General features: G+C 34.7%; 8 protein-coding genes and 2 pseudogenes across 8 annotated transcripts; 4 read left to right on the top strand and 6 right to left on the bottom strand.

Annotated features, from left to right (window-relative positions):
• Positions 1 to 3,494: 3,494 nt before the first annotated feature.
• LOC132932797 (uncharacterized protein K02A2.6-like) lies at positions 3,495 to 5,417 on the bottom strand. The gene has a single exon (XM_060999158.1). The coding sequence runs from the start codon at positions 5,415 to 5,417 to the stop codon at positions 3,495 to 3,497; it is 1,923 nt and encodes a 640-aa protein (XP_060855141.1).
• A 242-nt stretch (positions 5,418 to 5,659) lies between these two features.
• On the bottom strand, positions 5,660 to 6,118 carry LOC132932796 (uncharacterized protein K02A2.6-like). Its single transcript, XM_060999157.1, has one exon. It carries the CDS (start codon positions 6,116 to 6,118, stop codon positions 5,660 to 5,662), a length of 459 nt encoding a protein of 152 aa, XP_060855140.1.
• A 5,012-nt stretch (positions 6,119 to 11,130) lies between these two features.
• On the bottom strand, positions 11,131 to 14,069 carry LOC132932795 (uncharacterized; annotated as a pseudogene).
• A 237-nt stretch (positions 14,070 to 14,306) lies between these two features.
• Positions 14,307 to 14,908, bottom strand: LOC132934388 (uncharacterized; annotated as a pseudogene).
• A 17,232-nt stretch (positions 14,909 to 32,140) lies between these two features.
• LOC132932793 (uncharacterized) lies at positions 32,141 to 36,365 on the top strand. The gene is made up of 4 exons (XM_060999155.1): positions 32,141 to 32,415; positions 34,414 to 34,543; positions 35,347 to 35,515; positions 35,855 to 36,365. The coding sequence occupies exons 1-4, from the start codon at positions 32,141 to 32,143 to the stop codon at positions 36,334 to 36,336; spliced, it is 1,056 nt and encodes a 351-aa protein (XP_060855138.1). The 3' UTR covers positions 36,337 to 36,365.
• Positions 36,366 to 36,797: 432 nt separating this feature from the next.
• On the top strand, positions 36,798 to 37,786 carry LOC132932792 (uncharacterized). The gene is made up of 3 exons (XM_060999154.1): positions 36,798 to 36,855; positions 36,902 to 37,722; positions 37,781 to 37,786. The coding sequence occupies exons 1-3, from the start codon at positions 36,798 to 36,800 to the stop codon at positions 37,784 to 37,786; spliced, it is 885 nt and encodes a 294-aa protein (XP_060855137.1).
• A 10,147-nt stretch (positions 37,787 to 47,933) lies between these two features.
• On the bottom strand, positions 47,934 to 48,506 carry LOC132932790 (uncharacterized). The gene has a single exon (XM_060999153.1). It carries the CDS (start codon positions 48,504 to 48,506, stop codon positions 47,934 to 47,936), a length of 573 nt encoding a protein of 190 aa, XP_060855136.1.
• Positions 48,507 to 48,889: 383 nt separating this feature from the next.
• LOC132932789 (uncharacterized) lies at positions 48,890 to 50,650 on the top strand. Its single transcript, XM_060999152.1, has 3 exons — positions 48,890 to 48,991; positions 49,155 to 49,365; positions 49,770 to 50,650. Exons 1-3 carry the CDS (start codon positions 48,890 to 48,892, stop codon positions 50,648 to 50,650), a joined length of 1,194 nt encoding a protein of 397 aa, XP_060855135.1.
• A 1,524-nt stretch (positions 50,651 to 52,174) lies between these two features.
• On the top strand, positions 52,175 to 57,352 carry LOC132932788 (uncharacterized). Its single transcript, XM_060999151.1, has one exon. The coding sequence runs from the start codon at positions 52,175 to 52,177 to the stop codon at positions 57,350 to 57,352; it is 5,178 nt and encodes a 1,725-aa protein (XP_060855134.1).
• Positions 57,353 to 61,050: 3,698 nt separating this feature from the next.
• LOC132932787 (zinc finger MYM-type protein 5-like) lies at positions 61,051 to 61,647 on the bottom strand. Its single transcript, XM_060999150.1, has one exon. It carries the CDS (start codon positions 61,645 to 61,647, stop codon positions 61,051 to 61,053), a length of 597 nt encoding a protein of 198 aa, XP_060855133.1.
• Between the last annotated feature and the right edge of the window lie 10,442 nt (positions 61,648 to 72,089).

The following is a 72,089-nucleotide window of genomic DNA, read 5'->3' as shown; positions in this document are numbered from 1 at the left end:
TCTTCGTAAAAATAACTTTTTTTTTCTGATACATATAATATTACAAATCAGAGAACTGGGGGACCGCCCATAGAATTTTTTCACTGGCCATCTCTTACGCTAGTACAAAAAATCGCCAGAGGAGCGCCACACGGGTCTCTGCTTTATAGTTTTAGACTAGCTCTTCGAGCGTCGCTGAGGGAGACCCCCAAACCACCCGGGGTTAGCGAGGGGTGTGATCGATGTCGGAAACCGCAGTGGTCTTGTGGTCTGGTCGTCAACTCGAGCCGACGCGGTGTATGGGTGATACAGAGGTCTGGTGATAATGATCTGTGATAAAAATTAGTGATAAGGATTTTGGATTGTAGTGTCGGTCGTCGTGAGGTTACCAATGTTGGTAGCTACCTACTAGGTGTTCCGTGGCACGGTGTACCGGCAGGACACTATCTTTTTACCAGATTAGGAGGTTTTAACAATAAAGTCAACGCAAGTTGTTTTGGCGATATGAAATAATTTACTATAACAAACAAACAAAATAATTATTTTGGTATATAAAAATATTTAATTATCGTGGGGATACGCGAAAATGTCGAACGGTCGTCGGAGTGGAGAGCCGTGACGTAGGGCTACTCGCGTCGAGTAGCGTCGAGTCGAGAGCGTGAAAAAAAAAACTAGCGAGGCGAGTGAAAACGAATTCGAGCCCGTAACGGCGAAAAAGTCGGCGTGCGAGGCGGGAGAAAGAGTTGCGGCGGCGCGTCGTAGCGCGGCAAAAGACAATACAAAAAGAGATATATAATTCACGGCTGCGTACATATATGGACAAAAACGTTAACATATTACATATAATTCAAAGTTAGGCACAAAAAGGTAACAATAAGAAAACGGACGCGCTAGCGTAAGTGGTGATAACGCGTCGTAATCACCACATTACTCCCCCTCGTTGGGAAAAAAACAGACGCGTTTTTTTGGGGGGCGTTCGATTGATTGCGCGGCGTACGTATGGTTACGTATGGCGTACGTATGGTCGGCGGTTGGATCTTCACGTGCGATGAATGCTGGCTTGAGTCGGTCGATGGAAATCCACGTCGTTGATCGGTGGCGTTGTCCTTGTATGTTTTTTCACGGCGTTCCAAAACTGCAAACGGGCCCTCGTATCGTGGCTGGAGCGGCGACTGGACGGCGTCGATTCGGAGGAAAACGTGACTGACCTGGCTCAGATCATTCGGTACGAACGTAGCGCGTCGTGTACTGTGGTTGGTACCTGTAATAATTGTATAACAAGTTTTAAATCTTATAACGAACTGATATATTTTTATTATTCAAAAGAGAGAACATAAAACAATATCCTTTTTAGGTTATATTATTATTGTTGTTATCTTATGATAACAATTACAAATCTCATATCATTACATCTCTCCCCTGCTACATGTTTAACAAACATAATATTATAATATTATAAATTATAAAATACAAATTATGATATGTTGGACAAATAGTGAAAATCTTAATAATAATAATAAATTTTAAATAATACATGATTCATAAAATTTTAACAGTAACATTGTGTAGTTGTCAATATACTTTATTTTTTTTTTCTAAACAATGAAGTCTTCAAAATGTTTTGGAGTGCTCTTCATTCTTTCACCTCTCCTCGGTTCTTCTGTAGTGATTCTTTTGAAGTGTGATGCGTTCCTGGTTACTTGTCTTTTGTCAGGTCTTGCGCCAGTGATCATTGTTCCTTTTACTTCCACTATCTTCAGAGGTTCTGGATTGAACGGTGTTGAGTATTTATTTATTGCATTCTGTTTTATTAGTACCGTGTCTCCAACTTCCAGTCCATGTTGTGTTGCTGCACGTCTCACATCACTGTTTGTTGCGCTTATGTTTTTGTTCCTTGCATCATTGTCTCTTATTATTGTATCGGTTTCTTCGTCATCTTCATTTGTGTCAATGTTTTTCATTTCTGGTAACCAAGTCCTAAATTTTCCTCTAAAAATTAGTGATGCTGGTGTTGCCCTTGTGGTAGTGTGTGGTGTTGTTCGATATGACATTAGAAACTCATCAATTGCTTCTTCCCATTTCTTATTAGATATAATTGACGTTTTAATTGCTTTTCCGAGAGTTCTCATGAATCGCTCTACCGTTCCATTTGCTTGTGGCCAACATGGCATTATTTTCCTGTGTTTTATTCCGAATGATTGTAAAAACTGACTGAACTGTGTTCCATTCATTGGTGGTCCGTTATCCGTTTTAATGTACTCAGGTAAACCAAATTCCATGAACATTTTTTCTAATTCATGAGTTACAGTTTCAGTTTTTAGATTGTTTATTACTCTTACTAATGGGTATCTGGAATATTCATCAATAATTACCAATGTATATTTACCATTTGGAAATGGTCCGCCAAAGTCTAAGTCTAACTTTTCCCATGGTCCTAGCGGTAGTTCTGTACTCAATATTGGATCATTATTTGTTTTTGGCATTGCTGCTTGACATGGAATGCATGTACTAGTTTCCTCTGTTGCCATTTTATTCATGTTTGGGAACCATACCTTGCTTCTTAACAATGTTTTAGTCTTCTCTATTCCTTGATGTCCAGTATGTGCCAGCTTGACTACCTTCTTTTGTAGGACCTTTGGTATGACTATCTTATTTTGTTTTAATACAAGTCCATCATTTGTGATTGTCAATTCATCTTTGAATGGCCTATATACTGATTCTAGCATAGTGTTCTCCAATAATGCTACTTTTAATTTTGTTAGTTCTTTCTCACTGTTTGTGTGCTCTGCAACCTCTTTTCTTGTCATTGTTTTTGGTATGCTTAATTCTGCTATAGTATTGACATGTTCTTCTATTCCCATTTCCCAGCCATTTGTTTGCCGTTGGTTTAGAGGATGTCTTGACATAAAGTCTGATGGATTTGTGTTACCTTTTGTATGTATGACTTTATAGTTATATCCTTGAATCTTTAGTCTTAGGCGTTCTAACCTTGCTGATGTCTCCTTTGTTTGACTGCTTAAAATTGAGACTGACGGTTTGTTGTCTGTCTTTAAAATGAATTCTTTTCCAAACAAAAAGAGTTTGAAGTGTTGAATGGCCCACACCACAGCTAACATCTCTTTTTCAATCTGTGAATATCTTTTTTCAACAGAGTTCAAAGTCTTTCTTGCACAAGCAATAATGTTGTGTGGTAATTGTGCTAAAATGGCAGCAACTCCTTCAGGTCCAGCATCAACAATTAGTTCTGTTTCTTTTTGTGTGTCATAATAGGAATTACTTACATTTTTCACAATATTTTCTTATAAGTTATTGAATGCTGTTTTTTCTGTACTGCTCCATGACCATTTTCTATTTGCTATTGTCAGGTCTCTTAACGGTTTTGTTTTATCTGCTAAGTTTGGAATAAATCTGCCACAGTAATTGATCATACCTAGTATACTCCTTACTTCAGATACGTTAGATGGTGGCTTGAGTTGTATGAATGCCTCTATTTTTCTTTCATCTATTTTAACGCCTTATTCGCTGAATTGGTACCCAAAAAATGTGAGCTTTTTGACACTAAAAAGACATTTTTCATAATTTAATGTGAGTCCTTTTTCTTCTAAACGATTTAGTACTTTTTTTAAAGTAATATCATGTTCTTCTTGTGATTTGCCATATATTAGTATGTCATCACTAACGTTCATCACGTTGGGAATGTTTACAAGCACTTGTCTTATTTCATCTTGGAATACTTCTGCCGCAGAATTTATTCCAAAACTCAACCTTTTGTACCGTCTAAGTCCAACGTGAGTGCTAAATGTTGTGATAAATCTTGATGCACAATCCAACTCCAACTGGTGGTAGCCCTCATTAAGATCCAATTTTGAAAATACTTTTGACCCATTTACCGCACTTATTATGTCATCAATGGTTGGAGTCACATGACGCACTCTTTCGATGGCTGCATTTGGTCTTCTCATGTCTACACATAGTCTGACTTCTCCGTTTTTTTTTGGAACTAAAACAATAGGAGAGACCCAAGGTGTTGGTCCATCAACTTTTTCAATTATATCCAATTTTTCAAGTCTTGTAAGTTCATTTTCTAATTGTTTTCTTAAATGTATCGGAATACGTCTATGTTGTTGAGCAACCGGGCTGATATTTTCATTGATGCGAAGTTGTATTTGTTTTTCTTTTAATTTTCCAATCCCATTGAACAGATTTGGATATTCACTTTTGTATGAACTAATTTTTGATGTTATTTCATTTATATTTAAACCAATTTTTAACAGTCCTAACTTCACTGACGTTTCATACCCTAGTAGTGACTGATTATTACCTTTAACTACAAAAATGTCTACTACTTCTTCATGGTCTAATATCTTAATTGTTGTTATAACTTTTTTTATAACTTGAAGTGGTGCTTTACTTGAGTATGCAAATAGCTTTTGAGATACTTCACTTTCCTTTTTAATGTAGTTAATTTTGTTTCTTTTCCAGGTTTGTTCTGAAATAATATTACAACTAGATCCCGAATCAATTAGGAACTTGATATGTGTGCCACCAACTTCACATGTTACCTCATTTGTCACCAAACCTTTCTTCTTTGTTATCTGGAATACTATGGCATCGTCATCACTTCTTGCTTCTTTTACCGCATTTATTTTATTGTTCCGCGATGTTTGTTGTGGATACTTTTTCCATGGTTCTTTTGTATTCGTGGGCAACTTTGTTTTGCAGTACGCTTTAAAATGCCCGATTAAACCACATCGACCACATTTTTTATCTTTTGCCGGGCAACTAGGATCATTTTTAAAATGATTTTCGTTTCCGCATCTATAACATGCCTTGTTTTTGGTTTTAGACTTTTCCATTTTGTGATACTTTTGCTTTTCATACTTTGTGACTTTATTTACCGTTTCTTTTTCATTCTTGCATAATGTATCAGCCTGTTGTGTTACTAACTCGAATCGTTTAGCCTCTTCAATGATTTCTGACAAATTTAAATTGTTTTTTTCAAGTAACTTCCGTCTAAGTTCATCAGATGTACAATGTTCTATAATTTGATCGCACATTTCCGTGTCAGCATCAGCAAAATCACATTTACCTACTTGCTGTCTTAGTTTTGATATGAACTGCCCAACTGACTCATTAACTTCTTGTCTTATTTTTCTGAAAACGTGTCTTTCATACACTGGGTTCACTTTTGGTATGAAATGCTGATCTAACAGATTTATGGTATGTTCGAACACTGTTGTTCCTTGTGGTGGATTACCATGTTCTGGTATTCCAAAGAATACATCTTGTAGTTCTTGTCCACCTTTATGCAGTATTATAGCTTGTTTTTGAGTATCCTTTGTTATGTTTTGCGATAAAATATAGATCATTATAGATCTCTTCCATTTCTCCCAATTGGAGGGTTCAAAACGTAAGATACAATCTTTATCCTGTTCCATCGCGTTTCCCTTTTTTTTCTCGTTGACCGATTTAACACTATACTACCTTTATAACAATCTTATTGAAAAAAAAAAACTAAAATCGCATTTTTACCGACTGCGCCATTGTAATAATTGTATAACACGTTTTAAATCTTATAACGAACTGATATATTTTTATTATTCAAAAGAGAGAACATTAAACAATATCCTTTTTAGGTTATATTATTATTGTTGTTATCTTATAATAACAATTACAAATCTCATATCATTACAGTACCTGGAGTGAAACGTAACTCAGCCATGTAGTTGCGGAGCGTTGCTACCAGTTCGGGCGGTGGAGGTTCCGCGGCCGCAGCGTGAAACATTTCGCCGGGAAGTCGAAGTGTCGCGCCGTAGATCAACTCGGCCGGAGTGTGTTCGAAACCGGCTTTCACTGTGTTGCGTAGTGCAAGGAGGACGATCGGCAACTTCGTTGACCACTGCGTTGATTCGTGTGCAGTGAGCGCGGACTTCAGGGTTCGGTGAAAACGTTCGACCAAGCCATTCGACTGAGGGTGATAAGGTGAAGTTCTCGAGTGTTGAATACCGAATGTTGAAAAAAGAGAGCGGTATAAGTCGGATTCGAACTGTCTTCCCTGGTCGGTGGTGATGTTGTCGGGGACGCCGAATCGTGCGATCCAATTCACGGTAAGCGACTGTGCGACAGCGTGAGCTGACATATTCTCGAGTGGCCAGGCTTCCGGCCAGCGAGTGAATCGATCGATGATGGTGAGCAGGTACTTAAAATTGTTGGACGGCGGCAGAGGTCCGACGAGGTCGACATGAATGTGTCCAAAACGTCGTTCGGGCGGCGCGAAAGGTGGGATCGGAGAAACGGTGTGTTTATGTACCTTAAGGTACGTTTTCCTAGGAGCGCGTTTTTTTCGCCGCAGAAACCGATCACGTCGGCGTGAGCGTAAAACGTATTACGCGGCGTAAAAGTGTTTTCCTATAAAATATAGTGGTGGCGCGTTGAACAATTCAGTTGACTACTGAAAGTGTGATCATTGTGTAGTGTATTTGTAATAATTTATTAAGTAAATACAATATTACTAGTACAGTATTATTATAAATTATTATTATATTATTATAGTTATTAATTAATAATTTTGCAATTGCAATGAATCGTCTTGAAAGAAAGAAAAAACTAATTGCACTGCTTATTCTTCGACATTTAATAATCGATGACGAAGATGAAGAATATATGCTCCATGAACATTGGAATTTAAGAAAGAAAGTCAGTGAGATTTATAATAAACGAGAAAACGAGGGTATTTTCAAAATGTTGATAAATAACCACCTTGTCGATGAAGAGCAACGATTTAAAAGTTAATCGTACATGATTTTAGTAATAATTTCTATTATTTTAGTTATTTCGAGAGTTGTGAAAGGTTCTTCAATGTTATTATTTGCAGTATTGATATGACCTACAAAACACCTCGGTGTGTTTTCCGGCCCTATAGTATATGTTTCATGTAATTCTTGTTGGAGTGCCATTTCAAGTTCCAAAATGAATTTCCTTTGTCTGTCCCTAAAATTAAAATTTATCTATAATTTTTATTATTATTATTTTTTCTGCTTAAAGAATATTTAGAAAAAATGTTTAATTCTACATTGGTTGTATTATGCTTCCTATTTAGTTTTATTCTTAAAATTAAATTAATAATTTACACGTTAATTAAGTATATATTTACTATATATATATATATTTTTTTAATCGGCTTGTGCATTATTATAATATTTTTTTACATTATTTTTATCAACAGTGATGCTTCGCCGCCCACGCTGTATATACTACATTTTCATTTCCCACTATTGCTATGACTTCGTATGGCCCTAATCATAATGGATCGAGTTTTGTTCTATAATTATTATCCTTTAGGAGTACTAAATCCTTAACATGTATTTCTTGTGGGTTTTCGTTTCTATCGTATCTTTCTTTACTTTTTATTTTATTTTTAATTAATTGTTCCCTAGCCATCAAATGTGACACTTGCATGTTTTCCTTTAAATCAAATAAATAATCATCGTAATTGTATCGTGGTTCTGGTTCGGTTTTTAATTTAATCAGTACCTTCAATGCGAGTCCGTAAACTAGTGCGTATGGCTGGAAGTTAGTAGATGAATGTACTGTCGAATTATATACAAAAAATGCAAAGGGTAATAAATTATCCCAATTATTTAAATTCTTGTCTACATAATGTCGTAAGTACTCAGCTAAGGTCCTATGAGCATGTTCAACAGGATTACCCTGTGGCCTAAAAGTACTAGTGTTAACTTTTTCTATCTTTAATAACTTGCAAACTTCAGTAAACGTTTTACTAAGGAAATTGGTGCCCTGATCAGTTAATATCGTTCCCGGTATGCCATGTACACAAACGAAGTGTATAACAAAGGCTTCCGCGACCGTCTTCGCTTTTTGGTCAGGAATTGGAACCCCCAAAGTGTAACGCGTTCGATCATTTTCCATAGTTAAAATATAAATATTATTAGATAAGGTTGTCGGCAAAGTGTAACGAGATAAAACGGAGTGCCCATTTAGGTGGCGCACTCTCGTTACTCGTTACTGCGTTTCTGCCCCGTTGTACCACCGCGCGCTCACGCCACGACCGAAACACCGTCGAACGCGCAACAGCGACTGTTCGCAATAAATATAGATAGCGTACCGCACAGTATACTGTTTCCGAACGGCCGCCGCCCTCCGGGAAATAGTCCACTACAAGAAAACCCCAAGACTTAAAACCAAAGTCTTTCAAGATTCTAAATCAGTAGAAGTGCATCTACCTTCTAGAATTTTGCAAAGGGTTTTAAGTCTAACAGCATGAACAGGATGCACAAATACCGCCACACATGAATTACATACATCACAACGGCCAGGTATACCATAAGTAGAGGCCAGCGGACCCAGTGCAGACCCCCTTGCTCCCTGCTCAGTGCAGTGAATGTTCAAGCCGGACGATACTTTGAGATCGTTAGACACGGATGCAATCACTGTACTTACAACAGCACCACTCTCTGGCCTGCATAAGCCGGACGGTACGCGTGACTGTTAGACACGGATATGCTACAGGCTTTAACCACCAACCTACGACTTCTTTAAGTCTAGTTGGCCCCCCTGTTCCCCTTCTCGTGCCGTGAGAAGTCACAGCGTCCGAGTCCGTAACCGTTCAGTGAATCGAGAACGCCGAGCCATCGCCGCCGCCGTCCGATCGTTATACGCAGTTGAGTGAATCAAGAACGCCGAGCCATCGCCGCCGCCGTCCCATCGTTATACGCAGTTCAGTGAATTGAGAACGCCGAGCCATCGTCGCCGCTGTCCGATCAGAACTGCCTAACCCGTTGAACCAGGGCGTGAGTATTCCTAGCCCAGCTGCCATCATAGGGAGCCTACCCGTCCAGCATACCACGGCACTTATTGAGGAGCATCCGTACTCTACCAGCGAGACGGATATTGCCAAGAAAACAGTCATCCACCAACACACAGGAATAAACCGTGAGTTTCATGTATGTTTCCCACCCTTTTATGTAATCCCTATATAAAATATTTTAACTCTAAACATTTTTGAGTATAAAACATATGATATCGATAAAAGAAAATACTGTAAAATACAACATCAATTATTGTATCATAAAGTTTAATGAAAATAAACGTTGATTGAGTTATAATACAAGTAACAACGAGTCAGTTTTCATTACATTGGCGCCCAACTGCAGTGCTCGATTCAGAAGAAATTCTACTTCGGCCTACGAGATTAAATTAAGAAGAAATACTACATCGTGCTCTTGAGAAGAAATACTACATCTTTAAAATGGCACCCAAGAAAAATGTATCCGAAGAAGCATTTAATGCATTTAAAGCGGAGGTAGAGAGAAATAGCCGATATTTAGTAGAACAATTCTTGCAAAAATCAACAAACTAGAAGAAAAGTGTAGCAATTTGGAAGACGTGAATAATCGGAAAATTGAAGAAATTGAAGGAATATGCACAGAAATCGAAAGTCAACATAAAAGTGAAATCGAAAAATTAAAAGAAAACTATTACAGAGAACTACAGAACTTAGAACAACAAAACAATGACAACATTCAAAATCTAAAAAAAATGTTGGTTGATCAAAAACAAAACACAAATATTATGAACAACGAGCATAAAAGTTCAAATGTTGAAATATCCAAACCACTGTTCTACGCTAACAGCAAAGACCAACATCCTATCTAATTTTTACAGAGCTTAGAAGAATATTTCAAAGTAAAGCAGATGGCTAAAGAAGAAAAACTAATTATTATCAGGGATTGCCTGAAGGGCACCGCCGGTAATTGGTACTCAACGGTGAAATTCCAAATACGTGACTATGCAGATTTTCGAGACGTATTTATTGATGAATTTTGGTCGAGACAACGACAAATACAAACATGGAGCAATTGTCTCAACACCACATAAGTACCGGACAATGTCACATATAGGGAACATTTCTCCCAGTGGGCATCCAAACTACGTCACCTACAAGGTCCTGAACTATCAGATGAAGAAATTGTGAGTAACATAGCAAATCATTACCCGGGTTACTTGCGTGCAATACTAGTATCGTTACCAGACAAATCAGTGATCAATGCAATGAAGGTACTAGGTGCGGAGGAGAGCCGACGAAACAAACCGTCAACCACAGAAAATAGTGCAACAAAAAACAACAACAACAATTGGAACAACCAGCGGTATAATGGTTGGAACAACATGCCACCACGCAACAACCGTTGGAACAACCAACCATACCGCAACAATGACAAACGAGGAGAGACCCAACAGAACAACACACCACAAACTGAAAAAATCCAACAGGTGTCAACGAATAATGAAAAGCAAGCAGGACCTAGTGGTAATGAGCAACACTCAATCAACTCGTTGAATACCACCAATCAATCCGTGAGTCCGTATATTCAATGTACCATAGAAGGGGAGGACGTTACCTTACTCATCGACACCGGAGCAACGATCAGTGTACTTACTAAGGAGGTGGTAGACATTATCACAAACAAAAATCCAAAAACCCCACAGCTTCCAGTGACAGGAATCCAAATAAGTAACGCGGTCGGGAAAAAAATATGCAAAGTATCAAAGCAGATTTTTTGTGAATGCAAAATCGGAACGAGTACATCCAAACCAATTTCATTTAGGTGGAGAATCTAAATGAAAAAGGGATAATTGGGGTTGACATTTAAAAAAAAATATGATTCCCAAATTAAATTCAGAGAACGAATTATTCAATTCAAGATTGACAAAACCATACACACCATACCGTTCGCAAACCAGAAACCAAGGTTGATCAACTTCCAGGAGCACCTACTTAATGTTGAAATAAACGAAAATCCGGAAGAGGACCAAGTATCTCTTACCAGCGACGAGAGACAAAAATGTGTGTCATTACTTGACAAATATGACGAAATCTTTTCAGGCAAACCAGGAAAAATTGAAGCATTCCAATGTCAGACACAAGTGAAGGCAGGGGACCTTATCCATCAAAGACAATATCCCATACCGGTAGCCAGGATACCCAAGGTGGACGCGGAAATACAAAGAATGCTAAAATTAGAAATCATCGAAAAATCTACATCACTTTGGTCATCACCTATTGTCTGCACGAAAAAAAAAATGGCGACATCCGACTATGTTTGGACGCACGAAAAATCAACACCATGATCATACTCGAGTAGCATTTTCAGTGCTGTCAGTGTTTAATATATTAAGATGTGTTGGTGCAGAGTACGGTGTAAATCCTGTTCAGTGAACCGTTTTTTTCTGATTTTGAATACCGAATTTTTATACAGGTTAAACCGTGTATTTGGAGTGCTGATATCGGTGTAATGACCGTGCATCAGTGCTCCTCAATTTGTTTAATACACCGTGTTCCTTTGATTTAATTTCTTGTGTAATAACAGTTCAATTTTCTTTGATTCAACGGGGTTTATACATTGTTTTATCAATTAGTATATAACAGTTCAATGTTAATACAGTAACCGTGCATACTATGTAATCAGCAACGTATTTACGGGGGGGGGGGGAGGATTTTGGGGATAAATCCACCCCTTGGTCTTTTTTTATTATTAAGAATTTACCTATATATACCTGACACTAAATCGTGTTTATAGTATTTTTATGTGTAACATTCAATGGCTCATTCCCTCCCAATAACTATTCCTAAATACGCCGCTGTATATAATATATACATGTATATGTATATATATATTTGTATATATATATATTAGCAATGCAATTTCATATGCTATATTCCCCTCAACTCTATCATGAAGACCTTTATTTAAAAATGTCTATGCTAGATTGACCATTTACTACTCCCCCTCCCCAGACCATAATAAAAAAAATAAATTAAATCCTGACTATGAAATAGGTTGATTAGCTTATAATTTTAACCAGATTGAAAGGGTTCAACAAAAGTTTTTCAGATTCACCAGCTGTATTATATGTTGTTTCAGAATATATATATATATATATATATAATATATATATTGCTTGTCACAAACATAGTTCCATTATTATGATATAATAGGTAAATTATTTAACTATAAAATTAAACTAAAAAACATGAATTAGGAACAAATATTTATTAAATTCATTATAAAATGTGTATAATAATATGTTTAGTAAGATTAATAATATTTTAATTGCTTTTGTCTTTAAAATTATAAATACATAATTATAGTAGGTTCCCCTTAACCTAACTAAAATAACTAAAAGAACAAAATATAAACAGTACATAATTATTTGAAATGTTAAAATATATAGTAGCAAAGGCATATTAGCGATTTATATAACCAATATTATATTTAAATACAATATATGTTTATGGTATAAAATAAGAAAAAATCATAGTTGATATAATAGAATAAAAGTAAAAAACCGTGTTAAGTAAATAATAATAATTAATTAGATATGTAGCTTAATAAATAAAACACTTCATCAAAATTAAAAATGCACATTATTATGAAAAAAAAAAAAATAATAATAATAATGTTTAGATTAGGTACTTCCTAAGCCATTTATAAGTAGGTATATATATAATTACTATAATAATACTTGCACCCAATAGGTACATTTTTTTATATAAGAATACTCACCATAAATGATGGAGAATAATTTTAAATTAACAAAACCTCGTTTTGTTTTCCCTTTATAACTGAAGGCAGATAATATTTTATAAATAAAGCATGTGTCAATTGCTTGTCGTATTGCTGCACTAATGGAATTAATACTTCCAAATTTCATATAAACATAAGTTTTCTGAAATTTCAAAAATTATGACTCATATTTTAAAGTATTTTAAAGAGATATTTAAGCTATAACAATATTGATGCATAATACTTAGTTCAAGTTTTAGACAAAGTTTTAGACATGAAGTAAGTTATTTAAGTAAATATTTAAAATACATAAAAATATGATTCAAAAAGAATATATACTCACTAATTCTTCTTGATTCTTTAACCCATCAGTCTCATCTGATAAAAGAGATTCTAGTAAATCTACTTCTTCAATGGATTTTGCCGGTAGTAAATTAATGAAAGCAGTGGGTAATGTGGGAATAGGTAGAGCTAAAGATTTCATTCTAGAATCCGATTTCATAATAATTTGTACTTTTTGGTCCAAATTTTTTATGGCATTCACTATTTTAGTGTTTGAGGTATTTGTCATGTGTAATTGTATCAAGATCTGTTTTAACATCGATTTTGTTGTCTTTTCATTTTTTTCTATAACAGATTTTTGCAACAATAGTTATCTAGAACAAACATTCTGAATAATATTTTTCCAACAACAATTTACTTAATGGAATACAAACCATTTATGTTTACACTTTCAGTCAAACTACAACTAGTTGAATTTTCAACATTTTTAATTACATCATTGTCAATCATAAAATTGCATTCATCACCAGAGTTGCATATAAATTCAGCTATTTCATTAATGTCACCTAAATGATTGCTTAATATCAGAACAAATTTTAAAATAGGCAATTTATGTTACTTAATAATAACTTAGTGCTTAGATAGTATTTAATTGTACATTCTTTATTAACAGAATTTTCTTGGAATATATTATTTAAAGATGTATACTCAGCTGGCGTCAATAAAATATCATCATATGGTTCACCTTAAAAATAAATTTGATCTTATTATTTATCTATTTGAAACTAATAAAACCTATGATAAATTGTATGCATAACTTATAAGTATTTATAACCTACTTGTAGAATGAGTTTCTTTAGGATAACTCTTTGAATCTGAATTATTTTGTTCATAACTAGAACAGGCTGGACTAGTAAATCTAGTAGTAACTAATAATTTTTAAAATTGATAAGTATAGGTGTTGCATTATGTAACCTAATTAAAAATAAGAATGCATAAATTATAATTTATAAATATATTGGTAGATACATACAGGATTCAATATTTTCTTTAGGAGTACTCTTAAAGCTTGAGCTCAAATTTTGAAATTTATTTGTAATTGTATTGGATACTTGTAATGGACTAACATTAATATCATCTATACTCGAATGTTTATCTATAATATCTTAAGTAATCTATAATTACATTTTTAATTGACAAACTTTTACCAAATTCCAACATATTATATAAGTGTAATTTATATATTTACTTTTTTCCACATTTTCTATATTTTTTGGACTGGTTGCATTATTTGAACTACCCAATATGTTCGAACTAAGGTACAAATGACTGTAGTATCTATATTTATATAATAGGTAACAATAAAAAACTAATTAGTTTAAAATATTTTATAAATTAATAAGTAAAATTGATTTTGTTATTATCAACAAATAACTAAATAGTCATCATAGTACAATACTACATACTATTCATATTATTTTCTTTATATTCATCGATTGAGCTGGTATGCTGGATGCCTTGTAGTACATCATTTGTCTCTGACAAAACAGAACCAAAATGTGTACTAGATCTAGTTGCTATAACATTGAGAAAAGTTACAAATATTTTTAAATACCTATATTTCTAAGTTATACAATTTATTAATATTACATATAGGTGTGGTAGGTGGTTTAGGTGGTTCCAGAAATTCCTTTTCAAGTTGGCGATTACATTTTGGTATTATTTTCCTTTTTTTAGGAGATGATCTTATTTGAGATATATAACTACCATCATCTGACGTATCTGGTTCTGACCAAGCTTTGGATAATTTTTTTGCTTGACTTTATTTTTCTTAAAATTAGCAAGTATTTAAGTACATATATATATATATATATATACACATATAAATTCATCACTAATTTATTCTAATATATTAGTAACATTATTAAGACATATTTATTAGAAAAATATAGTTAATTTTTATTACCAAACGGTCCTGCAACTGATTTCACTTTATAATTTGCACCATCTTTGGAATTGGGGGCCGTATGTTTCGATATCATATTAGCAACTTGTGACATAGAGAAATATACTTCATTTTGCTCTTTTTGGAGGTATGGGAACCAACAAATCGTCTTATTTACTAACCATGTGTTTGGAACATGTTGGACCTAAGAAACCACAATACTTTGATACAAAATATAAACAAATGAAATATATTTATTTTAAATAAGTATCATTTATGAACTGATAATAAATTGATTGTTATTTATTTTACTACAAAGTTCAAAATCTATATACATATTTTAACACTATCTAAAAAATATTTACCCAACTATTATTGTATAGTATCCTTTGCATAGGTATACAACACTGAACAATCTCAACATAAGGATTTTAAGGATAACAAAAACCATTTTCAATATAATACATTATAGAATAAATTAACTATACAAAAATAAATTAGTAACTATATTATTTACAAAATTTCTAATTTTATATATACATAATAATAAATATTTAATTTTTAAATATAAAATATAGGTGTTATTTTATTGTAAATTCAGTAAAGGCAAAATTACAAAAACATTAATATTAGTCAATGAAAGACGCATAATTTTTTCTTTAATATCACTTAACTTCCAAGACTGAAGATGACTAAGATTAGATGCACTTTCTATATCTAATAAACGTGAAGAACAAGGATTATCAAAAAAGTTTGTTAACTTATTAAACTTCCGTCCAATTATTAATATATCATCACTATTCAGTTTGGAGGTAACAATATTTTCTATCAGTACAATATCTCCGTTTTAGTTTTTATACAACTGTCAGCTTTATTTAATTTTAAAACAAAATTTTTCATTTTCCAACCTGTAAATTGGGGTTCACAACTATTATCAGTAAATGGACGATTTTTATTTTTACACTGAAAGTTAAAAGGCACATTATAATTTTCAGTTTTTGATGTTCGACTATCCCAAAGTATTTTTTCTTCAGTATAGCGTCGTACCAGTTGCTGTAACACCAGTTTTACAACACTTTTAATTTTTTTTTTTAATGGTTGCATATAGCTTTCAAAAGGAAATGCCGAAAATTTATTTAAGGACCCAAATTTCTTGACATCATCAGATAAATGATGTAATGTATGAATATTATGGGACATGTAACACTTTCCATAAATATGGGCAAATGAAGCAACAAAGTGATAAATTCATTTTTTGGAAAATTCATTGTACTCATCAGATATATTATCAATAGAAAGAATTCTTATAGCAACACAAAGTTCCAAAAAATTATTATAAACTTCTTTACTAATTACATCATGAAAAATAACCATGCCAGTATAAAGTAAAATTTTCCTCAGTTCTGTGGCCTTAAGACGAGATGCATCATGAATTGGGTGTTTTCTACTATTCTCGTTTGGAGATCTTTGAAATTCATGAGGTAAATACTGTCCTAAACTGTTTAATTTTGTATCTAAAACAAATAACACATTTTTTGGAAGAGCTAAGTAGTGTCGTTTCACACCTCCAGTCCAAAACAGCAAAATTTTTTTCATAACTCCAATGCAAACACTGCATATAATCAAATGGAGTAAGTACTATTTATAATATCAAACTCAGGTATTTTTGAAACAACAGTTTCACCGCAATGAAACTCTGTATTAATACATGCCACAACATCACTACAAGTCCTTAAGTTAGAAATTAAATCTGGAAAATAAACACGGTTGTTTTCATATTGACCAATTGAGGATGGTCATGAAGTTAGCCCCCCTACTTTGTCCGATCCGTTCCAAACCAACGCCAATATTTAGCAAATTAATTGCAAATAATTGCAAATTAGTTTTTAGAATTTGCAAATCAAAATTGGAATTTTGGCGAATTTTTTTGCAAATTTGGTCAGCCCCCCCACTTTGTCCGATCCATTCCAAACCAACACCAATATTTAGCAAATTAATTGCAAATAATTGCAAATTGGTTTTTAGAATTTGCAAATCAAAATTGGAATTTTGGCAAATTTTTTTGCAAATTTTGTCAGCCCCCCCCACTTCGTCCGATCCGTTCCAAACCAACACCAATATTTAGCAAATTAATTGCAAATAATTGCAAATTGGTTTTTAGAATTTGCAAATCAAAATTGGAATTTTGGCGAATTTTTTTTGCAAATTTTGTCAGCCCCCCCACTTCGTCCGATCCGTTCCAAACCAACGCTAATATTTAGCAAATTAATTGCAAATTGGTTTTTAGAATTTGCAAATCAAAATTGGAATTTTGGTGAATTTTTTTAAAAATCGATGATAGTCGCATTTTTTTTATAAAGTACGAATTTTTTTATCAAAAATCGATTTTTTTTTTATTAATTTTCCTTGAAATACAGATTTTTATTGATTTTTATCCAACACAGTGGCGGATTTTCAAAATTTTTCTGGGGGGGGGGTCCTAAAAAATAATATGCATTTCAAATGTGTTATTTTTATTTTTATAAAAACAAATGTGTTATATTATATTGTGCTTATGTATATAATATATATACTATATTGTCTATATTCATAAAATTTACAAAATAAAATCTAATCTTCTTTTGGTTTTGCCTAGTTCTGCCAAGACTGCGTCAACTGTTAAGCATTGCTCATCCCTATGAATCGACATCATTGCCAAGCCGTTTAGTCTAGCCTGAAATCAAAATATTTTTTTGTTGATGTATTTTGCATAATATTTGATTATTTATTCTTACCTCGTTCATAGAATTCCGTAGATATGTTTTGATTCTTTTCAAATTTGAAAAGGAGCGCTCATTTGATGCAGTAGAAACTGGTATAGTAGCAAGGATCTGAAGGAGTTTGAAGACACTTGGGTACATTTCTTTATTGCAAAATGTCATTGCTTGGAGTGCAAAATTTTGTATGATAAAACATTTTTTCGTTTGGGATGTATGAAAAAATCTCGAATTTCGCCAATCAATCTTAAACAATTCATGATTGGTCGCACACCACATGATTTAGAGACAACAAGGTTTAAAATATGTGCAGAGCAATGAACATACATCGCAGAAGGATATATTTGTCTTATGTGAGATTGAACGCCGTTATAGATTCCCGTCATAGAAGCAGCACCGTCATAACCTTGTCCACGAAGAAATTTAAGCTCTACACCGAATTGCTTAAGAGTTTCTAATATTAAATTTGCTAAACCTTTACCTGTTGTATCATGTGCTGGTACAAATTGTAAAAACTCTTCACAAAGCACAAGTTTATTTAAATCAACAAATCTGACACGATCGGACTAGGACCTATTAAAAAATATAATTTCAGTTTTGATAATAAGTAACAAACTGATCTTTTAAATTGTTAATATAAAAATAAATACTAGTATATTAAAAATAAGATGGTACTTATATAAGTTATAATACTATAACCATATTTAAACAATAAAATTAACGGTTCAAAACACACATAAAGATAAATAATACTAAATATTATTACCTATAGGTATAATAATAGTCCAGTGAAATTAAGTTTTCAGCTTGGAAAAATTCCCACCTAGCTGAATTTTGGTACATATCTTTATTACATCGTTGTAAACAATGTCTAAAAAGTCTACCTCGATAATCATGTACGCGTTAAAGGTTATTCGAGGTCAAAGGTCACGAAATTGGCCTTTTTTTAATATCTCGTTTTTTATTGGTCGTACAAAAAAAAGTTTTGGATACAAATTGTAGAGGAGGTAATTATCTACAAAAATGGTCTCTTGACATTTTCACGTCAAGTTGATAGTTTTTCCGTTATAAGGCCAACAATGTGTACACTTTTAATGAAATATGATTTTTTTGCTAAAAACAAGTAGCCTTTGCGTTAATATCTCGCTTTATACTGTTTGTACGATAAAAAATCTCGAACAAAAATTGTAGAGGACAAAATTCTCTACAAAATGGTTGTGTATATATATATATCCAATCGCACTTGCGGTATACAAATTTTAATGTTTACCAGACAAAATTACAATAATATAATATAATATTATATCATATTATAATAACGATAATAAGAATGCATTCGTTTCCACACCACCATTGAGGTAGAAGCATGGTGCGTTTTTTTTTTCATGGTTTCCCTGGTAGGCCTAGTCCATGTAGTCAACAAGAATTGTTAAATAATTATTATAGGTATCATAGTTATCTAATCGTCAAAACAAAGTAATAAATATTACATTCAAATTATTATTAATCATCATCGCTCTCGTCTTCATGAATTTCTTCTTCTTCTTCGTAATTTTGATGTTCTTAATTTTTTTCAAAATTATATGTATTGTCTTCTTCCGTTAAATCCGCTGACAAAACGTCAAGTGTGTCTATATTGCCATCTAAAGCATTGTTGGAACTTGAATTGAAACACGACTGCCCACGACAATGTCCACAAATAACTGGACATTTGATATCAATTTTTTTGCAACTGCAGTTAGTACCACAGTCTTTTTTACAGTAACAAAAAATCATATTCACCAATTCATCGGGTGCGGGTGGTAACAATGTCATTATAGGCTCCAAAACATTGTTATTCATTATCCACCCCCAGTTTTCCGGGTTTAATTTGTTGCCCAACCAAATTTGTACCTGGTAATAAACTCGAAGCAGATGCTGTTGGGTGGCGCTATTTGTTGGTGGTAGAGAGACTAAAAAGTCACAATTTCTCAAAAGTCAAATCTTCTTTTTAGGACATATAATTTCAGAGAAAGGGATTACCATGGACCCAGATAAAATCCAGGTAATAAAAATCTTTCAACCCCCTAAAACAAAGAAGCAGATCCAATCATTCCTAGGGTTCATAAACTTCTACCGTAAATTTATCAGAGATTTATCCCAAGACACGGAACAGTACCTAAACGAAAAAGGGCTTAGAGTGGACGTGGGGAAGTCAACAGCAACAGGCCTTCGAGAGCATTAAGACTAAATTTTTGGAGGACATCATAATTCAATTCCCCGACTTCACGCGGGAGTTTTATGTCAATACCGACGCCTCAACCACCCACGTGGGAGCTGAACTATATCAACTGAATGAAGAAGGACATCACCAATCCCTGGGATTCGCCAGCAGAACACTAAATGCGGCCGAACGGAATTACAACACCACTGAACTCCAGCTGTTAACTATCGTATTCACGTGTAAAAAGTTCCGTCACTATTTATTAGGACACAAGGTCAAAGTGTTAACTGATCATCACGCTTTGACTTTCCTAAACACCTGTCAATTGTTGAATGCAAGACTAGTAAGATGGTCCACGTTCCTACAGAAGTATCAGCTCGAAATAATCCATGTACCAGGCCGAGAGAATATCCGAGCCGACACACTGACACGCTACCCGCAGTCACCCACGGAAGAGACGCCAACCAGTAATAGAACTATCATCATTAACAAGTTAGTCCTGTTAGACTATAGCCCGGAATTAAGGAAAAAAATCAAGGAGCTACACACACTACAACAGCAGATGAACACATTACCAAGTTGAAACAGCGCTTGGATAACCGAGCCGATCACAACTTAATCATACATAATAAATTACTATTTCGAAAATCTCACCAAGGGGAGTACCAGATCATTGTTCCAAAAGAACTAGTACAACCACTTGTAATCGAGACTCACCAGATCTATGGACACTGCGGTACCTATAAAACGTATCAACTGCTGCAACAAAACCACCAGTTCCAGAGTATGTACCACACCGTAAAACGTATTGTCAAAGCGTGTGACTTATGTCAACGGACAAAATTCAGCAATATCACAGCCAGGGGACCAACATTGAACCTACTTCCTGAACAACCACTCGAGATGGTTTCCGCTGATTTCATGGGACCACTGCCCAGGGGACAGAGGGGATGCAAATACATCCTGGCCATCCTTGACATTTTTTCCAAGTACATCTACCCACTGAAGAGAGCCACCACCGATTCAATTATCAAAAGGATAGTAAGTGACTACATCCCAACCATGGCATTATTCAAGAAAATACTCACCGACAATGGCACCCAATTTACCAGTCAAAAATGGACCAGAATAATGGAAGGACTGAAAATAAAAAGTGTGCATACTACCGTTTATCATCCTGAGAGAGTAACCCGGTTGAACGCGCCAACCGTGAAATCGGGAGACTGCTTCGTACCTATTGCCACGAGCAACACATGAATTGGCTCCGCTGGTTGGATAATATTGAATTTTGGATCAACAACACGACACACACGACCATCGGATACACACCCCAGCATATCATATATGGAAAAAAACACTCCGTTATCTATCACAAAACTAGTGAAATTCCCTAAATATGAATCAACAGACCCGGTACTAGACATCATTCAAAATATTATGAAGAAAACCAAGACTAAGGCACAGTTAAGAAGTAACTATAAGGATAAAGACAAGAAATTCCCCACATATGAAACAGGTATGAAGATCTTGGTAAAAGAACACCGGCTATCTTCAGCTGAAGACCATGAGACTCATAAACTATTCCTTCTATACCATGGCCCTTACCAGATTTGTGAGGTACACAATAATAATACTGTTACTGTACGAAATCAATCTGGACATCAGAAAACATATAACTACAAGAATATCAAACCATATCACGAGTATGACCAACCAACTCGGATATCCACCAGTTCAGAACAATAAATGATTTTACAATAATACAAATAAAAAAAAAAACTACATATGTGAAAAGAAATGTAACCAATATATGTGTTCCGCTTGTGAATCTACAAAAAAAAAAAATGTATAAAAAATAACTAACGCACCCCTCCCTAGAAAGAAAAAATGGAAATGACTATCCAGATTCCGTTGGGAAAGTTGAAACGGACTCAACCAATAAATAGATTGGAACTCATCAGTATTGACCAACATTTGAGTACCGAGCAGAAGAAACAAATTGCCAGGTTTTTCAGGGAAGAAGCCGCGAAAAGGACAAAAATACACAATTGAACCCACATGGAACATGCCCGAATCCGTACAGGCAGTATCAGAGACCAAGGAAGAAGTCCAGGAGAGCATAACACAATCATCGCCCAGTACATTTGTTACTGATAGTGAAGACTTAGAAAATAACGAAAAGGAAACATTAGAAATCACCAATAGCAGAGAGCAATAGCGAAACGGAACCTAGCAGTAATGAGGAACATAGCCCAGCAGAGGATCTACTGAAAAGAACCGTTAGAAATCTATGGTCGAAAAACCAAGGCTCATATAGCTCACTGAAGGAAAATCTATTTACAGTCAAAAAATTTGTAAAAGGGTTCGGCGACATGTCAAACACTCAACTTAAAAAACGCATATACAAAGAAAAAATGAAGCATATTAAAGCCCTGAAGAGACAACACCAACCTTAACCACTATCTCAAGTCAGCCACCATCACATACAAAGTTTCCATTCTCTCAAAATATCTCAAGCCTCCATATTTTGTGAAAATGAAAAGAGGACTATGTTACGAGAAAAATGTGCCCATTTAGGTGGCTAAAGTAACTCTCGTTACTCGTTACTGCGTTTCTGCCCCGTTGTACCACCGCGCGCTCACGCCACGACCGAAACACCGTCGAATGCGCAACAGCGACTGTTCGCAATAAATATAGATAGCGTACCGCACAGTATACTGTTCCCGAACGGCCGCCGCCCTCCGGGAAATAGTCCACTACAAGAAAACCCCAAGACTTAAAACCAAAGTCTTTCAAGATTCTAAATCAGTAGAAGTGCATCTACCTTCTAGAATTTTGTAAAGGGTTTTAAGTCTAACAGCATGAACAGGATGCACAAATACCGCCACACATGAATTACATACATCACAACGGCCAGGTATACCATAAGTAGAGGCCAGCGGACCCAGTGCAGACCACCTTGCTCCCTGCTCAGTGCAGTGAATGTTCAAGCCAGACGATACTTTGAGATCGTTAGACACGGATGCAATCACTGTACTTACAACAGCACCACTCTCTGGCCTGCATAAGCCGGACGGTACGCGTGACTGTTAGACACGGATATGCTACAGGCTTTAACCACCAACCTACGACTTCTGTAAGTCTAGTTGGCCCCCCTGTTCCCCTTCTCGTGCCGTGAGAAGTCGCAGCGTCCGAGTCCGTAATCGTTGTAGTAAACCATGTTTACTCGTATTATAGTTTGACGTTTCCTGGTATTAGGTATTTTTACATATTATTTTTTCCTTTGACCTTTTTTGATTAGGAAACGCGTATTCATGGATACTGAGAAAAACGTAATCTGAAATATTACATTAATTATAAATGTTTTTGTAACTATTGCTTATTCATGAATATTCGGGGTAAACAACTCCTATGCATGTATTTTAATGAGCCTATCCGGTGGCTTTGTCGGGGTCACGCCACGGATAAGAGGTCATGTGTATATAAGGGTATTAAATTAGTACATAGATTTAGAATTACTTTTTAATAGCTTACTGCACGTAGTTCTCAGGTACCGAGCGTAAACTCTGCCTACAAATTTTAAGTGCAAATGTATTTTACTTTGTGACTATTTTATTTTACATTATTTTATTAAACTTACTGTTTAATGTATAATACAATCTTGAATTTATTTACTATTTCCAAACATACCTTTGTGACTCTACCAATTTATCAACAACAGGACATCGAAGCACGTCATTAAATAATTAAAGTGTACAAGTGTAGCACGAGAGTACTACATACGTAACTTTTTGGTGTCAGGTGTGGGGTTACACCAAGTGAAAATTTTGATTTATCAAAAAGTAACTTGGGAACTCACTGACGAACTTCGAAAACCACGTTCTTGATATACTACGAACACTACACCAGAAACCCAATTATTTATAATTGGTCTACGCGCCAGCAGTTTCGTAGGTAGATCGTCGAGCCACTTCGAGTATCAATTTTTGCAGTCAGGACCAGACCAGGCAACCAATCCAGAGCTTTTTGATCGACGCATACAGCAACACAGAGGAGGTTTCCAATTAATTTCCTAACCTAACGAGGACCAGACCAATACTCACTTTACTAACATGAACACTGTGTAAGTTATTTTTAAAGTAGTATCTTAATTTTATGTCTGACAGTCCGCGTAATAATTGGCAAATCGTTGCATATAACCCTGTTAATTTACGTATAACTATGGCCGCCACTACTTTAGGTCTTGAAACCGCTAATAGGCAGGCACCTTCTTTCTCAGGGGGCACAGATAGTCAACTTTCCATTTTTATAACGAAATGTGAATTTCTTTTCGGTAACGTAACCGAAACCGTTAAACCACCGTTACTACAGGCAATTTTAGCCAACATTGAGGGGGGTGCGCATGAATACATTAAATATCACGAATTTAATACTTGGGAACAATTAAAAAGTCATTTGAAAACAATATATCAAACTTCGCATTCCATTAATTACTTGCAAAAACAATTGACATCTATGCGACAACGTAATGACGAAAACATACAAACTTTCGCAAATCGCATTCAACAAACTTACCACCAACTCACTAGAGCGCTTACAGTAGGGAAAACAGCACCTGAATCACGAGTAATAGCTTATACCATGCTAACTTCAGCGCTTGTCGTTTTTATGGAAGGCATAAATCCTTCTATTCGTCTTATTCTATAAGCGCGAAATATTACGTCATACGAGGAGGCAGTGAGAATAGCGACGGAGAAGGAAAATGTAGGCGAGAAAAACGATAGCACAAAATTTAACCGACCGTTTTATAAAGGCAATTCTAATAAATCGCATATTAAATGTAATCGATGTAGCAAAATAGGTCACTACGCTAATGAGTGTAGGTCAAGGACGCCGAGCACTTCAAGTTTTAGGAATCCGATAAATAATCGCATAGAGATAAAAACCTAGTTTCATTTTTTATTTCCCGAATCGAATACATTCGCGTAAGTGCGTCTACATTAGAGTTATGTACCCCGGCTTGGTAGCGTATTTCATATTCGTATTCTTCTAACTGTATTCTCCATCGAGCTAGTTTTGATAATGGGTTTTTTAGATTAAAAAGCCATGTTAGTGGACGATGATCACTAAGTATTATTAACTTCCTACCATATAGGTATGGTCTAAATTGCTTAACCCCAAAAATTATTGCTAGACATTCTAATTCAGTTGTTGAGTAATTGCTCTCACTTTTATTTAATGTGCGTGATGCATAACAAATTGGCAAATCTTTACCTATTTCACTAGGTTATCTAATAATATATTAGAGCAACCAGCCTGGGATAGATTCAATTCTAAAGATTTGAGTTTAAAAGAAAAAGCTGTAGCTTGGTGTTGAATATAATTTAATATTGTATAAAAGTAGCATCATATTGTGCAATAACAACAACATAGTTTTTTAGCACAATCAGGTAAATCACACCACATTGTGTAATATAGTTTTTAGCCAATAGACAAGCTAGCAAAGTGGCGTGAGCCATGGGTCAAAGGGGTCATTAGTATATAAGACAGTTAATTGTACGGAACAGGACTGCATTTTAGTATTATCTATGTGTACGTCATGTATGTCTCGTAAGCATAGAACTTACATTGTTAGAAGACAATTTACTTTTCATACTTAGTTATGTGTATTAGTTATAGTGAAATATTACGTATTCTTATTATAACTAATTGTGTTGTATATTTAATCTTTTGTCGATCCATATTATAATCCTCATTCAACACTTGGGGCGTGACTACCGCCATGAAAGTGAAACGTAAAATCGGGGCTGGATGTGGGTTTAAAACAGCCATCAAGGCAGCTAAAAACGTAATAAAGAAAAATATCGGTGAAAAAAACCTGATGAAATTAAGTAAAAAGTGTATAACCGTCGCACGAAAAACATTCAAAAATAAAAAGACTAAAGTTCCAAGGGTTATATCAATACTAAAAAAGGGTGGAGTGTTGCCGTTAATCTAGGAGCACTGAGTGGCAGTGTTGCCAACGTTGTCAAGGTTGCGAATGAATTTAAAAGAAAATGTTTAGTTCTACATTGCTTGTATTACGCTCCCTATTTAGTTTTTTTTTCTTAAAATCAAATTAATAATTTACACGTTAATTAAATATAAATAACTATATATATATATATATATATTTTAATCGGATTGTGCATCATTATAATATTTTTTAACATTGTTTCTATGAACAGTGATGCTACGCCGCCCACGCTGTATAACTACATTTTCATTTCCTACTATTGCTATGACTTCGTATGGCCCTAACCATAATGGATCGAGTTTTGTTCTATGATTATTATCCTTTAAGAGTACTAAATCCTTAACATGTATTTCTTGTGGATTGTCGTTCCTATCGTATCTTTCCTTACTTTTTATTTTGTTTTTAACTAATTGTTCTCTAGCTGTCTTATGTGACACTTGCATGTTTTCTTTTAAATCAAATAAGTAATCGTTGTAATTGTATCGTGGTTCTGGCTCGGTTTTTAATTTAATCGGTACCTCCAATGTGCGTCCATAAACTAGTGCGTATGGCTGGAAGTTAGTAGATGAATGTACTGTCGAATTATATACAAAAAATGCAAAAGGTAATAAATGATCCCAATTATTTAAATTCTTGTCTACATAATGTCGTAAGTACTCAGCTAAGGTCCTATGAGTACGTTCAACAGGATTGCATTGTGGCCTAAAAGGACTAGTGTTAACTTTTTCTATCTTTAATAACTTGCAAACTTCAGTAAACGTTTTACTAAGGAAATTGGTGCCCTGATCAGTTAATATCGTTCCCGGTATACCATGTACACAAACGAAGTGTATAACAAAGGCTTCCGCGACCGTGTTCGCTTTTTGGTCAGGAATTGGAACTCCCAAAGTGTAACGCGTTAGATCATCTTCCATAGTTAAAATATAAATATTATTAGATAATGTTGTCGGCAAAGGCCCTACTATATCCATAAATATCTTTTCAAATGGTTTTGAACTTGTAGACGTAATAGCCATTGGTTGTTTGATATGCCGATTTGATACCTTATTCACCTGACACGATGTACAATTCTTTATATATTTCTTAACGTCCCCCTTCATATTTCTCCATATAAACTGTTTTTGAATACGTTTAATAGTTTTGTTAACGCCTAAATGACCCCCGAGTTTTGAATCATGAAACTGTTTTAAAATAATCGCTTTTTCTTCCTCAGTATATTCTATACCTGCACATATAATGATTTCTATACCTGTTTTACGAAATATGTATCGTATCATTGACCTTATTTTTTTCCATTCTAAATCGTCATGTTCGCCTAATTTATTCATAGCTAGTTTTTTTAATCCGTTTTCTTCGCAAAGTAGTTTCAAATTTACTAATGATATATACATGTTTTCGTAAGTTGTTTTCTGCCGATCTCTATTTTTTGTTACTAGGAATATTATGGATCTATTTTCCTGTTTGTAATAAGGCGTGTCCCCTATTACTTTACTGAGCGGTAACATTGCACCGTTTCCAAATTGTTTTTTTAATTGGTAATTTGTTCCTGTCCTAAAGTTATACTGCTTTGCAATTTCTGACACTATATCATTGTCTTTTGGTGATTCTATTAGTGTACCTATAGTTTCTTTCACGTTATTATTCGTAACAAGTTGTGTTTCTATTTTTTCGAGAAATTGTTCGTATGTTTCATTTTTTATTTCCTGAATTGAATACATTCGCGTAAGCGCGTCTACATTAGAATTAAGTACTCCGGTTTTGTAGCGTATTTCATATTCGTACTCTTCTAACTGTATTATCCATCGAGCTAGTTTTGATAATGGATTTTTTAGATTAAAGAGCCATATTAGTGGACGATGATCACTAAGTATTATAAACTTCCTACCATATAGGTATGGTCTAAATTGCTTAACCCCAAAAATTATTGCAAGACATTCTAATTCTGTTGTTGAATAATTGCTTTCACTTTTATTTAATGTGCGTGATGCATAAACAATTGGCAAATCTTTACCTATTTTACCTTGAGATAATATGGCTCCGAGCGCCTTGTTGCTCGCGTCCGTGGTTAATAAGAAGGTCTTTGTAAAATCAGGATATTTAAGAACTGGTTCGGAGCATAACGCTGTTTTCAAGGTATCGAATGATTTATGACACTCGTTACTCCATACGAATTTAGTGTCCTTTTTTAAAAGATTAGTTAATGGTTTTGCTATTGCGCTATACGAATTTATGAACTTCCTGTAATAACCGCTTAATCCTAAAAACGACTTTATGTTTTTTACTGTTGTTGGTCCTGGGAATTCTACTACTGCTTTTAATTTACGCTCATCTGGTTTTATCCCGTCTTTTGTAATGACATGACCTAAGTATATACATTCTCTTTTTAAGAAATTACACTTGTCTGGTTGTAATTTCAAATTGTTAGTTTTTAATCGCTCGAAAACGTCTATTAGCTTTTCGTTATGATCATACAAATTTTTCCCGTATACGATTATGTCGACTAAATATACTAAGCATTTAATTCCTATTAAACCTGCTAAAGCTGAATTCATAATTCTTTGGAAGGTCCCGGGACTCGTCTTCATTCCCTGAATCATTCGTTTAAAATGCCAGTGACCTTGGTTAGTCGAAAAGGCTGTTAACTCCCGTGAGCCTTTATCCATATTTACTTGATAAAAGCCTGAAGAAAGGTCAAGACTACTGAATAACTGGTCGTTTCCTAGCTGATCTAGTATTTCTGTAATATTTGGCAAAGGGTGAAATTAATTTATGGTACCCTCATTAAGTGCCCTAAAATCTACCACTGCTCTGAATTTTCGTTTGCCTAAATTATTCATTTTCTTTTGTACTAACAGCAAAGGGAAATTCCAGGGACTCCTAGATTTCTCAATAATTCCATTTTCTTCCATTTCTTTAATTTGCGAGTTTATTTCGTCTTGTTGTGCGTGAGGTAATCTATAAGGTCTACGATATATGGGTGGTTGGTCCTGCTTTAATTTAATAGAGTGTGTACCCGCGGTTGTTAAAGTTAAAATATCCCCTTCCATATGAAATATATCATTGTATCGTTCACATATCTCATAAATAGATTGTTTTTCAGTTTCGTCCATGTGTTCAGTTATTATCATTTGTTTTAGTCTTGCCAAACGTTCGTTGTGATTGTTTTTTATTTCAACTGTATATATTTCGTACTCAGTATCGTAAAGTATTTTGTTTAAATCAGTTTTGGTTAGAGTCTTTATTTCTTCTGATATGTTCATCATGCTAACTATTGCCCTACCGTTGTTAACGATGGATACTGTATTACTACAAAACACGTCCTTTACTAATTGTTGTTTGTGTATTAGAATATTCTTGTTTTCAACTAATGGGTCGGCAATCAAAATTCCTATAATAGTTTCGGTTCGTGGTTTTAATTTGATAGAACTGGTTTCCTCTACGATTTCATTAATCATTGTTGGTGAATGGGAGGTCGTTTGGATAATCAACTTGTTTTTCGCTACATCTACTATTACATTATTAGTTGAGAGAAACTCGTTTCCTAGAATACCGTCTTTGGGAATAGGAAATCGTGTTCCTACTATATGAAATTCTGCACTGATATTTTTTCCGTTTAATTCTATCGGTATTATTAATTTCCCTATGGTTTGAATGAGGTTCTCGTTTATCCCACGTAAATTTATTCTTTGAGTTTCGTCTACTTCTAAATCTTCACGCAAGCAATTTATTTTGAGTATGTTCTACCTGTATCTATCATAAAATGTAATTATTTTGTTTAAGCAGCGGACGAGTTAAATGTTATATGGTTATTTTCTATAGTTGCAACGATGTGGTAGCATCGTGCATTGATTGTTCTGCGATAATCTGTTTTATCGAACGAGTACCGCGCCCTTCGTTCGATATGTTGGCGTTTCCCGAGCTATTGTCGTGTCTACTTTCATCGTTTCGTTTTTTGTAACATGCATTAATATTATGCCCGTTTCGATTGCAATATGTACATGTTGCTACTTGTATATTATAGCTTGTTGGTGGATGTGTAAAATTGTTTCTATTAGATGGACGGTTGTTGCTACTGTTATTTGCATAGTTAGTTCTTGGATTGTTTCTACACTGCTATGCATAATGATTTCCATTACAATTATAGCATTTTATACCTGGCCTGTTAGTATTATTTGGTTGTGGAAAATTATCTGTTCGTTGGTTATTATTTGTTCGCGTAAAATTATTCGGTTTCGTAAAGTTATTTGATCGAAAATGTCCGTTGTTTCTGTTATTGTAATTCGTATTATTCGTTCTCTGATAATTATTACTATTGTTACGTGAAAAACTACTTCTGTTGTTTGAATTTTCATTTCTACGCCTATAATTATCCCTCTCCGTATTATGTCCGACCTTTTCAGCTTTTGATAACTGTTTAGCCATTTCAAGGGTTTTCGGATTACGTGATTTTACTATTGTCCTAATCGGTTCTACTAATCGTTTAATAAAGTTTGCTAGCGTTTGTTCCTTAAGTGTTTCATGTATAATTTTTGCTTCTGTATCTATTTTACCTAGTGTACTGGCGGTACATAGTTGGTAATATAATTTTTCTACTCTATGGCAATAATCATCTACGTCTTCGTTATTGTGCATCCTTATAGAATTTAGTTGTATTTGTAAGGTTTGAAGCCGTAGCGGTGACCTCTAATGCGTCTGTTAAATAACTTTTTATATATGTCCACTTCGACACATTTTTATATTTAATCATTTCTTTACCTGTTAACCTTGTAGTAATATATTTGACTAACGTTGGTACATTTGCCTCCTCTACTAAGCTTACTGCCATGTCGCATGCATTTATAAACTGCTAAATATCGTATATTCCTGTACATAGTGGTATTAATTTAAAAACGTCTTCTAATCTTATAACCACCATTTTCTTTGCGCGCTTTTTAGTTGTATAATCTAATGATTGAAATTATAAACTCTCTGTAACTGTACTACGTGTAGTAGGTTTAAGTGCTGGGCTTGGGTTTCTACTTGGGTTATCTTTTAACTGGGCATCTAACTGGGTTTTCAACTGTGCTGGGCTTCTAATCGGGCTTAATAATTCAATTTGTCTATTCGTTTCGTTTAACTCGTCTTCTACACTAGTGTTATACAATGAATTAGCTACGTTCAAGGGAGATGTACCTTCTTTGTTCATAAATCACTTCACCATTTATTTAATACGTTTCTCATAATAGTAATAATTCAATAATGGCCCTTTAATTCAATAATACTTCAATAATAACTCAATAATACCCTTTAATTCAATAAAACTTCAATAATAACTCGGTAATACCCTTAAATTCAATAAAACTTCATTAATAATTCAATAATACCCTTTGATTCAATAAAACTTCAATAATAATTCAATAATACCCTTTAATTCAATAAAACTTCAATAATAATTCAATAATACCCTTTTAATTCAATAAAACTTCAATTATAATTCAATAATACCCTTTAATTCAATATAATTTTACGTTTTACACCAATATACCTATGCTCGACTACTTAACAATACTTTTGTTTTATTATGTTGCATACGTCTATGTAACAAATTTAAAATAGTTATTCACTCACAATAAAGCGGTGTTCCTTGATGCTGATGAATTTGATGGTGCCGCAACGTGACTTATTTGTTTTGTGTGGGTTCTTCTTCAGAGTTGTCGCCTTGGAAGAGTGATCAATTCCTCCTTGTTGACTGTAGCCTTTGATGGTTGCCTCCTTTGAATGAATATCCTACCAACTGCGCCAATGTTACGTGCTGCCCCTTCAGGGATTCACTATGTAGATGATTTGAAAATAATAGTAGTCAAATTAGATTTATAAATGCAGTATTTTATTATAACAGAATGAAATGTATAATATCGTCGTGGTAATAGTAGTAGTAGTCGTAGTCGTCCTGTATATGGCTAGTGGCGTGAAGTCGCTTCTGCGTTGCTGGTCCAGGTACATCTGTCTTTACTGTGTTCCCAGCCCCCTAGATGTCGGTTCCTTTGATGGATCCTGCGCATGGACAGGGCGTCCTTGAGGTGGATGTAGCTGGTTCAATAAGTTGTTATTCTCGCAACCGTCGCCTCGTAATGATAACTTGTTGTTGGCCGCTCCCCTTGATTAGCTTGCCAAAATAGAATGTGGTTTCTAACTATGAGGTTACGCCTAAGAGACCATAACAACTCAAGGAGAATTGCCTCTGTGAGTAGAATAATACTTATACACTAACACGTGAATTTAGTACGTAAAGCTACTCCTTTACAGTACCGACTACTCCACATTGGTGACTTCGATATTCATACACGCTTTTCGCTTACCCCGTTCTTGCGATCAGTCCGTCGCGAGTGAATCATGCAGGACAGATCCGAAAATGTACAAGGCGGAGGCGGCAGCGGTAACGCGAACACCTCCCCGCCCACCGTTAACACGGCACCGCCTGACGTAGCCACCGTCGCCCGCCTTCCAGCCTTTTGGTGGCACGCGCCCGAGCACTGGTTCACCCATGCAGAAGCAACCTTCGCGTTTCAACGCATTTCAGCAAACAACACACGCGTCAACCACGTGTTGACCGTGCTCGATGAAGAGGGCATTCGCACCGTCGCTGACCTGCTCGGGTCCTCAGCCACGTACGAAGGAATCCGCCGCCGCCTCATCGACGTTTTCGGCGTTCCTCGATCCACGCGTTTCCACGGGATTGTCCTCCCCGGAGGCATCGGCGACCGCTGACCCTCTCAGATGCTCAGTGTAGTAAACCCAAAAGCCATTATATTATATTAAATAAAATAAAATAAGTAAAATAATAAATTATACATAGTATAATTTATGAGTAGAAACGTAGGTATTATACTAATTAGGTATTATACTTAATATAATTCTAAATAACAGGAAACATAGAGCAAAGGTGAAAACAACAAGTTGTTTTACCGAGTCACAAAATAATGCAATTCAACAATATTAGGGAAGTATTAATACCCACAGCTATAATACGATATTAAACAATATCACGTAGAATAAATTATACATCTAGTATAATTTATAATGGGTAATGTAGGTAGTAATATGCAATGTAAAATAGGCCTAAATAACAGGAAGCGTGGATCAGAGGTGAAAACAACAAGTTGTTTTACCTAGTCCCATCATAATGCAATTTGACATTACTAGGGAAGTAATATTAGAATATAGATATCACGCCACCAATACGTCATTGTTAGAACCCGCATAAATACGGGTAGAGCACCTACTATTACTTAGAAGATAGTCAGCCCGTAGGTCTATCAAGCTTACGACAGTGCTTATAGTTATTTTGTAATTCAAACTTGTAATAATAAAGTGTTATGTAATTGTCATATTTAAAAAGTCTAACAAGTGTTATTAATTATTTACCTATCTTTCGCAACCACAACTCAATACGACAACGAACGTGCTACGTCGTTTAAATAATTATTGTATTAGTGTTCAACGTGCACTGAAAAAAAAATGATTAAAATAATTAACAGAAGTGTTCAGTTAGACGAGAAATTGTAGACATAACCAGAATATAGCTAAACAGATCAAACTGTATACTTGGTATAACTATGTAATCTGTGATATATTCAAATGTATTTTTGGTAATCGCACTTTAGTTGCAAGTACAAGTTGTTTTGTAATTGTTACAACTTGAATAGTGCATACTGCAATTAAATACTTTTATCAGAATATTTGGTGTCTCTAACAAATCATACTTGTTTGTATAATTAAATACTCCGTCAAAATTACCAATTGGAAATTGGTAATTATAACCAAAGTATACTATGTGATTACAACAAAGCATATGGCTAAGACAACAAAATATAAAGAGAAAACAACTCTATATTTAGTACGCGTCACTGGTATTTTGGTTTACTTTACGATTATAATAAGTGATGATTACAAAAAGTTCTATAAACATAACAGATATTAGAGACTTCAAATACAATTCAATTTCTTCCATGCATGAGGATTTTTTTGATTTCTTTTTAGCAACTGGTAAACAGAAAAAGTCTTCTGAGGCATAGTCACTTTCACTATTCTCTGAATTATTCGATTCATCCACACTTTCAAATAAAGTCTTGAGCCATGCTTCTGCTGTGAAATAATTACAACCAATACAACCCTCAAGCCAAACAAGTTTAAATCGTGGAATTAAACATGACGCTATAATGAACTCTTTTTTATTCCATACTGAGCTAAATCGTTTTTTTTAATGAATTTTTAATTGTCTTGACAAGTGGGCTACAAAATTGCAAGTTTTTTTGTTCTAAAATAGTCATTTTTTTTTCTAAAGCATAAAGAGTTGGTAGCAAATAACCCATTAACATACCATCTTCTATGACGTCGAAGGTTGGCTGTGGTGTTCTTAGCCGTACTAATTATTTTGATCGTAGGAATACACATAACGCACATGGCAAGCACATTATTTCCTTTGTAGCCATTGAACAAAAAAAAACTGTCAATCCCAGACCATGGCAAACATTCTGATAAAATACATTTTTAAATAAATAAAATATTAGTTATGGTTCAAGAACATTTGTTAATAACCATTGTAATCATAAGATTAGTTGTCAAAATATTAACAAATCTTTTGAGATTTAACAAATGTTTCATAGGTTTGTAGTTTTGTACTTACCATTTTGGTTTGAACTATCCGGTAAAATTCCTTCAGTGGGTGTTGTTGGTGTTGAGTTGGACATATTATTTTCGAACTTCAAACAAATAACTGAAATAACAATAACCAATGTAGAAAAGTGAAAACACTGAAAACTAGAAACACACGGTCAGACACTCAGACGTCAGACAATAATTTTATTAATTTTAATATCGTTTAAAATTTAAATTAAAACGACTCACATCAAGACGATAGTCGACAAAACCACGATGGCACGATTTAACATATATCTTTAATCATGGACAAAACGTATGATTAGGATATCAGATATAATATTATATCATATTTGTACTTTGTTATCATTTAAATTGTTTAACTTCAACCATTATGGCATGATTATCACAATAACATCGTTATCTTATCTAAGATCATGAACATATTATATACACAGCACGGACTAAGATATATCTTAGTCCGTGATACACAGTTATATCTTAGTTCGTGCTAACTGTTAAGACAGACGTCTACTTTATCAGAGTGATTCGCTTATTGTCACCATTTCAATAATAATCCGCTAGGTTCGTATTTCGTTTATTGGTCCATGCCTCCATGGCGCGCGGAACCGGAAACGACCCGGAACACGACACGTAGTCGACTGACGGCATCGCGGCTCAGTTTTGGCGCGGAAACACACTATATGCGCTTCATAAAATATACTGTGGCACTCAACGTGTTAAAAATAAATATATTTATATTTTTTTTTTCATTATTTGAGGAACGGAAATTTTTGTTCAAGTTCCTTCAAAATAGGAACTCGTTCCCGTTCCTCGTTCCTATATTTTAAATGGAACGCGTTCCGAGCTTCGTTCCTATAAAAGGAACGCGTTCCTTCCCAACACTGGTCTTTTATCATAAAAATAAAACATTTTTTCAGATTTTGAAGGACTTTGATGTGGCTTATCCTGGATTTAGTGATCGATTGTATCAAACTTTACCTCTGTGCAAAAATAAAATTTTCAAATTGGCAACAGAGAAAATTAATAAATCCAAGGACCTTTCAACCAATCAACTTTTGAAGGAGTATGTGCAGTTGAGCTCTGAAGGTACATTGTAAAAAACAAATTGTCTTTAATGTTAATCGTTAAAAATCATTTTTGTTTTAATCTGATTTTTGAAAAAATTATAAATGATCAAATTATAGGTAGGTATTCAAAAAAATGGTTTTTATATTTTCTCAGTAGGTAGTTTGTTTAAAAGGTTAAAAATATAATAGTATAAAAAATAGTTAATGTTTCTTGGTTTTTGTTTGACAATTTCTGTTTTAAAATAATAATAATACTTTAAAAAGTAAAATTTAAAGAATCCATAAATGATTAATAGGCATTTTTTTTAAAAAATATTACTTTAAAGTAACTATTAAAACTTGTATTTATTTTTTTTAGATAACGAAGAAATTTCAAATCTTGCTGTGTTACTGTGTCTACCATTTCTGATTGGCATATCCATTTCTAAAGGGAAAAAAGCAAAACTGCAATGGAGACCATCAAAAGTAGAGATGAGGGATGGTTTCATAACACACGTGTTGAATAGTGCCGAAGTAAAAGAAACAATATCAAGAAGAAGAGATAAATTGGTAAGATTAGGCCAAACTTTACAGCCATTTGTATTAATAGTGGGTTCTTCTTTAAAAGAGATTTCTAATTACTTTGTGATAGTTGATAATACATTTTATCGTTTAAGTTCAATACTTTCAGCAGTCGATTGCTGTTTCAAAATTATAATCACACTTAACGCTAAATATCCATCAGAGAGTGAAGCTATTTGGTATTTTATTCAAAAAGGGTTATACAAATTAAATACACCGTTAGATAAAAACTTTACGGCAGTCAATGCTTTTTTATCAGACGTTGAAATAACTATTTAAAACTGTATATTTTTATTTTTTAAATTTAAAGAATTCTCTGCTTCAAATTACATAGTTATTATTTATAATTTTTATATTTAAAGTTTTGTAAAACAATATGTTTACGTGTTTTTTATGTAAAAAAACTTTTATTAATACTAATATACTCTTAAGACATTTTGATTTTCAACATTCTGATCATACATTTGATGTGTATAATTGTGCTGAAGGAGAATGTAGTAGGTCATTTTACTTAAAAAATTCATATACCAAACATTTAATAAGACATTGAAAAGATTTAGTACAGATTTCATTACATTCACAAGTATTACTCAAAGACAATACTCTCTTAAAGTCCACAGCAACTACTAACGCTAATTCTGATTTTTTGCCTCCATCTAACGTGAGTAGTAATAGCAAATTTACCATAGAACCAGTCGAAATGTTGAACATTTCTAGCATGTTTGTATGCAAATCCTATAATGCCCAGAAATGCTGTTCAAATTGTTGTCGATGGTATGGAAACAGTATTTTCAGAAGGTAATGTCAAAAGAATGTTTTGGTTCTTTTTTTAATGTTGTAAAAGATATTGAAAGTCCATTAATCAATTTTAAAACTGAACATAAAAGGTTTTCGTATTTTAATAAGCAAGGTTCTTTTATAGAACCAAAAGAAATGGTTATAGGTCAAAGACTCAATAAAGTTGTTAAAAGTGGTATATCCATTCTAGAACCTTCTACCTGTACACAACAATTTATACCTCTACGAAATGTTCTTAAAAATTTTGTTTCATTACAAAATGTGCTTTCTGAAACATTAGACCATATGAAAACTTTAAAATCAGATAATAAAATTATTCAAAACTTTATTCAAGGCACATATTGGCAAAGTAGAGCTGTTAGTCATGGGGAAAGTGTTGTCTTTCCACTTTTTATTTTTTTTGACGATTTTGAGAGTGGCAATGCCCTTGGCAGTCATTCTGGAATACATAAATTAGGAGGAGTTTACGTTTCAGTACCATGTCTCCCTTCTTATCGTTCTACAGTATTATCTAATATTTTTCTGGCCTTAATTTTTCATTCTTCCGACAGAGTTGAATTTGGAAATAGGATTATTTTTCAGCCACTAATCGATGAATTAAATTTTTTACAAGAAACTGGTATTGAAATAAGTACACCTGATTATGAAGGTAAATTGTATTTTGAGTTGGGCCTTATTTTAGGTGACAACCTAGGACTGCATTCCATCACAGGTTTTACTGAGAGTTTCTCCTCCAACTTTCCCTGTAGAATTTGTACTGTCAGAAAAGAACATATGTGGGTTCAATGCTATGAAGATAAAAGTTTATTGAGACATACTGAGCAGTATTATGCTCAATTATCACATAATGATGTGTCTGCTACTGGTGTAAGAGAAAAGTGTATTTGGTTTTGTGTGAATAATTTTAGTTTATTTGATCAACTAGGAGTAGACGTTATGCACGATATGTTGGAAGGGTGCTCTATATATATTATGAGTTTTATTTTAGAATACTATATTTATCAATTAAAGCTTTTTACGCTACAAGTATTGAATGACAGGCTATTTTGCTTTGACTATGGACCTGAAAACAATAAACCGTGTGCACTTACAGAAGATTATATTAAACAAGGAAATATTAGACAATCTGCTTCCGAAATGTTGACGTTAATTATGTACTTTGGTCTACTAGTTGGTGATTTTGTACCCTCAGAAGAACCAGTTTGGGGTCTATATATTGCTATGCGGAGAGTTATAGATGTTGTTATATTATTATTATGCGTTTTTTAAATGTTTGTCTAAAATAGGATCAGTCAATGATTTAAATCTTAATAAAGATCTAAAATTCCCGTCATTTGTTTCTATACTTTCATCATATATTTTTCCACTGTCATTATTACCTCTTAAAGCAATATTTTGTTTTCCACATAAAATTAAGGTTTCAATTATTGGACGAAGAATAGATCGATTTTCAATGACTTGTTTTTTTCGTGAAATATCTATCTCATTTGCAATATTATTTTTTTTGTTTTCCATTACTTTAATAAATTCTTCAGAGCGAATGATTGAAAGCTTATGATACTCAGAGTTTGAATGACGATTAAAACGTTCAATGGCATCCTTCCATTTTGTAAAAGGTTTTATAATCAAAGCACCTAATTTTTGATGGATCCCTTTACCAACACTGTTATTGGCAAATAGTACACAGCATTTACACAGGGCACCTTGCACTTTTTCGGAGTAAACAAGCCAAGGAAAACGGATTAACCAATCGAATTGAAATTTCAGCCGCCTTTGTTGTTCGATGGGAAATTGGTAATTTTTGGGCGGTGTCCATGGATTTTTTAATAACTCGTATTTTTTTGCATCATTTATATTATTAGAAGCTGATAAAAATAATCCAATATCCAGAGAATAATTTTTCAACGATTCATTGTCTATATTTGTATCAAGTTGGGTCTGCAAAGCGTACATCAACTTCGGTTGCAATATTTTCAATACTACTCGATTCACTTTCAGTTTCTTCATTATTTTTAATTTTTTTTACACCAAAATCGAATAAAGATGGTTGATCACTATTTCTTTTCATTGTAAAAAAATAATAATAAAATATATGATATTTAATAAATTTGGTTAATCAGTTTTCATAAGTTAGAACTCGCAAAAATAACCAAAACATTATCGCACTCGTTACCGTTCTAATACCGAACACAGACTAAAACTAAACGATCGTCATCGTTTAATGATTTTATTATTGTAGTTTAGCAATTCAATAGAAATTTTTGGTTCGATCGAGTAGGTACGGAAATAAGATAAGATAAGATTATCCTAAAAGAGTTTTCTAGGTATATCGCAAATCGCAACTATACTGTTCTGTGTTCGAGCGTAGTTCTCAGTAATCACCTCGATCATTCAACTATAATACTATAATATAGGTATAAACGTGTATTTCATATCCGACTAATAAACAGAGAAAACCAGTCACAAACAGCTAATTATAAAAATATTTTATAATAATAGGAATATAATAAATTTGACTTAATTTTTAAAGAAATTATTTCGGGGGGGTTTGAACCCCAAACCCCCCCCCCTGTATACGTGCCTGCGCTTGCTAACACAACAAATGCAAACAGTCGTCGCTCGCACGCAGCACCTCCCGAGCGGAAGCAACACTCGCGCGGACAGCAACACGCAGCGTCAATACGCGTTCTCGCGTCACGGCTCGTCCCAAAGCACGGATATGTGCTTCTACCATTCTAAAGTTCGGAAAAAAGGCAAAAAACTGTCAGTCACCCTGCAGTTTTGAGGCTGCAGACGACAAACCGCGCAGCTCAGGGTCGCAAGCGGAAAACTAACTGCCGCAGCCAAGGCACCCGCCCTTCGTGCTGTGGTCTCCTCAATGCGGGCCCACATCAACGACCAGCGCTCAGGCAGGTTGTTTCTCGTCGACACCGGTGCCGAGATTTCGGTCATACCTTACGACCACAGCCGCCGACAACAATCCAACATCGCACTCACCGCCGCCAACGGATACAAACATACGGACCGAAAACCCTCGTCCTCGATTTTGGTCTCGCTCGGCCATTCACTTGGACTTTCAAGATGGCCGAAGTCACTAGCGCCATAATCGGAGAAGATTTCCTCCATTACTTCGGTCTCCTCGTCGACATCAGGCGCAATCGCCTGGTCAATCCGATTAACCAGCAATCTACAAAAACTACGCGCACTTCCAACGCGAACGCCCTGTTTCTCGCTGCTGCACGCGCACCTTACTGGGCTGACATACTACAAGACTTCCCGAACGTCACCCGCGAGTCTCCGGTCCCCACGAAATTTCTCGACGACGTGGAACACGTGCTACCGACCACAGGCCCACCGTTATTCGCCCGCCCGCGAAGACTACCGCCAGACAGACTCGCCGCCGCCCACCGCGAGTTTGATCACATGCAAGAGCAGGGCATTTGTCGCCCGTCGTCAAGCTCCTGGGCAAGCTTACTGCTACTGGTATCAAAAAAGGACGGTACATTTCGACCTTGCGGAGATTACCGTCGCCTCAATAACGTCACCACTCCGGATTGCTACCCGCTGCCGTATTTGCAAGACTTCACGGCCAACCTCGCGGGGCGAACCGTTTTCACCAAGCTTGACCTCATCCGCGGTTATCATCAAGTGCCGATCGCGGCAGTTGACATCTACAAAACGGCGGTCACGACACCGTTCGGACTTTTTGAATTTCCTGTAATGTGCTTCGGCCTTCGGAACGCCGCGCGAACGTTTTAACGGCTCGTGAACTCGATCCTCAACGGTCTCGATTTCGTTTTCGCCTATGTCGACGACGTCCTTATCGCCTCAGCAAACAGAACCGAACACATTGACCATGTTCGCGCGGTCCTCGAGCGTTTCGAAAAATACGGCATCGCCATCAACCCGGCCAAGTGCGTTTTTGCAGTACCGTCTCTTATAATCCTGGGGCAGGTCGTCGACGCGCAGGGCTCGCGCCCCAACCCGGAAAATGTCACAACCATTCATCAGTGGCCGAAACCCAAAACCAAAAAAGAACTGCAGCGCTTCCTGGGATCACTCAACTTTTACCACCGTTTCATCCCGAAGGCCGCCGCACTGAAAACCCCGCTGTACGCGCTTTCGGCGCAAGTTAAAAAACGCGACGGCCCCCTTTCCTGGACTGAAACAGCACGCACAGCGTTCCGTTCGTGTCGCGAAGCACTAGCCGACACACTACGATTAGCTCATCCGTCGCCCAACGCACGTCTACGGTTGTGCACCGACGCGTCAAACGTCGCTGTAGGAGCGGCACTGGAACAGGAGCACGCGGGAACGTGGCAACCACTTGGTTTTTTCTCGCGCAAGCTCTCCGCTACACAATCGAAGTACAGCACATACGACCGAGAACTCTTGGCCGCCTACCTCGCTACACAACACTTCATGCACTCCATCGAAGGAAGACACACTACGCTCCGCACCGACCACCGTCCGCTCGTGTTCATGTTCACGCAAAAAACTGAGAAACTGCTCGATCGCCAGGCACGTCACATCTCTTTCCTGTCGCAATTCCTTCACGACGTTGAGCACGTCAGCGGCGAAAGCTACGTGGTCCTGGACGCACTGTCTCGGCTCGAATTGGCGGAGCTACACCAAGGCTTGCCAGACCTCAACCAGTGGGCAACAGATCAGGCGAACGACACAGAGTTACAAAAAATATTATCAGGCAACACACCTACATCACTGGTATTAAACGCACGAACGACTCCAGGCGGCCCCGGGTATTTTGACACGATCAACGACCGGACGAAACTTTTCGTACCAACGATACACAGGCGGAACACGTTTTCCTCTCCCGCTGAGCTGGTTTACGGTACCACGCTCCGTCTTCTAGGAGAGTTGTTCTACGCCGCAGCAACGGAACCATCTTCGCACGACCTGGTTACCGCGCTCCGCAGTTCGATGGCTCAACTTTGGCCGGTGGCGGGAACGAATAACGACCCCACGAGGCGCATCTTCATACCGGCGCAGCTCGACACGGTCAGTCATCCTACGGATCGACGCGCACTGCCCCCCGCTACAGCCGCTCTACGAAGGTCCGTATGCCGTCCTCGAACGTCGGTACAAATTGTTCAAGCTGCAGCTCAACAACAGGACGTCCTGGGTAGCAGTGGACCAGCTTAAACCAGCTTTCATCCTGCGCGACGACCCATTGGCCGACCACTCATATGCCACCCACGTCATCGATCGCCAGCATACGGAGTTTAAAATCCAACAAGTTTGTTTTTCTCCTCCGGGGGTAGTAATGTGGCGGCGCAGCCGTCACATGATTTTTTCCCGGACGACGTCAGCACTGTAAAGCGTTGGTCACCCCCCTCAAAACCAACGGTCGGCCTCGCATGGCGGCTACAGTCAAGCCACCGCACGAACCGATTCTCTTCTCCTGCGACGTCGCTTCAGTGAACACGCTCTCGCGATATACCTCCCTTTTTTTGTGCTAACACACACGTAAAACCTCGTTACCAACGCTACCAACACGCCGTATAACTCCTACGGTACATTGTAATTTCATCGACATTGTTCCGTCTTTTTGCATACACTTACGTAATAAAAACCGAAACCTTACCAACAAACTATCTTGTTCTTTTCTTTTGTTCCATTTGTCACGATTACGTGATCTGTTGGAGGCAGCCGGCACTGAACGTACCGACTACTCCACAATAAGTTATTAGGATATTGGATAAGTGATAAGAATGGTGGATTATTGATGAAAATTAGTGATAAGGATTTTGGATTAATGAAAAGAATTATGGATTTTGATAAGAAAAGTGGATTAGTGATAAGGATATAGGATTAATGATAATAGGCATAGCCCCACTAGAACGATAGTATAAACTTATATCCTAATTCCACCCCAGTACCAATTCCAAATTACGCCACTGGTGTCAGTTCCTTTGATGGATCCTGCGCGTGGACAGGGTGTCCTTGAGGTGGATGTAGCTGGTTCATAAAGTTGTTATTCTCGCAATTTAGTGAAACCGCCGCCTCGTAATGATAATTTGTTGTTGCCCGCTCCACCATTTCATGCTATTATTAGTATTTCTAAACGCTATAAAAATACGCATGGGTGCATCTAGCCTATTGGTTGCAATCTACATCTCCCCAAATCAAAAAAATGGCTGATATCATCAAATTTATTCATAAAGCATTTTTAGTGTATAGCCATGAAGGTGCAGCTCTTTATGGTGTTGACAAAGATACATGTGCAATGGTCATGAGTGGGGATTTCAATGTTAATTTTGCATCTTCTGATTCAGCACCTCTCGTAACTTTATTGCGAGACAAATTCAGTTTGAAATTGAATAATGATCCTACAATATCGACTACCAAATCAGGCACAACAATCGATGCAATTTTTACGCGATATATCGATAATGTTTAGTCGCAAATGTACGTTTCCTATTTTAGTTATCATATGCCAATCATAACTACTATACCGATTGAGCAAAATGATAATCAATCATTAGAATAAAAAAAATATAAAAAATATAATTTACATTGTTTCTTTTCTTTCTTTATTATCCTCATTACCTCATTCTATCCATGCCTTTCTTTCTTTTTCACTCACTCACGTGTACCGTTCAAAAGAAGTTTAACTTCCCGCGCGCATTCTGGTAACACACACACTGGTGTTTTTTTTTATCAATTATTATTAATATAATTTATAATTTTATTAATTTATTCAAAGATTAAGACAATTATCATAAGTCAATAGGTTTTAATAAATGTGAGTGTACGTAATTAATTTGTATTACCTCTATTAACTATGATATTAGAATTTAGAATTGACGTAATATTATTTCGATATTTCACATAATTATATACTTTTATATAGATAATTAGATGAATATATTATATTTATTGTTCTAAAAACTAAAAATAACAATATGAACATTTTTAACAGAATATTACTAAATTAAATTGTGAATCTCGAATATCTTTTAGACCGTATTTCTTCAATATTTAGCCTTGGTATTGGAGCTATGGACTTATGTATTTCAATTTCTCCTGGTATTGTTATGATATTATATTCGTTTGTTTTTTTTTTTTTTTTTTGCCAAATTGAGTAGTTCTTCCATAATTTGTTTTCGCCAATCATTATCAGTACGCTCATATACATTTTTTATTGTGTATTTCCCTAACGGTTTCGAGTATACCATTTTATCACCTACTACTTGTTTATTTGTATTGTAATTATGGTCCATATAGCTATGATGGATCTTATGTACATACCTCTATATTTCAGATGAATTCGTTTTGGCATATATTTTAGCCTTACGTTATGATAAGATTCCAAGCGGCCAGTATGCACAAAATGTTTTGCATGTTGCAAATCTTTTATAAAATCTTTGGCAGTTAAAATTTTTTTTAATGCATAGTATGATTAGTCATCGGATTTTAACCATAATTTTTTATTTGTTTCTTCGTCTGTTAATGAAACATGATCGCATGTTTTTGTTACTCCATTTTCTTCCCATTTTTGTTCATTTTTTCTTATGTGATGTAGTAGAGACGTAAATTTTTCAACTAATAATTGACCGTCACCTTTGCAGTTTTGCGAAGCTCACAAAAGATGATTATTAATACTACTTTTCTATAAATATGCATTTTCATGTTTTTTTTCTAAGGTTTTCATTTTTTTCATCAAACTTTTAGATAGGTGCCACACATCAAATTCATGTTGTATTTCAGGATGTTGTGTTCTAATGTAAAAACGAATTCCTTTATGTCGATCAGTAAGAAACAATTTAATATTAAAATTTTGGTTTTTGGTCAGATCATTAAGTAATAATTCACAACCTTTTCTTTCTAAGTCTCCTTTTACCATACCTTTTTGTACAAGTTTAAAGTTATTACTATTTTTCCGCTACGTAAATCCATTACCGAATAGATGCAATACTTAGCGCAAAAGCCTGGAGAGTCATACTGCCCATCTCCGGCTAACCAAATATCATTTTTTGAATTTTTAATACTGTCAATTGTACTTTTTTTTTGATCTTCCCAAATATTACAAATGACTGGTCCAGTATAACGCTTAATTATTTTATCATATACTGGACGAGATAAAAATTATAGTTTTAATGAATCACAGAAAGCTACCATTTGTGTGTACAGAATTCCGGATAAAGTCAAAGCAGATCCAATCAATATATTTCCTAATGAACGTTTATTACTCTTATTTTGTGAACGCCAAATCACATAATGTTGGACGGATACAACTGTATAATTACATTGACGGCAACGATTAAAGCGGTATAACATGCTGGCTAGTAAGCGACGTCACGGACAGTTACCATCGCTTACTTAGCTATCGGTGGATACTATGTCAGGCGCAGCACAAGGACACAAGCGCTTTGATGTGGGTAGAGCGGACTGGAGTTCTTTCTCCCAGGAACTTGCAAGAAATATCCCGTCAGTCCAGACAGCGGCTGGTCTAAACGAACATGCGGCCACCCAGACGGATGCGATTATCACCGCCGCTAATAAAGCCATTCCGACAGAAACTGGCAGACGTTGGACCATACACAGGCAACCATGGTGGTCGGATAAGCTCGCCTCATTGAGGAAAAGGTTAAATCAGGGCAAAAGACGAGGTTTCATGCTCCTAGACAGGCCGGCATACAACCGCCTGAGGAATGAATACCTCCACGAGATTAGAAGCTCTAAAATGACATCGTGGAAGAAAATGTCTGAAGACATTAATGCTCACACCTGGGGCAAAGCGTTCAGGTACGCCAAAAACGGCTCACACTCGATTAATGTCACCAGCTCCTTGAGTAAAGCGGACGGCACTCTCACTGAGACGATTGATGAGACCATGAGTGTCTTGCTCGACACTTTTGTCCCTGAGGACCCGGACCAAGAAGGGCCTTTGCGACAGGGACCGCTCAAACAACATGTCCCGGTTGAGGAGCAACAAGTTAAAAATGCGTTGTGGTGCATGAAACCAACAAGAGCTCCGGGCCTGGACGGGATAACCGCCGGTATGCTCAGAAAAGCGTGGCCACTTATAAAAGAAACGATGACCCATCTAATGAACAGGTGCTTATACGATGCCACCTTCCCAGATTGCTGGAAGGTGTCCAGACTAGTCATTATTCCAAACCCTGGCAAAAAGGACAAGTCCAGTCCTAAGTCATACAGGCCGATCAGCCTTGTGCCCACTATGAGTAAGGTACTGGAAACGCTCATAATAAGCAAGATCGAGAGTGAGACCTCGCTTAATACAATAGGCAATCAGCACGGATTCGTTGCGGGCCGCTCAACAATCACGGCTATGGACTCTCTATACAACTGGGCAAATGAGTCTCATTGCAGGCACGTGTTTGGAGTCTTTCTGGATATCACCGGGGCGTTTGACAACGTAAAATTGTCCCCGATTCTGGAAAGACTCCATAAATTAGGCGCATCGACCAGGAGCGTCAATATGATTAACAGCTACCTTGCTGACAGACACGCAAAGCTAGAAATGGAGCATATTGTCAAGACAAGAAAGCTGACGAAAGGGTGCCCCCAAGGATCGCAACTGGGACCGACCTTGTGGAAGGTTGCCATGTCCGACATTGGGCCACCACCCGATCAAAGGACTCAGCATGTTATAACGTATGCGGATGATATAGCCATTCTCACTGGCGCCGCTAGACCTCCGACAGCATTTAAGAGGATGACGGAATACCTCGATGACGTGAGAAGTCAAAAGACCTCTACAAGAGGCTCAGAGGCATATCATCTGCAAATTGGGGTATGAGCAGAAGAACTTCCAGGGTTATATACGAGGGCGTCTTCCTGCCCAGAATACCGTATGCGGCGGAAGTCTGGTGGTAAGGCGTCACTTTCGAGAAATGCAAGAAGAAGCTGGGCTCGATGCAACGAGACCCACTAAGAGCGATAACGAGCGCTTACAATACGGCCTCAACTAATTGTCTGACGGCAGTAGCTGGCGAACTGCCGCTAGACCTGAAAATAATCGAGCATGTATTTAAGAGAAGGGCTAAAATCGGGCTCATTACGCATAAGACATTAAAGGACAAACAGAGAGAACTGTTAGATACATGGCAAGGAAGGTACATGTCCGTGGATAAAGGGGAATGGACTAAACGGATGATCCCATCGGTCGTTGAGAGATACCAACTGCCGATGGAGATGGACTACTATACTACGCAAATGCTGACGGGACATGGTGACTTCCGCGGTAAACTTCACAGCTTCAGATTGGTCGACTCACCAACGTGCGAGTGTGCAAGTATTTCAATAAACATTTATAGTTTGAATGACAAAAAAACTATTTTTCCCTTGTACCCACACAGCAATTTGAAAATATTTACATTGTAGACATATGTTTTCCTTGTGTTCAAGAAAATATTTTGTTTAAAAATAAATGTCTTGTTTATTTTGGTTATTTTAAATATTTCTGTGGACCAGCTCGGCAAATAACCTTTTGTAAATACCCCTTTATATATACTGATACGGACGTTGTCACCAATGTTAAATTTAATTTTTCCATTAAGAATCGGACGTTGCTTTAATTTTACCGGAGAAGGCCTGTCTGGGTGTCAGATATTGTTCTGTGTTTTGAATTATTATATTCATTAATCAGAGATTGTAAAATAGAAACCCATTCATGTGTTCCTCGTGCAGTGAACTCCCTATACATTTTTTCTTTAATTGACCTGTTCAGGTCGTTGAACGCCTGAACAGGTCAATTAAAGGCCTTCGTTGTACTATACGCAGTGCCGGATCTAAGACATTTGGCGCCCGGGGCTAATAAAAATGTAGCGCCCTTACATAGTATTAGCTACAGGGGTCAGGGTTTGCGGGTTGTCAACACAATTAAAAAAAATTTTAAACAGGTACAAATCAAAAGTATATTTTTATATAACAAATATTTTTTAATTAAATCGTTGTCTTAACATATATTATAATATTATTGATCGAAGTCAATATTATAGTTAAAAACCATTAAAAAATATAAAAACAAAAACTTAAATAAAAAATCTCTTGATTATTTTAATTAAGTAAAAAAATTATAATCTGAAAATTTAAAAATTAACTTTTCTAGCTTTTTTTGCAGCGAAATCATTAATTATGTCTTCATATTTGATTTGTCTTGCAATTTTATTTTCTATGGATAAAATAGATAAGTTATTAAGTCTTGCTTGCTCCGTAGTAGATCTTAAATATGTTTTTATTAATTTCAATTTGCTAAAGCTTCGTTCACACGAAGCTGAAGTAACTGGCATTGTAAGATATATTTGGTAAGCAACGGATATATTTGGATATGCATCTTGAAGTTTATTTTTATAAATAAAATTCAACATTTCAAAAAATGTTGCTCTTTTTAAATCGTCATCTATGTTGTAAACATGCTCCTTAAAGCTCTCTAGTTCTGAAATGAATTCAATTTTGTTGAGGTCATTTTCATATTTATTGCATAAATCGACTCCCGCTCTTTTCAAGTTTTCCATAGGCCAAGAATAAATTATTATTGGATCTAAAAATGAAAAATCTTGAGCAATATTTTCCATTGATTTAAATCTTTGACGTAGTCCTATTAAGATATTGTCAATAACTTTTTTAATCATTATTAACAAGTTAACTGCCTTGAGTATCATATTTGATACACGACTAACTTGCTAGTTTTGTCTCGTACATTTTAACTACATTTGCCACAACTGCCTTGAGTATCAGATATGCTTCTCACTAATCAGACGAATCTTGGTCTATGGGAATATTTTGGTATAGCCATGTTGGTCACACTATATTTTTTGAAATATATCGATATTTTTCTTCACACGATTGATTAATTGCATGATAATAAATCGATTTTGATAAAAAAAAAAAAAAAATTAAAGTGAGTATCATATATGATACTCAGGCCCCAGTACAATATTCTTATCAAAACTGTTGATATGTTTTGAATATTATTTTATGTTTTTTTATGTTTTTTGATGTTGATTGTTATTTGTTATTGTTTCATTTTTATTACAAAGTAATAATGAATAAAAATGAAATTTTGCAATGTTTGGATTTATCAGATTGGTCTGAAGATAGTTCAACTGGAGGTATATCTGATAGTGACGAAGATGTCTTATTCGAGGTATAATTGAACATCTATAAATGTTCAAAAAGAATATTATTATTTATTATATTATGTCCTACCATCAAATAGAATTAAAAAAATAAACAAATACAGTACTAAATATGTGACTTATGCTTACCTATAATCAATTTTACTTACCTAGCTATTTATTTTACTGTAGGTACAGAACGATACCATAGAATATAACAACAATGATACTAACAATTTGCATTTGGAATCTAGTGAATTTAGTGATGAGCAAAATATACAAGAAGAATTTTCAGAACCAGTATGGGGAGATATTCCTGATGACTTCAGTTCAAGTATAAAATTTAATCCTGATAATGAACCTGTAGGTATCAACCCTGATATAATTGATACGTTAACTGATGGTGATCCATTTGATTTTTATACATTATTTTTGGATGAAGAAGTTTTAAATTTACTTGTGGTAGAAACAAATAGATATGCTATGTCATTATTAACTTCAAATATCAGTCCACATTCTCGTTTAAAAAAATGGGAGGAAGTAACAATTGATGAAATAAAAACATTTCTTGGGATTGTATTGTGGATGGGGCTTGTTCGCGCCGGCGGTAGCGTCGTAATAGCCCGTCCACTTCCTTTGAGTCGCTATAACATATATACACACAAACACAAGTCGATCGGTGTGTGAACGTTGCGTACAAGTATTGCTGTACCGGGCGCACGAGCTATAATTGTATCGTTCCCGGCGCGATCATTTTGGTCATACAATGTTCACGTCCCTTCACGTACACGGGCGTGGATTTTGCAGGACCGTTAATCATCCGAAGCGGAATCAGGGGTCGATCAGGAACAAAGGCGTGGGTATCAATATTCGTGTGTTTTTCTACAAGAGCGGTTCATATAGAAGCAGTCGAGGACTTAACGAGCAAGGCTTTTATAGCGGCCTTAAGACGATTTGTTGCTAGACGAGGCAAACCCGCAGAACTGTGGAGCGATAACGGAACAAACTTCGTTGGAGCGAACAAGGAGTTGACCAAATATACTCAACATCTTGGCAGTCAGCTAGCAAATGAAGGGATCACCTGGCGCTTCAATCCCCCATCAGCCCCTCATTTTGGAGGGCTGTGGGAAGCAGCAGTTAAGAGCGCTAAACACCACTTGGCTAGGACTACTGGAGAGGCAAAGCTAACTCTAAGTGAGCTCAGTACACTGCTATGTCAAATTGAAGCCTGCCTCAATTTCCGACCATTGACACCTATGAGCAGCGATCCTAACGACTTCACCTCACTTACCCCAGCGCACTTCTTACTCGGTGCACCTGTAACGTCGTTCCCAGAACCTGATTTAAATGGCGAAGAACCACATGCAATGCGACGTTGGAAATTTGTACAACATCTTCTTCAAACTTTCTGGAAGCGATGGCACATGGAGTACCTACCCCAACTACAGGTCCGTGGAAAGTGGACATCAGGAAGCTCCAACCTAGCCATAGACGATTTAGTAATTGTCAAAGAAGACAACCTACCGCCCTTTAAGTGGCACTTAGCACGCGTTATAGAACTACATCTAGGTTGTGACGGTAACGTAAGGGTTGTGTCCGTACGTAACTCTTCCGGTAAAACAATGCGCCGTCCAGTCGCAAAACTTTGCAAGCTCCCAATCGATGCAGAGGAGGCTGTTGAAAAATAGATTTCTCAACGGGGGGGAGAATGTTCGCGCCGGCGGTAGCGTCGTAATAGTCCGTCCACACCGACCGATCACACACACACACACACACCGCAAGTTTTGTATTTATTATTTTTATGTCAATTGTGTCGTCCGTGAATTATTATGTAATAGATAAATGTAGATAATGAATTATGTAATGCAGCCGCCGACGGCTCGCTGTGTGGAAGCTTTAACACGGCCGCCGGAATCGTCAGTCTATCCCGTTACGCCAACGCCGAAATTACGCTAATCGCCGGCATTTTATTAGATACATTTTTGGCTCGAATAGCCAACAATATTATTATACTCTTTGTAGGCGCGAATCGCCGCCAGTGTCTTTTTATTATTATTGTAATAATTCATTGTGTATTATAGGCGCGAATCGCCACAAATATTATTATACTTTTTGTAGGCGCGAATCGCCGTCAGTGTCTGTTATTATTATTGTAATAATTCATTGTTTATATAGGCGCGAATCGCCACAAATATTATATAGTTAGCATCGGCTCTAATAGCCGTTTGCATATTTTATTATTTTGTTGGCATATACCGCAACGCTAATCGTCGGGTTATTTTAAACAGTATCATATTATAACTGTACTTAGTTATTGCTATTTAAATTATTGTCTGGCTTGAATAGCCAGTGAATTTATATTATTATTGTTGTGTGTTTATTATAAAACTATTATACAGGCAAGGGTAGCAGCTGGCCAGCCGTGCACCGTCCAAATTGTGAGTTATTATTTATTATTTATTATTATATCCTGTTGGGCCAGAAGGGCCACAATATTATTAGTCATATTTATACCTTTATGTTGCTGTGATTTTTTTTATATTCCTTGTGTCCACAAATAATTATTTATTTTGTGTACAATACAACAACCATTTTTACCAGCAACCGTGTTATCCATTATTAAATAGAGTTACCTTTCTGTCATTATTTTATAAGCTTACACACTATCACATCTACACACTCACACACCCACCACACTCTAGCACTCTCTGGTCTTGCACGGCGAACCCGTCCACTTCCTTTGAGTCGCTATAACATATATACACACAAACACAAGTCGATCGGTGTGTGAACGTTGCGTACAAGTATTGCTGTACCGGGCGCACGAGCTATAATTGTATCGTTCCCGGCGCGATCATTTTGGTGACCTCGACGTGATTATCATATTATCTAAGAGTCACGCGTAACAAGTATTATCGTCGTTATATATGTCATAATTATAATTGCCGATTTATAACGTTTCGTACGCGATTATATTATATCAAGAATAGCAATATTTGAATGAAATAAGCTGAGTATTTGTGTTTTATTATATAAATGTCACAAAGAATTACTAATGCAAATCAATATCGGTTTAGAGTTATCAATTACTGTTACATATATCTTGATTCGCTTAATTAATTGAGATTCGCGATATATTACTGTATATTCGTTCCTTATTAATTCGTCGTAAATTCGTAAGTTTATCGGATCAAGATCGCATTATTGTCATTATGGTTCTCGATGAGGATAATGAGAAACAGATGATCTTATTAAGAAAAAAACGTGGAGTGGTGAAGGCCTCATTAACACGACTTCGTAATTTTGTAAAGGAATTTGATCACAATGAACAGTCAATCTCTCTCCTCGAGTTTCGTCAAGAAGAATTACCTAATATAAATAAAAAATTTGACGCAGTTCAATGTGAGATTGAGTTAATTACGGAAGAACCAGAGAAGGAAGAAGAAGAACGAGCATTATTTGAAAGGAACTACTTCGAAACAAGATCTCAAATGCAAGAAATCATCAACACCCGGAGCTCTTCAAGTACGGTAGGGCCAAATACATCGTTTGGATCGTCAAGTAATACAAACCGGGTTAGATTGGCACCTATACCTTTGCCCACATTTAACGGTGACATTGAAAACTGGGAGGCCTTTTATGATGTTTTTAGCGCGTTGGTTCACAATGATGAAGGGCTTACGTCAGTACAAAAATTATATTATTTAAGATCCTGTTTGAGTGGTCCAGCTTTAGATATCGTTAGTTCAATCCCGATGGTCGACGGAAATTATGAGGTGTTTACCGAACGGCTGAAGCAGAGATATGACAACAGAAGCCTCGTGATACAGACGCACATAAGAGCGCTTCTTGATGCACCTCGTGTAGATACCGCTACCATAGAAGCGTTACAATTACTACATTCACACATTGGAAGTCATGTAGCTGCGCTTAAGGCCTTAGGCCAACCAATAGAGCAGTGGGACGCATGGCTAGTTACCATTATTCTAAGGTGTCTTGACAAGAATACGGCACATGAGTGGCAGCTTCGACAAGAGGACTCGCAATTACCCAAGTACATAGACATAGAAAGGTTTTTAGCCAGAAGATGTATTGCATTTGAAAATTCAAACTCGGAAATACAGTCACGATCTCATAGTCAACCAATGGCAACAGGCCAACACCAATTAACTAGTAAACAAAGAAAGTCGGAGAAAACTACCAAAATGGCATTTTTAGTCACTGGAAGGGGTCAGACCACAAAATGTCCATGCTGTACCGGGTTGCATAGGATATATGCGTGTGACAAGTTTAAGGACTTGAGTATAAATGATCGTCTAAATATTATACGAGACACTCATTTATGTTTTAATTGTTTGTCCGCGTATCATACAACGAAAACATGCAAGTCAAACGGTTCATGTGGAGAGTGTGGGTTGAAGCATAATACTCTACTACATTTCTCAAAAAGTGTATCCGATGACCAGAAGGTTAGCAATACAAGTGAAGGAGAATCATCTGCAACTGGTGCGTTATCAGCTACCTTATGGTCATCAGGGAACCGTTATGCATTTTTAGCTACAGCACAAGTGATCGTCAAAAATACAAATGGAATGCAGTTCATATGTCGTGCCGTGTTAGACAGCGGCGCTCAAGTGAATTTTATATCTAAAAGGTTACAAAACGTACTTAAACTATCAGGAGAAAGGGTTGCATTGCCAGTGAGTGGAATCGGTTCAAGCAGAACACAATCGACTACAAGGGTAGACATCAAGGTTTGTTCCCGAGTATCACCATTCCAAGCTAACATATCATGTTACGTGTTACCATCAATTGTCAACACATTATCATCAAGTACAAGACCCTCAGACGGCTGGGGAATCAAAAAAAATATACTCTCACAGTTAGCTGACCCTCAGTTCGACCAAGCAGGTACCATCGATATGTTAATGGGTGCAGGAATATTTTTTGAGTTGTTAGAGTCAGAAAGGATTCCGCTTCAAACTGGTAATCTCACATTACAATCCACAAAATTAGGCTGGGTTATGACCGGAGAGTTTAACGTTAATTGCTTAGTGAGTATTGGAGCGTCATTAGAAGACGAATGGCGAACAATGAAAACAGATCAAGGATTGTTCGGTAGGTTATCCAAGGCCAATAAGCGTCATGTAGAAGAACAGGAAACGGTACGACATTTCGAAAAAACTGCCACCAGGAGAGCTGATGGTCGGTTTGTGCTCCGTCTACCTGTAAAACCAGAAGTTAGCCAACTAGGCGATAGCATATCTATGGCCATGTCACGCTTCATTAGCGTTGAAAGAAGATTATCACGAGATGAACAACTACGTACCGAGTATGTAAAATTCATGACACAATATTTAGAAATGGGTCACATGGAGGAAGTAATTGAAAACGAAATTCCAACATCAAGGCAATTTTACTTACCACACCACGCAGTGGTCAAAACGGCCAGTCTAACTACAAAGGTACGAGTAGTTTTCGACGCATCAGCTAAGAGCTCATCAGGACTATCTTTAAACGATGTCCTAATGTGTGGCCCGAGTATCCAAGAAGAATTGTTTTCGATCTTATGTCGGTTTAGAAGTCATCAGTTCGTTATCACTGCGGACGTAGAAAAAATGTTTCGACAGGTAGAGGTTGCAGAAGAAGACCGAAACTTGCAGCGTATCGTCTGGAGGTCAAACCCTAGTGAAGCGTTACGGACTTATAGACTGGGAAGAGTTGCATACGGTACAACTTCTGCTTCATTCATGACCACAAAATGTCTGTCAGTCCTATCAGAAGAATTCAACAGTCAGTTTCCCAATGCAGCTAAGGCAGTACGAACAGATTTCTACATGGATGACCTCCTGTCTGGTGCACAAACTGAGGAAGAGTGTTTACGTCTACAGAGGAATATTACTAGGATATTGAATTCAGCAAAAATGCCATTACGAAAATGGTGTTCAAACTCGCAGTCAGTACTCGAACATATCGACAACAAAAATGATGATGAGTTATTAGTGTTAGATTTGGGTGAAAATGACGTAATTAAATCGTTAGGCCTATGTTGGAAGCCAGTGGTAGACGTCTTTCAGTTCAACGTAGCGATTTCTGACAAGAACAGAGAAGCAACTAAGCGTAGTCTCCTGTCCGCTCTAAACAGTATATTTGACCCACTAGGATTCCTTGCTCCAGTGTTGGTAAAAGGAAAAATTTTTCTGCAGCAACTATGGCTCGTTAAAGCAGATTGGGATAGTTCATTGTCTGTTGAAATAAAACAAAAATGGTACAATTACTGGTCAGACCTCAGTACGCTTAAAACACTGGAAATTCCAAGAAAGGCAGTCGCATGTGCAGGATTAAGGACCGAGTTTCACGGCTTTTGTGATGCATCAGAAAATGCCTATGGTGCATGTATTTATGTACGGTGTAAACTGCCAAGCGGAGTATGGCAATCACGATTATTGTGCGCATCTACTCGGGTCGCCCCTCTCAAGGGAGCTACAATCCCTAGATTAGAATTGGGAGGAGCCCTAGTACTGGCTCAGTTAGCAATGAAGGTAGCCAAGTCATGGAAGGTTGACATACATAAATTTTACCTGTGGACCGATTCAACTATAGTGTTGGGATGGTTGAATAGCCAATCTAGTCGCTTGAAAACTTATGTGTCAAACCGTGTTGCACAGATTTTAGATATTACCAATACTGAGCAATGGTACTATGTGAGGACTTATGATAATCCAGCAGATGTGTTATCGAGGGGTGTGAAGGCGCAAGACTTGAAAGGCATCGAGTTGTGGTGGAGTGGACCAAAATGGCTATCTCATGAGCAAAATGGTTGGCGATTCGAACGAGTATCACTGCCAACTGGAGAAGAATTACCTGAGCAGAAAACCGTACGTTTCGTTCTTTTAACAGTGCCGTTACCAATGCGACTTGTTGATTCATGCTCAAACTGGCAACGCCTACGTCGAGCAACTGCGTGGATTCTGCGGTTCATTGAATTCATAAAAACTAAACGCACCCCACAACTAGTACGCTATCTGACAGTTAAAGAGTTAATGGTTGCTGAACAGAGACTGATAACTTATGCTCAAAGGGAGGCCTTTCCGGAGGAGCATGAAGCATTAGCAAAAAATAAGGACATTCCTGGTCGAAGCAAGTTAAGGTCATTGAACATCGGTCTAAGGTATGGTATGATAGTAGTGGGTGGTCGTCTTGACAATGCCAATCTTTCACAAGACCAAAGACAACCAATAATTCTTCCATACAATCACAGAATTACACAGTTGATATTCTTAGATTATCACATGAAATTATTGCATTGTGGTCCTCAGTTATTATTAGCGGAAATCAGGCAGAGGTATTGGCCGCTGTCTGGTAGACTATTAGCGCGCTCAACAGCTCGAAGGTGCGTGAAGTGTGTACGGAGCAAACCGACCTTTCAAATTCCAATAATGGCGCCATTACCAAAGGAAAGAGTACAATGTTCACGTCCCTTCACGTACACGGGCGTGGATTTTGCAGGACCGTTAATCATCCGAAGCGGAATCAGGGGTCGATCAGGAACAAAGGCGTGGGTATCAATATTCGTGTGTTTTTCTACAAGAGCGGTTCATATAGAAGCAGTCGAGGACTTAACGAGCAAGGCTTTTATAGCGGCCTTAAGACGATTTGTTGCTAGACGAGGCAAACCCGCAGAACTGTGGAGCGATAACGGAACAAACTTCGTTGGAGCGAACAAGGAGTTGACCAAATATACTCAACATCTTGGCAGTCAGCTAGCAAATGAAGGGATCACCTGGCGCTTCAATCCCCCATCAGCCCCTCATTTTGGAGGGCTGTGGGAAGCAGCAGTTAAGAGCGCTAAACACCACTTGGCTAGGACTACTGGAGAGGCAAAGCTAACTCTAAGTGAGCTCAGTACACTGCTATGTCAAATTGAAGCCTGCCTCAATTTCCGACCATTGACACCTATGAGCAGCGATCCTAACGACTTCACCTCACTTACCCCAGCGCACTTCTTACTCGGTGCACCTGTAACGTCGTTCCCAGAACCTGATTTAAATGGCGAAGAACCACATGCAATGCGACGTTGGAAATTTGTACAACATCTTCTTCAAACTTTCTGGAAGCGATGGCACATGGAGTACCTACCCCAACTACAGGTCCGTGGAAAGTGGACATCAGGAAGCTCCAACCTAGCCATAGACGATTTAGTAATTGTCAAAGAAGACAACCTACCGCCCTTTAAGTGGCACTTAGCACGCGTTATAGAACTACATCTAGGTTGTGACGGTAACGTAAGGGTTGTGTCCGTACGTAACTCTTCCGGTAAAACAATGCGCCGTCCAGTCGCAAAACTTTGCAAGCTCCCAATCGATGCAGAGGAGGCTGTTGAAAAATAGATTTCTCAACGGGGGGGAGAATGTTCGCGCCGGCGGTAGCGTCGTAATAGTCCGTCCACACCGACCGATCACACACACACACACACACCGCAAGTTTTGTATTTATTATTTTTATGTCAATTGTGTCGTCCGTGAATTATTATGTAATAGATAAATGTAGATAATGAATTATGTAATGCAGCCGCCGACGGCTCGCTGTGTGGAAGCTTTAACACGGCCGCCGGAATCGTCAGTCTATCCCGTTACGCCAACGCCGAAATTACGCTAATCGCCGGCATTTTATTAGATACATTTTTGGCTCGAATAGCCAACAATATTATTATACTCTTTGTAGGCGCGAATCGCCGCCAGTGTCTTTTTATTATTATTGTAATAATTCATTGTGTATTATAGGCGCGAATCGCCACAAATATTATTATACTTTTTGTAGGCGCGAATCGCCGTCAGTGTCTGTTATTATTATTGTAATAATTCATTGTTTATATAGGCGCGAATCGCCACAAATATTATATAGTTAGCATCGGCTCTAATAGCCGTTTGCATATTTTATTATTTTGTTGGCATATACCGCAACGCTAATCGTCGGGTTATTTTAAACAGTATCATATTATAACTGTACTTAGTTATTGCTATTTAAATTATTGTCTGGCTTGAATAGCCAGTGAATTTATATTATTATTGTTGTGTGTTTATTATAAAACTATTATACAGGCAAGGGTAGCAGCTGGCCAGCCGTGCACCGTCCAAATTGTGAGTTATTATTTATTATTTATTATTATATCCTGTTGGGCCAGAAGGGCCACAATATTATTAGTCATATTTATACCTTTATGTTGCTGTGATTTTTTTTATATTCCTTGTGTCCACAAATAATTATTTATTTTGTGTACAATACAACAACCATTTTTACCAGCAACCGTGTTATCCATTATTAAATAGAGTTACCTTTCTGTCATTATTTTATAAGCTTACACACTATCACATCTACACACTCACACACCCACCACACTCTAGCACTCTCTGGTCTTGCACGGCGAACCCGTCCACTTCCTTTGAGTCGCTATAACATATATACACACAAACACAAGTCGATCGGTGTGTGAACGTTGCGTACAAGTATTGCTGTACCGGGCGCACGAGCTATAATTGTATCGTTCCCGGCGCGATCAGGGCTAAGTCTACAACCAACCCTAGCTTCATACTGGACAAAAGATACTTTATATGCTTCAAATATACCTGATTTCATGAAAAGAAAAAGATTTGAACTGATATTGAGAACTTTTCATTGCTGCAATAATAATATGTGTCCTCCTGGTGACCGTTTATACAAAATAAAAGGATTACTTGATATGCTTATGGCTAAATATAAATTTGCATGTACCCCAAAAGAGTCGATGTGTATTGATGAATCTATAGTACCTTTCGTCGGCAGACTTTCTTTTAAACAATACATTCAAAATAAGCGCCACAGATATGGCATTAAAATATTTAAGTTATGCATTAATAATTTTTACACAGTTGGTTTTAAAATATATGCAGGCAAGGAAGCTGATAAAGTACAAAGAGTATCAACAAAAGTTGTGTTAGGCTGAAGACTACCTTGACATGGGCAGGACTATGTATACTGATAATTGGTACAGTAGTTACGATTTGGCAATTGAACTATTGAATAGGAAGACTCATTTGGTAGGTACCCTTCGTTCAAACCGTAAGAACAATCCAAAAAAAGTGATACAGAAAAAAGTTAAAAAAAGGAGATTATATGGCTAAACAGTGTAATAGAGGTGTCACTGTACTAAAATGGAAAGATAAACGTGATGTGTTGGTAATTTCAACAAAACACAAGGCTTCAATGGTATCCTTTATTAATAATTATGGTAAAGAGATACAAAAACCTAATATTATTTTAGACTATAATAAAGGAAAATCACTTGTTGACGTATGCGATCTAAGAAATTCATACCACAATCCACTTAGACGGACTCTAAAGTGGTATAAGAAAATAGCTTTTGAACTTCTTTTAAACACATCTGTGCTCAATGCTTTATCTTTATATGAAGAAGTTACTAAAAAAAAATGTAACGTAACTTCATTTCGAGAACACTTGGTACGATGTTTAGTTAAAAAAAATGATATTCTTCACATACCTACAGAACAACCAAAGCACCAATTAGAGGAAACAAAGTTTAGAGGACGTTGTTCCGAATGTTATAAAGAAATGGTTCTCCAAGGTGGACGCAAACATGCACAGCTTGTTACTAGGCAAATCAGAACAAAATGTTTGGGTTGTAACAAATTCTTTTGTATGCCATATATCTTTAATACACATTGTGTGATTAAGAAAAAGTAGGTTATTATTTTTACAAAGTTGTTATATACTTTTTTATACAAAATATAACACTTGATTTTCAAAATAACATTTAAAGAATACTAAGGAAGTATAATATTTTATTTTACATTGTTCTTATATTTATAAAGTTGTTATATATTTTTTTATACAAAATATAACACTTGATTTTCCAGATAACATATTTTAAAAAATACTAAGGAGGTATATTTTATGTTAAATTATTATTATATTATTTACAATGTTGTCATTTTTTTTTCATAAAAAGTATAATACTTTATTTTGAAATATTATATTATAAAGAATACTAAGGAAGTATAATATTTTATTTTACAGTGTTCTTATATTTATAAAGTTGTTATATATTTTTTTATACAAAATATAACACTTGATTTTCCAGATAACATATTTTAAAAAATACTAAGGAGGTATAATATTTTATTTTACATTGTTCTTATATTTATAAAGTTGTCATTTTTTTTTCATAAAAAGTATAATACTTTATTTTGAAATATTATATTATAAAGAATACTAAGGAAGTATAATATTTTATTTTACATTGTTCTTATATTTATAAAGTTGTTATATATTTTTTTATACAAAATATAACACTTGATTTTCCAGATAACATATTTTAAAAAATACTAAGGAGGTATATTTTATGTTAAATTATTATTATATTATTTACAGTGTTGTCATTTTTATTTTCATAAAAAGTATAATACTTTATTTTGAAATATTATATTATAAAGAATACTAAGGAAGTATATTTTATATTATTATGTTTGCAATGTTGTTATATATTGTTTCTAAATAAATATAACACTTGTTATAAATTTATAATAGATTGTGCATTTTGTTTGAGTTATACAAAATCCCAAATAAAAAATAAATTACAATATATAGTTTCCTTTTTAATATGCATTACTAATTATTTTGAATTCTGATGGTTAGGTAATAGGTTACAATGTTAGAACATGAATTTTAATAATTTTAATAAGTCATATTTTTATAAATAGAGTAAAAATAGTAAAAATAACATTTTTAGACCGCCCATAAAACCAATTTGTAGCAAAATCTATGAATTTTTTGATGCACAAATTGAATTGAGAATCACAGTTGATACTCAGTTGGCAGTTCATGAATTAAATGTGTGCATATATGATACTCAAGGCAAGGGTGGCAAATATTGGTGAGAAGCATATTTGATACTCAAGGCGATTGTGGCAAATTGACAATAAAATATTAGGGCGACTTGGATAAGTAGACTGAGAATCATAATTGATACTCAAGGCGTTCGTGGCAAGATCAGTGAAATTTGAAAGGCAGTTAACTTGTTCTTTTTTTACTGTTAAAAATAAGAAAGACCACCTTTTTTATGTCTTTCAATATGTTTTGATAACGGTTCATGATAATGTGACACTAGATTAACTAAATTTAAAAACTTTCCACTTCGGTTTGATGTTCCCACACTAGAAATAATTTCATTAGATCCTCGAAATGCTCTTCCGTCCATTGCTAGATGCATTATAATGTCTATAATTGCCAATAAAACGGATTTCCAGTGATCTTCTTCTTTTCTTATAGAATTTTGCAAATCTGTATCTATACCCTCGCAGTGATTCAATGCCATTTCCAATGAAGTCCAAGAACACACATTTTTTTTTTGTATTGGTGAATTTTCATGTAATGGAATTTTTTCGGTAACTTTTTTCCAATTTGTTAAGCCAGTGTATGCTAATTTTGATATGTTGGATGAGTTTTCTATTTTAGTAAACAATTTACAAGGTACACAAAAAAGTGCATTTTTATATGAAGAATAGCTGAGCCATGTTCTTTTTAATTTTTTTCCATTCATAAGTATCTTATAAAACCAGTCAGACTTAACATTTCTACCGTCTCTTTCCGAATTACTAAAATCATGAATTTCGGAATAATTGTACCTCATTTTCACTAAATATGTCCTTTGTGTATCTGTAATATTTAAGGCCATGTACCAAGATCAGTAAAATGTATGTTTATGGTGTCTACTTTATCGCAATTAGTTCTGTTCCTGTCTATAGCTGAATAATAGTCCTCATCACTAGTCGATACCGTTTTTGTTTCAAATAATTTATTATGTAAAATCTCTGTTGAAATAACTTTATGTTTAATTTTTTCTTTGGGTATAATAATTGTATTTAATATTGATGGACTTGTATCAGAATTTGAAGGAACCACTTCTATAAATTAAAGGTAAATTAAAAAAGGTATTTTTGTGATGGTCTTTGGTTAGTTTATACGATTTAAGCTTATATTAGCTGTTATAACTTAACAATATATTTTATAACTAAAATTAGTTAAATCAAAAATACCTACTTAAATCTAAAACGTGAATGATTTATAAGAAATTTAAAAATAAAACAAATAAATATTTAATATTCTATACTAAATTGTATACATTTCTTTACTAAACAATACAAATTATTGTTGCAATAAAATAAAAATTCAATTTTATTAAGTTGTTTTAAATATCTCAACCTTGATTAAATGCATTATATTTAACTATAGGTAAATATACAGGGTGATTCTTTTATAAAACAACACTCATTATTTGAAAAAGTATTGACTTTTTTCAAAATTGTAGATTTACGCTGTTCTAGAATTGAATATTTTTTTTATATTTTTCACCCTTATATTTATTAGGTAAACCACCATCAACTTTTGATTTTCAAATGGTAACCTATACTTAAAATTTCATAATTGAATAAAACTATTTTTTTCATTAATTATTACGTTCAAATTTTCATTTTTCGTTAATCCGTTGATGAGATATTGTTCCTCAAAGTTGGGTGGTTTTGGGAGGTAGTTATTGTGTGTAAATGTGTTATACCTCGTCAGTAGATATTATCTCTACTAGGATTTTTATGTCCCAGGGTTAAAAGATATTACACTTTTCAAATCAATTCATAAAGTACTTAGAGCCCCTAAATGTATTTTATTATGCCGATTTTTCAGGGAGTCACACAGTTTTACCCCACGAAGGTGATTGCGGCACTGGTCATTGGTCGTAATAATTATTATCAATTATAAAGACCAGAAGTTATAAGTAATAAATTCGATATCGTTCGACCCAAGATATAGCGGTGATTATCTTTGTACCTGATAGCTGATAATACCTACATACAATAACAGACGATCATATTATTGGGTATACGTATACCTAGCTAATTGGACTGCTTCTGTTTGTAGATTTGATCACGATTTAATCTCTATTCTATGCCGACTACAACACACCATAGAGTAACATACGGAAATACAGAATTATTTTAGTCCATAAGTTGTCCATGGTTTATCACTCTTATAATCTAAGACCGAGATCATTACAACTCAACTGTCTATCATAAAGAAAATACAGTGTTACCAGTATGTGTATTTACAAAATAAATAGTAGCAGTAACTTACTGTTAATTTATGTCACAAATAAAATCCTGTTTTTGTTACTCAATTAGACAGTCTGTACTACAGTTGCAACAACTAGATTACTGATAATAAAACTTCTAAAATTATTAAAAATCTGTATTTCAATGATAAATGTATACAATAACAATTAATAATAAATGTACAAATTATGATATAATGGACCATAATATTAACAATAAATTAACTTAATTTTTTTTTTATACATATTTTAATAATATACATATAACTGTGTATAGCTTTGGTAGATTTAACTAATACAAAATAATGTGTTAATTATTATTATACATTTAATATTTATATTTTCTACTGTTTACCATATGGATACTATAAACATGTAAATACCAGAATACCTATGAGGATTTAATATTTTTAATAATAATTTTTTTTTTTTTTGAACAAATCAAATATTGTACTTCTTCTTATATAAAATATCATTTAGGCACATGCACATCGAATAAAGAAGTTTGACAAGTACATAACACTAGGGTCTGTGAGAATTTAACATTTTAACTTTTTTTATAGTCCCAAAGAATCAAGATAAAAATTAATTTTACACATAATATAACACTAATTGTACAGTGGTATTAAAATTACAATTTATTACAAATCTGGAAATACAATACCAACATAAATTTAAATAATATTTTCAACAAGTTAACATTACATAATACCTAATAAATATAACTCTGAACTAATTTAATATTATTAATACTTTTTTTTATGTTTACAATTTCAATTTAATGCATTTACAATTCCAAATCAAATATTAGTATAATATAAATAATTCGCCATAGGTCACTTCAATAGTTGTAATATACTTGGTAGGACTAGGTCTTTTTGACCAATCACATGAATTTAATCAATAGATAGGTATTTAAATAATAATGATATACATGCAAATACATAAGGCACTAATAAACTTAAATAATTATAAAAAAAATCATATTCTCAATGTCATGAACAGGGTTTGAGACCATTGTCACAGAAGGGTCTTTAGCACGCCAAGCTCTAATTTAGCACCCCTTGTTTTTTTTAGATTTAACTATCATTATTATAGTGAAATGCCATCAATTTAATGTTTTTAAAATATGAAATATTATAGCACCCCACATTTTAGAGTGTTCTTTTTAACACATTTTAAATTTTTTAATGTATATTTTCTACTTTAATATGATGCAAGTGATAACCACTAACAAAAACTAGGGAGAGAATAACCATTTTTTAGATTGCTTAATTTTGATTATTTAAATGTTTGATTTGATGATTTTAGGTTCTGTTCAGCCCTGAACCCTGTTCACGACCGAATTTCTCACATTTTATACTGATATTATCGTGAACCATTAAACAATTTTACTTTAATAAGCCCAGGACTATGAAAAATCTATTTCAAAATGATGATACGGTTTAATCAAAATGTTCGTTTTGCAGTTATGCAAAATATGAGTAAAGATAAAACATGTATTCAAAAAATTAAAACAAACTTTTCAATCACCCCAGACTTAGTAAAATTTAAAAATGGTGTTAATAATATTCTTATTTGAATTTAGTACTAATTATTATTTAATGACAACACCAATCATTAACAAAAGTAATTAAGTATTTATCATTATACAATGTAATACTAATATCATTAAAAAAAATATATGTATATTAATAATAATACATTTATATTTTTTTAAATACTTTACATTGAGCATTTATACTATTGTTAAAGTAATAACTGAAAAATAATTATAAATCACATACCTATTTTATTTTTTTTTTAAATTCTTTATTTGATTTACACAATCTACATATTATATTGTGTGTATTAAACACAACATACATTATTTTATCTTTTGATTTGTAATGATTGATGTTGTCACCTCATTTAAATTAATTAAAATATCATACAAAGTACAAAACATTAACATTCACAACATTTTTAGTTTCAATACACATCATTTGTAATATGTATGCACTTAGTCCAGCTACATTTTTCCCACTTCTTTGCAGTTGTCTTGAATATCTAAAAAATTGAATTTTCAATATAATAATTTAATAATATTATAATTAAAAATATTTATACATACTTTATTTTGTTCTGTAGTCTGTTGAAATATTTAAATCCAATATGTGATAAATTATTTTTATTTTTCACAGTTACCATTTTAAAATGTAATTAAACATAGCAGTATGAATATAATTTTAACATACAGAATCTTCTGAATTGTGTGTCATAGGTAGCTGATTCCATTATGGCATATTTAAATTAGGTAAAATGACCTATGTGAAACTGATTTTGAATCATCACATATTATGTAGATAAATAATTTTCTATTCACTTTTAGTTTAGGAACTAAAAAGTGGAGATTTTGATATAACATTTGTAGAGTAGGTATAGACTTTCATGAAAAACCCAGGGTCCAGCTGAGTATTGTAATGACTAATTTTAAATAATATGGAAATATTATCGCAATATTTCTGTGTTGTCATATTATGCCACTTCACTGTATAACAACTCATGTATTATCCAGTAAGTACCAGTGTTCCTTGGTTAGGTATACATTTGAACAAAAATAGTGTATTATGTATAAATGATTAAACTGAAATCAAAATGTCTAAAGTTAATGACATACTCATTGTATTATTTATTTTAATTTTGGCCACTACCAACTAGTAAAACTTAGTACTTACCAATAAATTGTACAAATGTAATCACCAAGCATCTAATTCAAGTGTAATAAGTAAATTTAGGTACTTATATGATTGATAAAGTATTAAATTATTAAATAAAATACGTAAAATACAATATGTGGCGAATAAGACAATAATTATATTATATTATACAAGAACTAATAGGTATTTCAAAAATAAAATACCTACGACCACGAGTCACGATTAAATTAGTTCCGAGTTATTATCTTAACCATTTGTCTACTAACGGATTGTTATGTGATTAACGCTAACCCAGTATAAGGTATACTTCCATATCATGTAACCACGGAACCACGATATCAGCGCAGAGCACGATAAACACGAACCCGGACATTTCGCCGCGACCGATTCGCCGCAGACCATTTCGCCGCAGACCGTTTCGCCGCTGTACCATTTCGCCGCAGACCGTTTCGCCGCCGAACCGTTTCACCGCGGACTTTTTCGCCGCCGGACATTTCGCCGCGGACCGTTTCGCCGCAACCGAATCGCCGCTGGACATTTCGCCGCGACCGTTTCGCCGCGAAGGGTTAACCTCCCCACGAAATATCAATAATACCAATGATGTACCCAGAAGCGTCATTTGGGGGGGGGGGGGGGGGCTTAAATTTGCACCAACTTTTTTTTAAAACGCCTTCTTTAGCCTGCCAACAATAAATAAAAGCGCCGATATACCCAAGTGTTTTATATTACATATATTTTATATTTTTTCAGTATTAAAAAAAAAAAATGTATTGTACTAATTTTTAATTTCCAAGAATGTTTGATGTGGCTTTCTGGTCCATCAATATTATAATTGATAAAATTATAACACAAATATTGTGAAGAAGGGTATTCATAAAATATATTTATGGTTTTATTAAGCTAGGTAGCTATATTATATTTTTTGAGTATGCAGGGAGAAAAAAATGTGTAGGTTGGGTTCGGTTAGGTATTTTATTATAAAGGTGTTTTATACCCATACATTTATTTACCGAGTGTAGAACACTGTACACTGTTATCTACAATATAAAATAAATACATTAAAAGTACCTACACAGTGCACATAGTTTTTCAAAAATAGTAACAATGGTGTGATATTTTCATACTAATATAAGTGACATATTAAATTAATTATACAAAAATTCTAGTTTTTGCCCCCCCTCCAAAAAAAAAAAAAAAATGTTTATGTGGCCTGGTAATGATTTGAATGGCCTGCCAACATTTTGGCACCAACAAAAAAAAAGTTGAAATGACGCCCCTGGATGTACCTACCTATTACCTATCATTTAATATAGGTATAGCAATAGGTATTAGGTACAAAGATTATACAATTTTTTCAAACCTCACCACCCCCAATATTTCATGCTTATATCCCCGATTATCACATTTTTGATTTTGAAACATAAATTTCGATATGTTTCTCAATTCAAATCATATATATTTAATCACCCCTCCTACTGGAATTCGCAGCTTTAATTTCAGTTTGTGCATAAATGCGCAGCCCATAGGCATGCTCACGGGGGTGGAGCCATTCGCTTTCAGTTCTTGCACTCTGTTGGGCCGGGGGCAAACGCTTTTATTTTAGAATCCATAGTAAATAATAGTGTAACAAAGTCCCACAAAACAATACTTTTTAGAAAGAAAAAATAACAACATATTTTGTAGGCTTAATGGCACGTGACAAGAATTATGAAATTATTATCTAGATTTATTATTTTTAATAAACATGCAAATGATAAATGTACCTACAATTAATACAATAATGCCTGACTGTTTAATGTAATTATTAGTTCGTAATATTTAGTCTATATTGCTTTGTTTGGCACTACAGATATTTGATAACCTCTTATGTACTTCGCACGGGCCACGTTCAAATCCAAAATTGAACTTTATTCATATTTGTTACATAATACATAGGTACCATGTAAGAAAAGGCACTATATTAACTATTTAAATAAGTAAGATTAAAAAAAAAGTTTGTTTCAAAATAAAAATTATACAATTATTAGAAAATTATTTTATCGTGAATTGAGCTAACCCATTATATATGCTACAAAGTCAAATTAGAGGATTCAGCCGTATTAACTATTAACATATTAGAACAATTAATTAGGTCAGGATTGGTAGGTATACTCTGGAATTCTCAAAATAACATTGTTAAATCATTGATTGTTATTATTTAATATGGGTAATATTTACGTAATACAACTCGCATAACAGTGTACCTATAATAGGTACCTGCATCATATAACATAGGTAAGTGATAAGTGTATCTATGATTTATTTGGTGACCCATTCACCATTGACCATTGTATCAAATATCTAATATACATTATACAATGTTCATAATATATCACTCTGTAATGATTTTTATCTGTCTCAACAATGGAAAACAACTCAAAACATAAAAAAACGTAAAAAAATGTAAAAGTTAGTGACTAACAATAAAATAATCACATGGAAATATCGAACTATTATAATATAACAGGAACCAGTGTTTTTTTCACTTACAAAAATTTTAAGTATAATATATTATTATTCGTATAGCATAGGCGCAAAAAGCCCAATATTTTGATGGGACACTAAAACCCCATGATCTTCCTATATTATTTTCTAAAAATTATATATGCTTATAGTACTAAGTACGGAACTTCGAATTGTGAGATTAAGTCCTCTCCCCCCCCCCTATTTGTGCCAATGATTTGTAGCTTATAAGTTATAGTCGTTATAGGTACCAATATCATGTACCTACCTACCACAATATTAAATATTGTTATTAATATTTTTAGATTTATAAATCTATTTGCTTGTAGCGGATATACATCAGACAATATAATAAATTATATACATCCTTCAAACAGAATATTAGCATATTCTAATTATTAATCATGCAGCCACGCCTAATTATTTTGTTACCATAAAAAAATTATATTTATTAACATTTATGTGAATAATTTTTGATAATGTTCAACAATTTTAACACAGTTTTACTGTGTACAACTTTTTATTTTTCCCATGCAGAAGGGTGCTTAACATTTTCAAGTACCTACCTTGCTCAGTTGGTCATTGGAAATCACAAATTACATTAATATTATTTTAATGTAGGTAAGTATACTATATTTTAATTTTCATTTTGTTTTTTATTTTTTATTTAAGAAGATTTACCTAATAAGATGTAATAATAATATATTATAATAGATTATTTTAATTTTTTATTCATAATTTAGATACTGTTGATCCCAAACATACAAATAATTTTGATAATTATTGGAATAATTTTTTGCTTTTTAATGAATATTTTACTATCACAATTGTATAATATAATAAGTATTTTTTTTGTGTCTGCTATTACCTTTAAGGACAGTACAAATGCATAGATTTTCTTCAACAGGACCTTTTCTGATAGGAATGTGAATCCAAGGCTTATAGATAATAATTATCTATAAACCTTGGAGAGAACTACTTGGTACTTGGGGGGTCAAAAGTAAAGTAAGTTTTCAAAAGCACCAGGAAAAAACAAAATAAAAAGTAAAGAATAACGGGAATTTTTACGCAAAATCTGTTTTTCACAAAATTGAATTTGGTTTTTGGTGTAACTCTAAAACAAATGATCGTAAATACATGACATTTTTTACTCAATGTATGATATGTCTATGTAATAGATGGAACCTTAGTATAAGCAAATACTATATACGACAATACGGTACACTTACTACTGTAAAACCTGGCGATCTGTCTCATCAATTCCCCCGAGATTGCTATTAAATTGCCTAAAATTACTCCTTAAATATGATATATATAGGTATAAACTTATTTATTTTTAAGGGGTAAATTACGGCAATCACAACTACAATCTCGGGGGGAACTGATAAGAACTGGACGCCAGTTTTTACCATAGCTGTCCCGTATACTCGTATATAGTATTTGGTATTAGGTCTATGCTACAACCACGGTTATTATCCATAATTTATAATTGTGCCCATATCTTTGTTATCTATTCAACAGACTACCAGTATAATTGTTCTATGCTACCAGTAATCATATCAGTAATCAAATCAGTATCAGTAATCTTAAATACTGAGCAGTAAGTAGTTGTAATGTTATATCAAATACTATATACGATCGTATATAGTATTTAGTTATATGCACAATGCATATTATCGCTTCCAGGTATTGTATGAAAAATAACTAATTACTAATTTATTTATCTGTCATTCTATGGTCGCTGGTGGGTATTGGCGTCTGGCTGGGTAGTTAATGTTCTTACTTTTCATTTTTATAGTTGGTACTGATTACTGTTGTCTCATGTCTGTTACTACTCAGCACGCATCATCTATCTACTACCTACCTATTGATTGACGTTTTTAACTTTTCAACTTAAATAACGTGAGTATAACTTGTAAAATTGACTTATATGTTTAAATAGTTTAATATTAGTGAATCGCACGTGAAATTTAACATTTATGACGAATAGGTAAGTGAATTAACTCAAAATTCAAGCCACATGATGTTACTTATTAATACCAATATACCATAGACATAAATAGAATATTAATTTTGAGTCATTCTAATGACTTTTTAAGCTCTCCGTACTCACCTTTAAAATTAGATTGGAACTCATAATTATTAAGTATGATAAGTAAAATATTTGATATTTCTATAATTTGTAATCGGATATTCATAATTTATGACCATGTACCATATAGTAATATACTAAAATATTATTACCTATTTACTTATGTAGTTATGTGTTGTTAAGATCTTTAAAAGAGGCTAACTTCTGATAAGTTTTTGATTGTAAGGTCTAAGGTTAGGTTAATTCATAATATCGCCTATTAGTTATTCCCACTGAATATTAAAATAGGTATCTATTATGTTTGTGACTACACTACATTAATAGGTATTTATTAAATAAGAAATTTAATATTTAGACAAATTGTTTAATGTAGATATATGTATCAACCTCATGAATCTAAATTCTCTGCAATAAAGGATATCCAATTTAGTCTATAAAATAAGTATGTTTTTATCCTTGGTTATTATTTAACTTAAATTAGGTTTGTGAATTATTATTTTTTGCAGAAATTGTGAAACAGTGAATATTATCATTTTTTATTAATGGTCCATTACAAAATTATGGGCTAAACCTCTCAAATACTCAATAATATTACGGTCCCTGAAATGTTGAACTAAATTTAAAATGCGGTCTGATGCTTCGACATATTTTTTTTTTGATGGTGGTGGTTCATGGCCTCCAACAAGAAACTCATAATACAGATCTCTTTCTGCCTGAACTTTTTTCAATTCAATTATAAACTGCCAGATCGTCGGATGATTCATGCTGAGCTGTGCTTGCAGTCGCCGATGAGAAGCTTCTGCTACGTTGTTTGTTTTCTATTTTAAACAAAACCAATTCAAGTAAATCAGCTATTTTAAAAGTATAAAAAAAATTGGTTTAATATTACTACATAAATGGAATTTTATTATTCTTATTGACTAAAATCTGTAAATTTTATAAATTGGACACTTTTAAAAAATATTATTTAACATTTGATTTTAGTTGGGTCACTGACACACTATCATATTTATTTATTTTAAATTAAAAGTTAAATAATGATAATATAGCAATAGATAGAACAATTTAAATAAAATAAAATAATAAAATATTATATTAAGTATGCATAAAATTGTATATTTATTATATTATATTGTGATTGTGATTGTAATTGTGTGCCTCCCATGATACATTATTAATTAATGAAACAATCTATACTTAAACCAAAAAAGATGCTAATTTCTTAAGATTTTATATCATTTATATCTTACACAACCTATAATTGTGTATAAATTATATTATATTATATGAGTTTGAAATTTGAATATCCCATATAAATTGTATAACAAAATGAATGAGTGTATAATACAGTGCAAATGCTACACCAATACTATACATTTTGTATTGATTAATTATTGAGCTCAATTTTTTATAAAAATGTATCATAATAATTAATTAATTCCATAGTACTTTTATTTTAACATGTGTTAATTTCTTTTCCTAACTTGATCTTAATAAATAATTGTTTAATAATTACTACTATAATTTATTACTGTTGTATAGAAACATAAGATTATTTTTAAAAATGTTTTATGTCTTACCATTTGTTCAGTTAAGACTCTATTGTACAAGTTCCATGTCTCAATCGGAAATGCTGGGTACCCTCCTCAAGCCTTCTCTTCTCAATATTCCGATAT

The sequence above is a fragment of the Metopolophium dirhodum genome, chromosome 1 (assembly GCF_019925205.1).
Source record: "Metopolophium dirhodum isolate CAU chromosome 1, ASM1992520v1, whole genome shotgun sequence".
NCBI lineage: Eukaryota > Metazoa > Arthropoda > Insecta > Hemiptera > Aphididae > Metopolophium > Metopolophium dirhodum.
The sequence above is the reverse complement of the archived record's forward strand: the minus strand, read 5'-3'. Positions and strand labels throughout refer to the sequence as shown.

Bases quoted from the DNA above. Each gene is read 5' to 3' on its own strand.
- LOC132932797 (XM_060999158.1), bottom strand. From the start codon at position 5,417: ATGGAACAGGATAAAGATTGTATCTTACGTTTTGAACCCTCCAATTGG.
- LOC132932796 (XM_060999157.1), bottom strand. From the start codon at position 6,118: ATGTCAGCTCACGCTGTCGCACAGTCGCTTACCGTGAATTGGATCGCA.
- LOC132932793 (XM_060999155.1), top strand. From the start codon at position 32,141: ATGCAGGACAGATCCGAAAATGTACAAGGCGGAGGCGGCAGCGGTAAC. The intron at 32,416-34,413 runs GTACGAAGGAAT...AATGTTTCATAG, and splicing joins CTGCTCGGGTCCTCAGCCAC to GTTTGTAGTTTTGTACTTAC. The intron at 35,516-35,854 runs GTACATTGTAAA...TATTTTTTTTAG, and splicing joins TGTGCAGTTGAGCTCTGAAG to ATAACGAAGAAATTTCAAAT.
- LOC132932792 (XM_060999154.1), top strand. From the start codon at position 36,798: ATGCCCAGAAATGCTGTTCAAATTGTTGTCGATGGTATGGAAACAGTA. The intron at 36,856-36,901 runs GTAATGTCAAAA...ATGTTGTAAAAG, and splicing joins GGAAACAGTATTTTCAGAAG to ATATTGAAAGTCCATTAATC.
- LOC132932790 (XM_060999153.1), bottom strand. From the start codon at position 48,506: ATGATACTCAAGGCAGTTAACTTGTTAATAATGATTAAAAAAGTTATT.
- LOC132932789 (XM_060999152.1), top strand. From the start codon at position 48,890: ATGAATAAAAATGAAATTTTGCAATGTTTGGATTTATCAGATTGGTCT. The intron at 48,992-49,154 runs GTATAATTGAAC...ATTTTACTGTAG, and splicing joins ACGAAGATGTCTTATTCGAG to GTACAGAACGATACCATAGA. The intron at 49,366-49,769 runs GTGATCCATTTG...TGGATTTTGCAG, and splicing joins AATTGATACGTTAACTGATG to GACCGTTAATCATCCGAAGC.
- LOC132932788 (XM_060999151.1), top strand. From the start codon at position 52,175: ATGGTTCTCGATGAGGATAATGAGAAACAGATGATCTTATTAAGAAAA.
- LOC132932787 (XM_060999150.1), bottom strand. From the start codon at position 61,647: ATGAGGTACAATTATTCCGAAATTCATGATTTTAGTAATTCGGAAAGA.